The sequence below is a fragment of the Lactuca virosa genome, chromosome 2 (assembly GCF_052849685.1).
Source record: "Lactuca virosa cultivar CGN04683 chromosome 2, Lactuca_virosa_CGN04683_v6, whole genome shotgun sequence".
NCBI lineage: Eukaryota > Viridiplantae > Streptophyta > Magnoliopsida > Asterales > Asteraceae > Lactuca > Lactuca virosa.
This window is the reverse complement of record NC_136427.1, coordinates 102,801,123-102,873,211: the sequence shown is the minus strand read 5'-3', so window position 1 is coordinate 102,873,211 and position 72,089 is coordinate 102,801,123. Positions and strand designations below refer to the sequence as shown.

The following is a 72,089-nucleotide window of genomic DNA, read 5'->3' as shown; positions in this document are numbered from 1 at the left end:
AAGTTTTGGGTGAAAATCCCACGTTAAAATAATGAAAAACGGAGTTAAAACGAAGTCGTAGTCGAAAACCGGGTGAAATGGGGCTGTCTGCGAGACCTCTCGCATGGAGCCGAACCTGAGAGGCTTCGCATGCGAGGCTTCGGTCCTGAAAGGCTTCTCATGAGAGGCTTCGGTCCTGAGAGGCTTCTCATGAGGGGCTTCGGTCATGAGAGGCTTCTAAGAGGCTTCGCTTCTAATAGGAGGGTTTTGGTTCCTTAAGGTTATTTTACCCGTTTTTACCCCGTTTCAAGTGGTTTTTGACCCGGTTAAGGGTCGGGATGGCCCGAATGATTTCAAAAAGTTATGGGAACTTTTGAGAGAGATTTGGGAGAGATTTCAAATCGAAAGAGATAGAGTGAAAACGATTTAGAGAGGTTTCGTTTGTGATTAATTTGAGTGTTCGGCTTCACAACGCAAGCTTCGTAAACCCCATTTAACCGTGTTTTAGTGTCGTACACACTCCCGATGAGTGTGCAATAATGTTTTATCGTTTTGGTTCAGTATCACTTTCATCTACTGAAACCACATAGGGTGAGTTCATACCCCTAGATTTACATGTTTTTCTTAAGTTTTAAAGGGGGAATACAAGTAAAATCATCAAGAACACAATTAAACTTTTTCTATCAGATTACATCAGAAAAGATGAACTTCGATCACGGACTGTTTTGGTCAACTTAAATATTTTAGTTTTCAAAATTGTTCTAGGTGCAAGTAGTTCAAACTCTTAGCTTTAAAATGGCTACTTGCACATCTCCCCTACAATTTATGGTGATTTTTACAAAACTGCCTATCATTTCAGAGGCAAACCCGGACCAGCCTGTGATTATGGACATTTTGACCTCTGTTAGAGATCACTAAAAATCATGATAAAATTTATGAACAAACTAGACTCATATTCCAAACTCTCATAATTTGTGGATTTGGATTTGGAGCTTTGATGATTTTTCTATAAATTTTCTAAGAACAGTAACAGAAACTGTATTCAACGACAAGTTGCAGTTAATTTCATTTCACCTTGTAACATGTTGAGGAAGGTGTATATCTTTATGTGATTATATGTTATTGCAATATATGACATTTTATCTTAATATTTAGACACACATCATTTTACAAATGGATTTGGACATATAAAATATAAAGAATAACAAGTGATTATAATCAAAGTACAACCGATACATTCAAACATTTAATAAACTATTTTGAATATAGTTTGCATACATTACTACGTACTACCCTTGGTTGATAAACTATAATAGGTATAGTTTATGATACATTACATAACACATACATTTAAAAAGGGTACATTTATACAAAGGATATTTTCATTAAGCAAGGTACGGCCATACGGTACCAAGTTTTCATAACAGGTAATTCCGTTAATAACTTTGTGAGACATTTACTTCAAATTACCATTAAGTCCTGTATTGTAACCAGAGTCTCCTTGAGGGAGAGCGTGATAGTTGTGTATAGATCTATATTGGGTTTGACAAACCCACACCTAAACTGCATGTGACAGTTAGACCGATAGGTCTGGGGTGACAAATGTCATAACATTTCCGACGCCCGAAGAACGTCGTTTTAGGCAACCTTGGTCATAGCATGGTTATAATAAACTCACACAAAGTATTAATAAATATTGGAATTTACGGGAACTTCATTAAAATTAAACGAGTTTATGTCGATTTAAACTTACATTATTTATTATAAGTAAGAAAAGTTACTTATACATTTCGGTCTTTGAATTTAAGACTACATATATATTTTAAGGAAAATATTGGATTTTCTAAAACAAATACTACTTTTACAAACGAAAGGCTTTTAATAGTACCAAACAAAAGCTTATGAACTCAACAACCTTTGTGTTGACACTTTTTCAAACAACTTGTATTCTCAGGAAATCATTAAACAGGTAACCAAGTGCTTTTGAGGATGGGACGCTAAGGCGTCTACTATTTCATATTTTGTCAACATATTGCAATTGATTCGTAAACATGTAATTCATACAATGATGTAACTTTTTCAATTATATATATGTTGGTTGTGTTTGCTTCAATTACTATTACAATTGTTGTTATGATACTATACATGAAGTCCTCCACCCCTGGACGTTTCCTCCATCCTTGGTTTGGGGGTGTGACACATTCGTATGTGTTAAGTTGTTTTGTGATTTTAGGACTTGGGGACTGCGAGACAATACTTGGGACGAGTATGAGTAGGTGTGAATGGTAGCAGAGATATATACTACCGGAAGCATAGGACTTGCACTTGGATCAGGGAAAGTCACAAGGTTACCCAGAAACTAATAATTGATTCCGTTTTGTTTAGGTATGTCATTACCATTGTTTCGGTAATAACTAAGCAGATGATTGTTATTCCTACCCTAGTGGTCATAACGAATTGAGTCCGACTATGATGAGTTTGTTACGTGGTTTGGAGAACCAAGTTCGATGTAACATCTGACTTAAGTCAGAAGATTGAAATTAATGCGACCAATAGCATCGCGCTCGTTGTTAAAGAAGTTACTAACTAGGAATGCTACATGCTAAAGTCTGATTATATCACATTAGAATATAAAGGAAGGTAAACTCCATTCTAGAATTTGAGTCTAAGAGACCAGAGTCTAAGCGTTGCATCATACGATGAGAGGTCATTAGAACATGACCCATCGGTCTGTTACAATAGATAAGGGAAAGTACTTATCCTAAGAAGAAGAAGGAGTCCTCAATAAGAATTTCTTTTGTAACTCGAAGGTTACGATTGAAAGTCCAACATAGTACGAAGAGCAGATGCAAGATTTAGCATCAAGGTTATTACTTAGGATGGAGAGATAACGTATGGAATATATGCAAGCCCTATTCGTTGATGATTCCGGGACGTAATCATCCTAAGGGGGAGATAATTGTAACGCCCGTAGATCAGGGCTAGTCAATTTAGAGACGATGAGCATCAAAAATGAATTTTTGATAGAAGATTATTTAGAATGAATAATCTTAAATAAGTTGTAGTGGTCGTGACAAGGATTCCGGATATATAACGAATGCCGAAATCCGAGTTATAACGAAGAAGTTATGACCTGTCGAAGTTTCGCGACAGAACCGGTACGACACAGCGGGACGTAAATAGTGAATTTACGATGGAGTGATATTTAGCCTTAGTGATCTCAATGAAAGTCGTAGAATACGTTAAACCGAGAGCGTGCATAAAAAGAACGTCCAAATTTGACTTCGTATGAGGAAGTTATGATTTTTCGAAACTTCGACATAATAGTAGACAGCCCGAAACTCGAATTTGAGATCGAGCGAGTTTTAGCCAAAACAATATAAAAGAGAATCTAAGATCTCATCGATAGTAGCGCAGCGGAAGAAAGACAGACGAAAATGAAGGAGTTATGAATTTCTAACGGAGTTTTCCTGTCCTGGCCTACTAAAAATAATATAATAAAATTTAAAGTCAAAATTAGCCGATGGATTCTAAATGAAAGTTGTAGAGCATAATCTCGCCTACGCGTGGATATAAAGAACATCGAAAACGGATATCGTACGTGAAAGTTACGAAAGTTCAAAGATTGGGCATGAACTTCGAGGCTAAGCTGGAGGGGAACACCATGCGTTCGTTCAAGGAATGCACCGCGTTCGGGGCACAGTGTCAGTGGTCAAATCTGAAGTTCGTAAGCAGTGACGTTTGTGGGAACGCCCTGCATTCCCCTATGGAGCGCCCTGTGTTCGGGGCATCTTCCCAGACCTATAAAAGGAAGGCAAAGCCTCCGAATTTTGTTGCTCATTTCCTTTCCTCTCCTCCGTGTTGCCTCGTTTTGCGCGAAAATTATACCCCGAAGCCCCGGTTCAATCGCGAGACCCGAAGCAAGTCCCGAAGCCTCGAAGATCCTGAGAAGTAAAGTTTCCCGAGCCGAAACTCTGCCCGCGAGAAGCCCGATTTTTGTGAAGATCTTCCAGATCTACCGAAGAATACTACTTCTACAAGTCGTAATTTTGTCCGATCATCTTCTGATCAAGTGAGTGTGTAGTTACTTTCACCTTACACATAGATATGATGTATTTGCTACGAAATACGTGCTATGTGTTTATATATTGTTTGTTTACTTGAGACGGATGTTGAATGAATGTTTCATACAAGTTTTTAAATGATTTAAAATTGTATATATATTTTCTATCTACAAATATGTTAGGTAGAACATGGGTAGATGAAATAGCTGGTGACGATGGTATTTCGTGCCTATTAGATAAACCCTAGTGACGATGGAACTTCGTGCCTGTTAGATAAACCCTCGTGACGATAGAACTTCGTGCCTGTTAGATAAACCCTGATGACGATGGAACTTCGTACCTGTTAGATAAACCATGGTGACGATGGAACTTCGTGCCTGTTAGATAACCCTGGTGACGATGGAACTCCGTGCCTGTTAGATAAACCCTGGTGACGATGGAACTTCGTGCCCGTTAGATAAACCCTTGTAGCTATGGATTTAGTACCGTATAGATGAACCTTGCTAGCTATGGATTTAGTACCATATGGATGAACCTTGGTAGCTATGGATTTAGTACCGTATGGATGAACCTTGGTAGCTATGGATTTAGTACTATATAGATGAACCTTGGGCAGCAACGGACTTTGTGCCAATTCCTTAAGATAATCCTTAGGAATGAACAAATAAAGGATGATTGATTCTTAGGGTAGATCCTTAAGAAATAAAGAAGATAATGGGGATGGGTAATTGGTTTGATTGTTTGATGATTAAATGTAATAACTATATTATTGTGGGTTGAAAACTCTCTATGCTCACCAGGCTCCCAAGCTTGGCCCACTCAATTTTCTTTGTATTACAGGTAATGAAACAAGAGTATAAGTCAGATGACTTGACGAGAGATTTTGGATTATAGACCAATAGTTATAAATAACTGTTGTAAGGTCTGTGTTATGCTGTTTATGCTTTTGGTCTGTATCGTAAGATGACATCCCGAGGTTTTATAATTTAATGAAAATACATTCTCTTTGAGAAATGTTTTGCTAAATGGTTATCATATTTTGTTTTTGGGACAAATTTCGCAATTGTTTTCTTTAAAAGATTACTTTCATTTTAAAACAAAGCATAAACAAATCGGTCTTTTCTGGCCGTGAAATTGGGGATGTCACATAAAACTACTATGTGGCCATGATCCTTAAAGTAATCACTCCAATCTATATAGCTTGCTAAGCTTAACCCCATAAATAGTTTTGAAGTAGCAGAAATAAAGATTGTGTAAGTAGCAATTGACTTTTTTATTATTTTATTTTCAAAAGTTTATGTTTATATTCTACCATATACACAAAGTACAATGCTATTTATGGTTACGTCTGTTTTAGATACGAAAGAGGAATGGGTCGTGAAGGTTGTGCAATCATGGTTGTAGTTTTCTTGGTCTTGATAGATTTGTACTCTATATATTAAAGATAATAATATTTTGCAAATTTTAATTTTATTTCACATTAAATTATTAGTTTTATCGAAAATGGTAGTTATTACTTGTATAATCTTGATGTATAAAGTATATGTGTTGTTTTATTTAGATCACACCCTATTTTGAACACATATGTGTTCTTTTATTTATATGTGTTATTGTGAGGAGGTTTAAAAATTATATTAGTTGATTATTTGAGACTTGAGAGTTCTTAGCTGTTGAGGATATTGATAGTTAAAGAATTAGTAACTTCAATTTTGTAATCTTTCATGCATTTGGTTCATAGGAAAATTGAATGTAATTTAATTTGATCAATGTTTCTAACTATATAAAATTACGTATTTTATTTTGTTTGGGTCGATGGACTTCCATTTATCCTTTCATTTTATTTATTTAGAGGAAATGTTGGCTTAGAAATTAAATATTAAATATCTTTGATATTTTTTTTGAAACATCAATGAAATCTTTGTTGATGTTTGGATTGATTATGATAAATAAATAATAAGATTAGACTTTATTAATAGATAAAAGATATAGCATCTTAATTACTTCTCATTTTGAATTATTTTTTTGTCAAAGAAAAAAAAAATAATAAGTTAAATATTTTGTGGAACACCTTTGTTAATTTCATTAAAATAGTCAATTTAAGCTTTATAAAAATAAATGATATCTATCGATGGGTAGAGATCTTTACACGGTAACTTTTCCTTATAGACAAACTATTTATGTTTTATTAAGTTGTGCAATACAAATATTTAAAACGTAAATAGTTATATACAAATCACTCTTTATCTATCCTTTATATATCTTTTTAGCTGGTTAGTGATAAGTTTTTCTTTTGTAATGTGTTATCGACTTTTCATTCAACTGATTTCAACATACAACTTAATACAAATGCACAATAATAACTATTAGTTATCAGCGCTTTTATCTAAATGACTAATGTCTAAGAATAAAAAACTTAAAGCGTTATATAAATTGAAATTGAAGTATAAATATAATGTACATATAAAAATCGATATTCACAATAATGGCTACTATTAATTTATATGATTTTTGAAAAACTGACTATCATTTTTATTAACTTAGAAAATAATTTCAAAAGCATAAACCATAAAAAATATTTTTTTAAAAAAATAAGTAGATTATTTTTAATCATTTATACTTTCCTATTTTTTATAATTTCAAAATACGAGTAATTTTTTTATTCTCTTATTATAGGTCAGAAGACTATAATAGGTTTTCTGTCAACATTATTTTTATTGTCAAATTGAGCACCCCTAAATATAAAACAATAGTATATAATTTGTGTAGTAATGAAGGGGGCTAAATTGGCATTATAAAAAACTTAATTGGTGAAGGTATCTAAGGTTAGGAAAGATAGGATAAAGTTCAATGTCTAGGGACTAATCCTTAAAAATTCGCCCATAACCCACCAACAAGAAAAAGTTCAAAGCCTAGGACCAAATTGGCATTACAAGAAACTTAATTTGTGAAGATACCTCCAAAAGTTTTTTTGCGACTGTTCTAGCCTTTACGCACGGATTAATGGAGTAACCTCAAAACCGATCCTTTGCATCGCTCGACAGCAGCATAGGAAAAAAAAGGCGAGGTAGGGTGGAGAAGGGAAGAACGAACTGAGAAGAGAGGGGGGAAAGAGGGGTCTATAAGTGTCGATTATTGATGGTGTGTTGAGGATGCGAAATCGATTCATACCATCCGGTAGTTCCTTTCTTTAACTCGTCTTTTGATTTCATGTGTCAATTGCTAGTGATTGGATTCAAGGAATCTCATTCTTCTTACTTCCAATCCTTGATATGTTATGTGATTAATCCCCGGCCACGTTTTGTGTGTTTTTGATGGGTGATGGCTGTCAAAATATAGTTAAGAACACTCTCATATATGTGGTAATTGGTGAGTAAGGATTGGTTAGAATTATAGAATAATTGTCTTTCTATTTTCTCTTCGGTATCTTCGTTCATGATTTCTTTTGCTCCAATTCTCATAGATTCTTGTGTGATGTTTTTCTACAAAAAGACCATGTTTTGAACCCTCCAAAAGGTCTTCAAAACAGTCCTTTAAGGTTTCATATGTGGCTTAATGGTGAAGGAAACTCAATCCCTTTATGGTGTGTCTTCTTTTAGCAACGTTTGAATCTCCAAGAAGTATTATGAGTTGGCTTGGTGATTGTGCAAAGGTATAAATTTTATATTTTTATAAGATAAGATTAATACGTTTATTGATTTTATAAATTTTAACAGGTTATAGCAGTGAAAAACAATCCACTACAATGGACAACTCCTTTTGGACTTCCCGTTGTTCAACCATACCGCAAATTAGGAAGACATCTTGTGATTTCTTTTAGTATATCAAATTGTCAAGTAAGGTCCCTGTATTTTGGCTTTTTTGCTAATATGAACCAAAACTTTTTTGTTGTTTTTTTGAAATGTGTAGATTAAGACATCTCTTCAAGTTTTGACACTACAACGAGAAACCGATAAGGTTATATCTGCAACCTTTTCTTTATTATGCTAAATGCAAGAAAAATAACTTTTTTTTTTGTTATAAAACGTGATGGTGAAAAGACAAAGAACAACTTTTCCTCCTAACTTTGTCCACTCTCTTGTTGGGTCCCACATGATGATGACAGCCATTGCTTGTAAAGAGGTTGTCTTAAGTTTTGTAGGTTCAAGATAATTATTATTTCATATATTTTATTTCTCCGTTTTTTTCCATTAAAAATATATAAATTAAAATCCCATTTCAACTCTGCTTGATTCAGCCATGAAAAACCCTAATTCTACTCTCCTTAGAAGTAAATGGAGTCCTATTCCAATACCCCATAGAACTATCTTTGAACCCAAAGGTCAAGATCTTGATTACATCAACATAGCTCACAATCATCTTCTTCACTCTGATTGGGCTAAGCTAGATAAATTATTAACAAAATCTAATTCATTAGGAGTGAAGCGCATTCGGTTAAAGCTTCAAAATGACTACGTCATTTCCTTAAAATTATTCAAATGGATTGAACTTCACAACCCTAGTTTACTCACCCTCGAAACAAATTCCATCGTCCTCCACATCCTCACCAAGAATCGTTAATTTGTGTTAGTTGAATCCATTTTAAAGAAGATCATCGGTTATTGTTCTTGTGATGTAAAGCTCCATTCTAAGCTCTTCGATGCTGTTCTTCACTCTTATCGAATGTGTGATTCCACTCCTCGTGTTTTCGATGCCCTTTTCAAAATTTATGCTCAGATGAAGCAGTTCAGGAATGCAACAGATACATTTTGTCGTATGAAGGAATACAGATTTCTTCCCACCATTGAATCATGTAACATGTATATGAGTTCACTGCTTAGTATCAATCGAGTAGACATCACGTTACCATTTTACAACCAAATGTGAAGATCCATGATCACAATGAATGTGTTCACTCTCAACATGGTGATGAATGCTTATGTTCAATTAGGGAAACTAGAGAATGCAATCCAAGTGTTCGATGAAATTCAAGGAATGGGAATCAACCCTGTTGTCTCCTCCTACAATACATTGATCACTGCATACATCAACCAAGGCCTTTTAACAACCGCAATCAATTTGAAAATTACAATGGAGAAGAATGGAATCAGCCCAAATGCCATAACTTACAACACAATAATCCATGGATTCTGTAAAGAAGGGAAACTACATGATGCTTTTAAAGATTTCCATGAAATGAAAAGGGAAAATGTGAATCCTAATATTGTAACTTACAACACATTAATCACTGCATGTTCCCAAGCAGGTTAAATCGAAAAGGGTAATCAGATTTTTGAAGAAATGATAAGAACCGGGGTCAAACCTGATATTTTGACTTATAACGCATTGTTGTTGGGACTTTGTAACGAAGGAAAAACCAAGAAAGCTGCTTATTTGGTTAAAGAACTTGATAAAAAGAAATTAGTACCAAATTCTTCAACATTTTTTGCCCTAATTAAAGCCCAATGTGCTCGAAAGAACCCAGATCGTGGTTTTCAACTTTATAAAAGCATGGTGAAAAGTAATTGTCGTCCAAATGTTAATACTGTGAAGATGTTGATTTTATCATTCTTGCAAACGGATGATTATGATGGTGCTTTTGGTGTTTTTAAAAAGATGTTAGAGAGGCCTATTGGGCCTGATTTAGTTGTTTTGAGTGGGTTGTGTACAGGGTTTTCAAAAGCTTGGAAAGATAGGTTGGTTATGGATCTATTAAGCGAGGTTGATAATGGGTGTTTCAGTTATGAACGTTATGAGAAAGTTAAAAGCATTATTTGTGACTCTAACAATGAAGGTAAAGAACTTGAAGAAAAAGTGTAACTTGATTTATTTAATCATGACAAAAACGAATCCGAATACATAATGTGTGTGGGAGCAAATAATGCGTTATACTTCATAATGTATATTCAATAAAGCTTTAAAAGTTTTTGATGTATTTCGAATTAAGCTTTAATATTTGTGCTATCAATATCTATACTTATATACATCTATATCTATATCTATATCTATACATCTATACAATTATATAAAGCATATTGCTTCTTTCTTGAATTTTTAAGAGGCAAAAGTTTCACTTCTTAATGTACACATCAACTTTGTATATAAACTACTATGTGGCCATGATGCTTAAAGTAATTACTCCAATCTATATAGCTTGCTAAGCTTAACTCTATAAATAGTTTTGAAGTAGCAGAAATAAAGATTGTGTAAGTAGCAATTGACTTTTTTATTATTTTATTTTCAAAAGTTTATGTTTATATTCTACCATATACACAAAGTACAATGCTATTTATGGTTACGTATGTTTTAGATACGAAAGAGGAATGGGTCGTGAAGGTTGTGCAATCATGGTTGTAGTTTTCTTGGTCTTGATAGATTTGTACTCTATATAATAAAGATAATAATATTTTGCAAATTTTAGTTTTATTTCACATTAAATTATTAATTTTATCGAAAATGGTAGTTATTACTTGTATAATCTTGATGTATAAAGTATATGTGTTGTTTTATTTAGATCACACCCTATTTTGAACACATATATGTTCTTTTATTTATATGTGTTATGGTGAGGAGGTTTAAAAATTATATTAGTTGATTATTTGAGACTTGAGAGCTCTTAGCTGTTGAGGATATTGATAGTTAAAGAATTAGTAACTTCAATTTTGTAATCTTTCATGCAATTGGTTCATAGGAAATTAAATAATTGAATGTAAGTTAATTTGATCAATGTTTCTAACTATATAAAATTACGTATTTTATTTTGTTTGGGTAGATGGACTTCCATTTAACCTTTTATTTTATTGATTTAGAGGAAATGTTGGCTTAGAAATTAAATATTAAATATCTTTGATATTTTTTTTGAAACATCAATGAAATCTTTGTTGATGTTTGGATTGATTGTGATAAATAAATAATAAGATTAGAATTTATTAGTAGATAAAAGATATAACATCTTAATTACTTCTCATTTTGAATTATTTTTTTGTCAAAGAAAAAAAATAATAAGTTAAATATTTTGTGGAACACCTTTGTTAATTTTATTAAAATAGTCAATTTAAGCTTTATAAAAATAAATGATATCTATCGATGGGTAGAGATCTTTACACGGTAACTTTTCCTTATAGACAAACTATTTATGTTTTATTAAGTTGTGCAATACAAATATTGAAAACGTAAATACCAATATTTAAAACATAAATTGTTATATACAAAACACTCTTTATCTATCCTTTATATATCTTCTTAGCTGGTTAGTGGTAATTTTTTCTTTTGTAATGTGTTATCGACTTTTCATTCAACTGATTTCAACATACAACTTAATACAAATGCACAATAATAACTATTGGTTATTAGCGTTTTTATCTAAATGACTAATATTAAAGAATAAAAAAACTTAAAGCGTTATATAAATTGAAATTGAAGTATAAATATAATGTACATATAGAAATTGATATTCACAATAATGACTACTATTAATTTATATGATTTTTGAAAAACTGACTATCATTTTTATTAACATAGAAAATAATTTCATGTTTCAATTGCTAGTGATTGGATTCAAGCAATCTCATTCTTCTTACTTCCAATCCTTGATTTGTTATGTGATTAATCCCCAGCCACGTTTTGTTTGTTTTTGATGGGTGATGGCTGTCAAAATATAGTTAAGAACACTCTCATATATGTGGTAATTGGTGAGTAAGGATTAGTTAGAATTGTAGAATAATTGTCTTTCTATTTTCTCTTTGGTATCTTCGTTCATGATTTCTTTTGCTCCAATTCTCATAGATTCTTGTGTGATGTTTTTCTATAAAAAGACCATGTTTTGAACCCTCCAAAAGGTCTTCAAAACAGTCCTTTAAGGTTTCATATATGGCTTAATGGTGGAGGAAAGTCAAGCCTTTAATGGTGTTTTTTCTTTTAGCAATGTTTGAATCTACAAGAAGTATTATGAGTTGGCTTGGTGATTGTGGAAAGGTATAAATTTTATATTTTTATAACATAAGATTAAGACGTTTATTGATTTTATAAATTTTGACAGGTTATACCAGTGAAAAACAATCCAGTACAATGGACAACTCCTCTTAGACTTCATGTTGTTCAACCATACCGCAAATTAGGAGGACATCTTGTGAGTTCTTTTAGTATGTCAAATTGTCAAGTAAAGTCCCTGTATTTTGGCTTTTTTGCTAATATGAACCAAAACTTTTTTGTTGTTTTTTTTGAAATGTGTAGATTACGACATCTCTTCAAGTTTTGACACTACAACGAGAAACCGATAAGGTTATATCTGCAACCTTTTCTTTGTTAAGCTAAATGCAAGAAAAATAACTGTTTTTTTTTTTTGTTATAAAGGTGATGGTGAAAAGACAAAGAACATCATTTCCTCCTAACTTTGTCCACTCTCTTGATGGGTCCCACATGATGATGACAGCCATTGCTTGTAAAGAGGTTGGCTTAAGTTTTGCAGGTTCAAAATCATTATTATTTCATATATTTTATTTCTCCGTTTTTTTTCATTAAAAATACATAAATTAAAATCCCATTTCAACTCTGCTTGATTCAGCCATGAAAAATCCTAATTCTACTCTCCTTAGAAGTAAATGGAGTCCTATTCCAATACCCTATAGAACTATCCTTGAGCCCAAAGGTCAAGATATTGATTACATCAACATAGCTCACAGTCATCTTCTTCACTCTGATTGGGCTAAGCTAGATAAAATATTAACTAAATCTAATTCATTACGAGTGAAGCACATTCTGTTAAAGCTTCAAAATGACTACGTCATTTCCCTAAAACTCTTCAAAAGGATTGAGCTTCACAACCCTAGTTTACTCACCCTCGAAACAATTCCATCATCCTCCACATCCTCACCAAGAATCGTAAATTTGTGTCAACTGAATCCATTTTAAAGAAGATCATCGGTTCTTGTTCTTGTGATGTAAACCTCCATTCTAAGCTCTTCGATGTTGTTCTTCACTCTTATCGAATGTGTGATTCCACTCCTCGTGTTTTCGATGCCCTTTTCAAAATGCATGCACAGATGAAGCAGTTCAGGAATGCAACATATACATTTTGTCGTATGAAGGAATACGGATTTCTTCCCACCATTGAATCATGTAACATGGATATGAGTTCACTCCTCGTGTTTTCAATGGCCTTTTCAAAATGTATTTTGTCGACTTCCGCCTTTTTCTCTTCGTTAGACTTTTCAATAGCCACCCCCTTTCCTTTACCATCATCTGTATGCTTCAGTTTTGAAGAACTCGAACTTCCTCCTTTAGTTGATGAACCAATAACAATCCCTTTTACAATAGGTCTTGCTATCGGTTTTGTGGTTACTGTGGTTGTTTTGATTGGATCGGTCTTGAGTGGTAATGAAATTGGAATTTGCGAAGATAAAACCTTTCCCACAACTTTTGCATCTTCACTGGATTTTCTTATCCCTTCTCCCCTTTTTACATCTTTCGAACTTTTGCTCACTTGGAAAAAATTTCTTATCCCTTCTCCCCTTTTTCTACTCTTTTGAAATAGTAATAATCAAATGTGAGTTTGAAGTTTCTTCAAATTTTTGTGTTCTCTTGTTTAACACCCTATATGTGATAGATTTATGAGAATATCTCAATCTAATTCCCTCATCAGCTTTCGTCTAAAATTTAGAAAGATTATCATTGAGATTCATTATGAAACATCTGCAACCAAAAACATGGAAAATTTTCACATTAGGTTTTTGTTTGTTAATACTTTCACAAGTTGTGATGTTGGAACGACGATGTATGAAAGACCGATTTTGCGTAAAGCAAGTTGTCGAAACTACTTCTACCCATAAATATTGAGGCAGATTCGCATATGTGAGCATCATCCTCGCCACTTCGCACAATGAATGATTCCTCCTCTCGACAATACCGTCTTGCTGTGGTGTGTAAGGAGACAAAAAGTTATGAGATTTCTCAAATTTGTCAAAAACAAATCTAGGATTCGATTCTTGAACTCATATCCATTATCGCTCTTTATCTTACGAACTTTCTTCTTCAAACTCACTTCAAAATTTTTGATAAATCGATCATTACTTGAGTTGTTTCCAACTTCTGTCTAAGAAATAAAACCCAAGTAAATTGCTCAAAATCATCGACAATAACAAGTATGTACTTTTTCTTATTGAGAGGCTCAATACTCAAAGGACCACACAAGTCAATGTGAAGAAGTTCCAACGTTTCAACGATCTTTGAATCAATGGTGATTGGATGACCTTGACGATATTGTTTACCATGTTCACAAGCTGCAAATAACGAATCATTGTCAAACTTTAAAACAGACAATCCACAAATAATAGCATTTAAAATAAGTTTATTCAAATTGTAAAAGTTGAGATGAGAAAGTATTCGATGCCAAAAGCCAGCTAAGTTCAGATGAAGCCTTCCATAGTAAGCAAAGTGAAGAAATGCCCACTATAGGTTTTGTATTGAAAGTGAACATATCACCTTCCTCTTTGACTTCAACAGAACTTCCTTTGTTTCTTTTTATGAAATTACACCTCTTTCCTTATCGAAAAGCATTTGGTTTCTAGTTGCAACCACAAGTTAAGATACACTTACTAGGTTATTCTTTAACCCTTCGACATAAGCGACTCTTTGCACTGTGAAATTTCCATTTGTAACTTTCCCATATCCCTTAATCTTGCACTTTTGATTATTCCCAAACATTACTACTCCAACATTCTCTAACTTGCAAAAATCTCTTAAATTCTCCTTCCTTCCAGTCATGTGACGCGAGCACCCACAATCGATATACCAGTTTTCTTCATATTTCTCGTCACATAAAACCTACAATCATTCAGATAGATTTAGGTCCCTAAGACCTTTTGGTTCCATGGACATTAGCATGGAATGAAATTATTAATGTATAACTAAAGATCCAATTATGAACTTTCGATTCTATGTTGTCAGTTAAGTCAACTTCGTCAGTTTTAGGCACAGAAATGTCTTCATTCAATGGTGAAGTGTTAACTTTGATTTTCACTTTTTGAACCCTTTTCTCAGAAAAATCAATGTTCTTTGCTTTCACTTCTTTCCATTTTAAAGGTTTCGATAATGACTCTTGTGATGAAGTACTTCCACTTACTGAATCAATCAAGTAATTCTCATAAGCCTTTTGGACTTTTTCTTGAGAATACTTTTTCGACTGAAATTATGTTCGTTTCCCTTCAATCTACTGATTAAAAAATATCATTTCATTTTGGCCTTTGATGAAAGAAACATTCGACTTTTGCTTCAAATCAGGATTTGGAAATTTTTGACCATCAGGTTAGAATGATATTCATGTAAAATTCATTTGTTATTCATGTAAAATTCATTTGCTTCAAATCAGGATTTGCAACATTTGTTATTCATGTAAAATTCATTTGAGATGATGGCTTTTGTGGTCGTTGTTGAAAATGATTTTGGTATCGATATTGTTAACCAAAATGAGAATCTTTTTGAAAAACCTTTTGATTTTGTGAAAAACTTGTTTGTCCATTGTGCTAGAAACAATTTTTTGGTTTCATTTAATCATTTTAAAAACCATTCGCCGGTTAAACATTTTTCTCAACATAACTTTGAAGAAAACATTATTGAACATTTTGTTGAACAAAATTGGGACTTTTAGGATTCTTTTTCTCATTCGCTTTTTGAACAACTTTTTGCTTTTCGCAAAAAAACCACTTTTGTTGACAATACTCTTGTTGACATTTCTCAACCCATCTTGAAAAGACTCTTTTGAAGTATTAATTTTTGATGTTTGAGAAGCTTATTTCATTATTTTGAGATTTTTTGTATTTCAAAAACTTTGCCTTTTGAATTTCTTTTTGGTTCTTCCAATAAGCCTTCCTTCGTGCTTTATTTTTGGAAATAGTTTCTTGAGGAATGGATTTTTCTTCATCCTTTTCGACAGATCGAGGTTTCACCTTTTGATTCCTAAAATCATTAGGTAAAGACTTCTCACTATTTTCCTCAGTTTCACCTTCACCATTAGTCATAGAAACTTTCACAACCCAAACTTTATTTCTTTTCTTTTCATTTTCTTTTAAAAAAGATTTTTGACTCTTTTGACATTGAAAAACATGTGATCTTTTGTTTAACTTGTTCTCTTCCATATTCTGATTTGAGTAAAAAACTTCATTTGTCACACTTTCATTCACTTCTTTCAACAATTCATTTATTTTTGGATCCAAATTATCTGTATTTCCTTTTGTTGCAAAAAATTGGTTCGGAAAACCTTTAATGCATGTTGGATAAAGAACTGTATTCATTTCTAAATAATGTTTTCCATTTTCACTTTGAATTTTTTTGAATTCCTCGGTATCCTCATACACCTGAGCTTCAACAACTCGTGCAAGTGCCTTCTCACAAGAATCATCATAATTGTCACCGTCGTTATTTGTTATGTCCTCAAAAATAACCTTCTCTTATTGAGAAACACAAGTTTTGGTTGTTAAAGAAGACTCATCGTTTAACTTTGTTGAATAGACATTCACTTTACCTTTAGCTAACGAAGTGACATTAATGAAGACAATTATGAGCAATCAACACATTTATCTTCCTAGATTTCACTAATATTGTCTTATTCATATTCAATATCCGCAAAATTTTGTTGAGTATTTTGTGTCGAATTCTCAGTCTTGTTCAAAATTTTGATTTTTTCATTTTTGGTCAAAGTCTCATTTATGATGTTAACAAGTTCATCAACATTCAAACAATCATTTATGTTAACAACACCATAAGCATACGAATTATTAGGAATGGTGGCATAGTCAGCTACTTTACTTTCGCAGTCGAAGGTAGTTTCGTTAACTAGTTCTCTTTTGAAAGTAATAAAAGATAGTAGCTTCCTATGTTCAACACATATATCATAAGAATGATAGAGAACTATCAATTTACCACACAATCTTTTAGAAGTATTGCAATAGATGTTTTGTTGTTTAACCAACATACAATTATCCATTATAATACCATCTCTATAACACATGATATTAGTAAGCTTAAATTCTAAACTCTCTATCTTAGTGTTGTTCTCTTCCAACCTATTTCTTGCTTCATAAAGAGATGCCATAGTTTTTTCAGCTTCACTACTCATCGAAATCAGCCTGTCATTCAAATAAGAGAGTTTCATCAAAATCACAAAAAACAACATGATAAGAATTTAATGGAATATTAATAGAAACAAGAAGATCACGCACCTTAGCTGTCAATAGAGATTTTGGTGTTGTCGAAACAAAGCACTTCACAGTTTTTGCCATACCTTCTTCATCACTCTCCTCTCCTTTTGCATACTACATCCTCTCATCACCACTATCTTCCACATATTTCTCAATCCAGCTCTTCTACCTATATCCACCATCTTCATGTTTATCGAATAACACTCCATATGTAGGATGATGTATTTCTTTGTTATCTGCTCCAGAAGATTGTATCTAATAAGTACCATCGCTATCAACACCTCTTTTAGCAAACAATATTAGATGCTTTGCTTGAGAACGAACATATTCAAGCTTTTTTGCATAATAAGCTTCATCCTTCACCATCTCTTTCTTCTCTTCTTTCTTTCTCAACATACAATCTTTAGCGAAGTGATTGTGACCACTGCAATAATTGAAGTAATACCCTAAATCACCTTTCAGTTTCACCTCATACTTCTTCTCTTCTTCTTTATTCTCAACTTTTAAAACGCCCTTCTGACTTCCACCAACATTCGACGTCTGCTTCTTCTCCAAGTTGTTCTTGAAATTTCCATTCATCATATTTTTGTAAAACTTCTTCACTCTACTATTCAAATAGTAGGAAACAACTACATCATCATAATTTAGGAGAAAACCTTCTTCATCTTCTTTTACATCATCTTTAGACTCATCTTCCTTCACATTAGTTTTAGACACCAACATTATCGGACCAAAAAAATTCATCTTGTTTTCTTCAGCAATCTCCATAACGTCTAATTCATGTGCTTTCAAAATATTTTAAAGATTTAACAAAGAATAAGTGTCGAAATTCTCTTGTTTCTTTATCATCAAACTAATGTTTTTCCATTCCTTTCTATGTCCGGAAATAAAAGTGAGGTTGAACTCTAAGGTTGTACGATTCACACCATATCGATTGCATTTAAAAATTAAATCATTTAGTACGTCGTAGTACGCCTCGATATTTTTTTCTCCTTTTTCTTGAAATCTGCTATTTCAGAAAAACACTTTGTCACTTAAATTTTCTTCGTTCTTTCATTTCACTGATACTTTTCTTTCAAAGTATCCGATATTTCCTTAGTATTCTTGTATCCACGAATATAGTTGTACATAGTAGGAGGAAGGGCATCACGCAGCTCTCAAAGACACTTTTTATCGTTAGCTTTATTCTTATTCCCTTTTGCTATCATATCCTCGGTTGCTCCAGGATTACCAACAACGTAAACCAAATTTTCACGATAGGGTCCAGTCTCGATCGATCTCTACAAATACTCATCAATACCATTAAGTTAATCCTCCATACAATCAGCCCACTGGTTATAGTATTCTGGTATTAGCATTGGGATCTTGGTTGCAGATCCAAGTAGATTCGCAAAGTTCATCATTATGTTTAGGTTAACATTAGACATCAGATTCAATGAAAAGAAGAATTTCTTGAAGAGAAATTAATTGATTACAAGATCGATTGAAAAAAAAGAAAAGCATAACCGATTAATCACACTCGATTAAACAAAGAATTATGCTTTAAATATAGCGAAAAAATGAGTCGGAAAAAACAACTCAAAAAGACAAAAAGTGTGAACAAATTCTTCAATTGAAGTAATGATTCCTACTCTAATACCAATTGAAGATTTGTAGAAATGTTTTTTAGACAATCGATTAAAGAAAGTAAGTAATAACACATAGGTCTAAATAAGATCTGTTTTTCAGCTTAATATATGTCTCGAAAGGTGTTATACAAAATGTTCTTACTGTTGGGTTTTGGTATAATACAACATCCTATGGTGCACATACAACCCTAAATACCTTGGATCTATGTTTTCACTAATTATACATGCAAATGGTTTCCAAGGCATTAAACCTATAACTAGTGTGCATTTGACATAAAACCATATAATATACTAGTTAAGGTAACATACCTTTTATGTGGCTTGAAGTCTTGTTTTATTTGGCCTTAAGAGCTTAGCCCCAATAGTGTGGAAGCCTCAAATGAAGTCACAACACATCATGGACAAAGGTAGAACTTGAGAGAGAATTTCATGCACCCAAAAACACCCATGAACTCCAAGAATGACTCAAGTGACATTTTTTAGGCTAAGAGCATGTATTTATATGTGTGGATTCCAAGGGTCATGGGTATAACCCAAATCCATACCCATGGTTTTTATGATCCGTGGTTCATGTGGACCAACTCTTTATGTATCCATACATAAAATTGGTTCAACATGGATCATAAGCCCAACACATATAAATATAACTAATTATCATAATTAGTCCCCATAGATTTAATTAGTCTCTTTTGATCACTAAATTAATTCCAAATTAATTCTTGATCAATACTAATTAAAACATATGATTTTATATTAATATATTATAACTTATAATATATTAATAAAACATAAATAACCTTCTCTCAGAAGTCCATCCTAACAAATTGTCCTGATGATATGCGATCGAAATGGACCATGCTACTCTCAGGGTCGGGTACATACCGATAATAGTTATGGGCTTAGACATCTAATCCAAAAGTCTCCCATTTGGATAAGTCTAAAACTATTATTGCAAATGTGACTCCAAGATCCCGACTAGCAATCATAGCTCTTAAAAGCCGCTATTTAAACTCTGACCTAGTCAATGACATGTCCATTAGATAAGGGATCATATATTCCTCCATTCTAGATATCATATGGACTGATACATGGATTATAATCATTCTCTCTGTCCATGTGTTGTTTCCCAATTTCCTATTTATGACGACTGACTAATTGAACAAATCAAATCAGTCCAGGCCCGGCCGAGCACTTACGTTTTGTCATCACTAAATCATCGAGGGGCCACGGATATCGCTTTTATCCCCTTAAGAGTAAAAGGAATAGATAAACTTCGACTCATATGCTTGTACTAACTACTTGTTGAATCATACACAAAGGCACGTTTTATAACATCAAGTTACTGATGCGTTTTCGTACAATCAATGTATAACCAACTCATAGTCAACAACTCATATCTCTAGGTTTGAAGAATATAAGATATTATCGTGTCATGATCACTCATGATAAAATCCATGAAGTGATTCAAATGAGCGTGGGTTTAATCCAATACTGGAAACTAATTCCAGGAGCACTCATGAACACTATAGCTATGTCTAAATGTCTAAAACACCCAGACAAACCACATACCCATTCATGACAGTCTTGCCTGAATACCTACTTCCAAAGTATGATCGACTGTGGATGGTTTGAATAACCTAGTTATTCGGGAAGTCAAAACATGCAAAGTGAAACACAAGAATAATACTAATCCTATATGGCCCCAAAAGTCTTTGAGAGTAAATAAAACACCTTTTATCTAAGCACCATATTGATTACTCATTATTCATTGTATAATGTTTTGAATTTATCAACTTTATACTTGAATTAAAACACTAGTTGTCCCATGCTCCAAGCATGTACACTAAGTTTAACGAAACAATAGCTATGCCATACTTCAAGTATGCACACTATGTTTGTCTATGATCCTTACTTTGTGGAATAGATAAATTGAATATAATTCCAATGATTCTCATTTCACAATCCCAAATCCTTATCGTAAATGTAAGAATACCAAGTTCTTGCCATTCACTATAATCAGTTAGATTCAAACTTATATGCAATGATCCTCTTGTAAAGACTATACACAAAGGTAACAAAGACTTGGCAATAGACTTTACAAAGTATTCCAATAGAGAGCAGTTCCATGGAAACGAAGTCTCACATTCAAAGTACATTCCTTTGAACATCCTTCTTGCATTAAGTTTTCTAATCTTACACGGATTCAAAGAATAACTTCCACTTATGGAAACATTTCCATATTCCCATTTTGACTATCACTTCTGAACGAGAGTTGCCTCTTTTCAGAATATGTCAATATTGTCCTAACTTTATACTTCCAATTGTCCATGATCAACCAATCTTTCGTAAACCTCAGATTGTCCTCAACAATTGCTTAATCATTTTAGTCTTATCCAGTTCTATTCCTTTTTCCCTCTTAATGCGCTAGGCATTTCGAAAAATTTTGAACAGATAAATATTATAGTACATGTAATCGATCCTATACCCGAAGCATATGGGACACGATTCATGATGTCTAACATAAAGACATGATACGTCACCAGTCTTTTTCTATAAAAAGTTTTATTGCCATGTTCTCCTAATTCGAACTATGAAAAGGGATGCCGTAATCATAATCGAATTTTGAGAACACAATATATATAGAATTTCCTTATGTTGAACCATTGCAACATAACATTCCTATATATCCTTGACTAAAGATTAAAATCTCAATCTAAGCTTGCAGAATTGAAATGAAGTATAAAATCCTCTCCCTTAATTATAGCAAAAAAAAACTTTTCAAAGCAAATTGAAACTTTTGTTTTCTATAATTAACATTGCTAACTTGCAACACTTAACATAATAATCATGCTCCCACTAACATGATAATTATTAGCATAACACTTATGCTCCTACTAGCTTTGACATGTATCCAGAAATCAGTTGGACTTCTAGAAATCAATACTTTATTGACTTTCTTACCAAAGTTCAGATTACTGATACGAAATGCTTTGATAAGAGTTTATCAAAATCATACACCTTTCCTTAGATAGCTCACATGTGTGTCTAAACAATTATGAAGAGGGATGCCGTAACCATTATGTTTAGACCTTTTTCCATTCTCACAAGTCCATGTTAGTGTGCCGGTTAACCACACACGCTCTACTAATGACTTTAAGAATGCAAGTGTCACAATTGCTATCTACTTAAAATCTATTTAGTGAAAGCGTTACCTCACCATCATTTTCATGAATCGAAGAGAAACCTTATGAAACTTAGATTTTTATGGTGTATGTGTTCCTATCCATGTGAATTTGTCAAAACCATAATCATAAGACAAGGTTAATGACAAATCCAAACTCATATGGACTGAACTTGTTCAATCTTAGTTTCTTGCCACCTGGCAGCACAAGGGCCTACCATTGCTTCCAAGTAGTTATGCAAAAAATTGAGAACTCATAGAACTCACAACCATAGTCAACTTTAACTGGAATAGGCATATAAACAAGAATATGTCAACATGATGGGCTATAAACCTCAAGTCGTGTGCTAGTGATAAACAACATGTTTTATTCTTGATTAGTTCTTGAAACTTTTCAAGATCTTTAAGACTCCCACTGACCTCTTGACATATAAGATTCTCTTATCAAGAACCATTCCTTGACAAAGCAAATATTCAAGAGTTAGTGCGGATTCTTATCAAGACAAACACTTCACACAATGGCCTTAGTTGGTCTTTGTTTTATCCAAAACATCACAACTTACCAATTTCAAATGTACAAGAGTAAGAAAAAAATTTACTCTACATTTAACAAGTGTTTTAAACCTTCTCAAGATTATGTCACTCAAGTTACAATCTTGGAGTATTACTCTAAGACTTAATTTTCGAATGAAGTATGATTCATCTTTTGATTTAATCATTTCAACAATTCATGATTCCTCTTCTTAGCCAAACAAAAGCACTAAGATGTCCTTAGAGAATTAATTGTGATATGGTTTCATAATCGCTAAGATAATCATAAAAAAAGATACTCAAGTACTCTCCCATCCTTTCAGATTGGAGAAACTTTTATCTTTTTGCCTATTTTGATTCTTCTTGTTCTGCCTTACATTGAAACTTTTCCAATGTTTTAGAATTATACTTAAACTTGTAAGTATATGTGACAACCGTCAAAATTCGAGTCAGTTCTAGATTTGAATAAACTTAGTTGCACATATAGGCACAACACATACTAGACTTAGTAACTAGAAACTAAGTTATAACCTACTAGAAACTAGGAAACAATTAGAATCAATTGATAGTACACTTAGATTTCACATTGATATGTGAATTCTACAACTACTTAACTGTAGTGAATATCCATATACGGCTCACTCTTTGACTCGAACACCTTTTATGAATCATATACACACATCATGCACTTGACCTAGTGGTATAAATTAGGTCCGAGTCTCGTAGGAACTTAAGTTAAAGTTTAAAACTAGGGCTAGTATACTTGATTCTTCAATTTCACTTGAATCTCGAAATCACTACATAGAATGCCAATAAACGGATAAAATAAATTACAAACATTATTTATAACTATAAAAGAGTGATAATACCATAAGATAAATTAAAGTTGTTGAGTATAGAATGTTGTGTATTTGGGCTCGGTTGTGTAGTCCAGTTTTGTCACGTGTTTGGGCCTGTCCAACCGTGTTTATCTTTCTAGGGTTTAGTATATAAGGTGAATGCATGCATCCTTATCATTAACGCTTTCATTATTATTCTCATTAATTGTATTGTAAAACCCTAGCACACCTCTACAGTGGAAGTTCTTCATCGAGCTCTGCTGAGGTGTGACTATATTGGAATCATTAAGCTCTTGTTTGATTCAATTGTGTTTTCAGTGTTTTGCTTGTTTTTCTGTTAACCTTTTTAAAGATCTAAACGATCTAAAGAGTTTTTCAACTCATCAATTGGTATCAGAGCAGGAGACTGTGTAATCTATACGCATCTCTTCAGTTGAAGAAGGTTTTAGGGTTATTCCACTATTATCGTTCTCTGTTAGGGTCGTCGTCGTGTTGTTAGGGCCGTCATCGTGTTATTGACGTAGTTCTTTGATTTCGATCTTACCCTAACTTTTTTTACTAGTCTGATCTTTAGCAAGTTTTTTAAACGAAATCATCATGTCCATGGAAGATTCTCAATCAAACCCGATCAACATCTCCAACAGTATCGGATCAACCACTAGGATTCCTATCCTATACACTCAAGATTATGAAGTCTGGACGCATCACTTTGAAGACTATGTGATTGGTTCGGAGGATAATGGATACTTGATCTGGGAGGCGATCACTGTTCGTCCATTCGCTCACTCTAACACATCTAGGATCATCAAAACTCAAAAGGAGTACAATAAACTCTTGACTGATGTAAAAGATGTTCCTCATGATGAAAAAGACAAGCTTGTGTGCAATATCAAAGCTCTAAGGATGATCAGGTTTGCATTACAATCAGACACGTTTTGGTTGGTCAGTTCGTGCTCAACGGCAAAAGAGATATGGGATCGATTGAAAGAGCTATATTCCATTGATGAGGATCTTGAGCATTCAATTCAGACTCTATTGCTTTCAGATTTTGGAGACTTTAAGCAGAAACCAGAAGAGAAGCTTATCCAAGCCTTTGATCGTTTCAATCATCTTCTCAGCAAAATGATAAAGCATGGCGTAGAGAGAAAGATCATTGAGCAAAAGGTCACTTTCATGAATGGCCTAAGACCGGAATGGATGGCTGTAGTGTCAACAGTAAAAGCCCATGAATAGTTCAAAGCTTACTCATTGGCAAAGCTAGTGGGGATTCTAAAATCACACGAAAGTGCAGTAACCAAAGAAATGAATGTGGTTTCCAGCATGGGTTCTTTAGCTCTTATTTCCAAAGGAAAGAATATAGTTAAAGAAGAGGAGGACTTAGATCTATCAGAATTCGATCTAACCAATGAACGATATGCTTTGATGGTCTCTAATCCAAAGAACTTTATTCGAAGAAAGTTTCCTACGTTTAAGAACCGAAACTGGCAAGGAAGCTACAGTTCAGAGAAAGCGAAGGAGGAACCGAAGAACGCTCCTCAGCATGAAGAACCGAAGAAGGATGTGAAGCGCACTGGTGACTCCGTTTTGATTGTATTTAATGTGGAGGAAAGAACCATCTTGCTAAGGAATGTATGTTAAGAAGGATGTTTGAGAAGAAGGACGAGAATGAAGACGATGAATCCTACTACATGTGAAAGCTCGAAGAAATAAAGAAAAAGAAAGCTGCTGCTAACAATACTATGAATGCTTTAATTGTGCAGGAAAATCCCATGGATGATGAGTTTTGGAGGTGTGGAAGTCTGGTCAACAGACTCTGAGGACGAAGAAGTTCGTAAGCCCCCACATAGCAGGGCTTTCGTAGCGAAAGAAGCTGAAACTGAAGTTGCGGGGAAGTTCTTGATGGCGACTGATGTAGTGTCACAGATGAGAGGTTACACCACTAATATGGGTTATGATGAAGCGAAGGAGCGAGAAGACAGGTGCTTCGCTGCCAAACCAGTTGGCGAGCAGATCAACGAGTGCGACCAGTTGATCAAGAAGGTACAATGAATTCTTGAATCATTAAAAATTCCTATCATAAACTATGAAAAAGAACTAAGTGGATTAAAATCTAAATTTTATAGTTTAAGTGGTAGTTTAACTCAAAATCGCATCACAAACTCTAATCTAACTGATCAACTCAACAGGGTGTCATCGAAGAGTGAGGAGAAGCGAATATGGATAGAGCAGAAGGAGATCGAGTTAATTAGGTCTAAGGATGAAACAATTTATTTGCAAAGGGATAATTTAATGCTTTTGAAATAGCGTAACATTTTTTGTTTGATTGCTAAGCGTTTATATTCTAATATCACCCAATTGCATCTAGATTGTGAAATAGGAAAGAAGATTCACAAAATGATCTTGCCCTTCTTAGAATTAAAGGAGGATGAAATTGATGCTGTTGTGTATAAGTGTGAATATGTTATATCTTCTGATGAGATTTCTCCAACCTACAAAATTGGTCTTGACAAAATATAGTCCTTTATCAAGTCCAAAGCCATAAGGACATGCTTAAGAATTTGTTGTGTAACACCCAGTTTATTTATTAAATAAATAAACGAAATAATGAATGAATGATAGCCCTAAAATAAATAATTATATATAAAAGGATGGTCTCGAAGAGCTAATTGTCACAATTTTAGAAGTCTGGGGTTAAAGGTGTAAGTTCCGGACTCAGCTTATAAATATTTATGAAGACAAGGACTCCGTGATAATTATTGGGATTTAATTTAAAAAGATTCGAAGGCTTAGGGGGCTGAATGGTAATTTCCGGACCTATTATGAAGAGATTTTTGAAGTCAGGGACTGTTTGGTATATATTGGGTTTAAATTGAAAAGATTTTTGTAAGCATGGGGCTGTTTTGTAAAATACGGACTTATTTTGAAAGGGATTAAAGGGGCAGGGTTCAAATGGTAGTTTATAGGTTCATTTTGTAAGGAATTATGAAAGGGAGGGCTTAAAGGGTAAAATATTGGATCTATCTCGAAATAAAAGGAAGCTGGAGGGACCATTTTGCTCATCATGACAAACTATAATAGGAGCCGGTATATAAAGGTTAGGAACCCTAATCCTAATCGACCCTTCTCATAGCCGCAACTCCTCTCATCCTCATCTCTCACGACCTCCGGCGCCACTATTTCTCCCTCCGCCGTAGATGTGGGAAACCCAAGGAGCTGTCGTGTTATTTGGCCGACGTGAAGACGTCCGTTTTACTGTTTTATTGCTACGGAGCCACCATCTAGCACCGTCGGCATACCCTCTGCTGATGACGACGAAGATCTTCAGTGGGCTCCGTCCCTCCGTCGCAACCTTTCTCTCCTCATGTCCCTTCTTCGTTGCTTCAACGCAACGCCCCAAGCCGCCTGTCACCGCTGCTGCTTCCACCTTTAACCGCCCGGTGGCTCGAAAGTGTCGATTCTTGAAGGTGTGTTGAGGCTGCGAAATCGACTCATACAATCCGGTAGTTCCTTGCTTTAACTCGTCTTTTGATTTCATGTTTCAATTGCTAGTGATTGGATTCAAGCAATCTCATTCTTCTTACTTCCAATCCTTGATATGTTATGTGATTAATCCCCAGCCATGTTTTGTGTGTTTTTGATGGGTGATGGCTGTCAAAATATAGGTAAGAACACTCTCATATATGTGGTAATTGGTGAGTAAGGATTGGTTAGAATTGTACAATAGTTGTCTTTCTATTTTCTCTTTGGTATCTTCGTTCATGATTTCTTTTGCTCCAATTCTCATAGATTCTTGTGTGATGTTTTACTATAAAAAGACCATGTTTTGAACCCTCCAAAAGGTCTTCAAAACAGTCCTTTAAGGTTTCATATGTGGCTTAATGGTAAAGGAAACTCAAGCCCTTAATGGTGTTTTTTCTTTTAGCAATGTTTGAATCTGCAAGAAGTATTATGAGTTGGCTTGGTGATTGTGAAAAGGTATAAATTTTATATTTTTATAAGACAACATTAATACGTTTATTGATTTTATAATTTTTGACAGGTTATAGCAGTGAAAAATAATCCAGTACAATGGACAACTCCTCTTGGACTTCCTGTTGTTCAACCATACAACAAATTCGGAAGACATCTTGTGAGTTATTTTAGTATGTCAAATTGTCAAGTAAAGTCCCTGTATTTTGGGTTTTTTGTTAATATCAACCAAGACTTTTTTATTGTTTTTTTGAAATGTGTAGATTAAGACATCTCTTCAAGTTTTGACACTACAACGAGAAACCGATAAGGTTATACCTGCAACCTTTTCTTTATTACGCTAAATGCAAGAAAAATAACTTTTTTTTGTTATAAAAGGTAATGGTGAAAAGACAAAGAACAGCCTTTCCTCCTCACTTTGTCCACTCTCTTGATGGGTCCCACATGGTGATGACAGCCGTTGCTTATAAAGAGGCTGGCTTAAGTTTTGCAGGTTCAAAATCATTATTATTTCATATATTTTATTTCTCCATTTTTTCCATTAAAAATATATAAATTAAAATCCCATTTCTACTCTGCGTGATTCAGCCATGAAAAACCCTAATTCTACTCTCCTTAGAAGTAAATGGAGTCCTATTCCAATACCCCATAGAACTATCCTTGAACCCAAAGGTCAAGATCTTGATTACATCAACATAGCTCACAGTCATCTTCTTCACTCTGATTGGGCTAAGCTAGATAAATTATTAACCAAATCTAATTCGTTACGAGTGAAGCTCATTCTGTTAAAGCTTCAAAACAACTACGTCATTTCCCTAAAATTCTTCAAATGGATTGAGCTTCGCAACCCTAGTTTACTCACCCTCGAAACAAATTCCATCATACTCCACATCCTCACAAGAATCATAAATTTGTGTCAGTTGAATCCATTTTAAAAAAGATCATCGGTTCTTGTTCTTGTGATGTAAACCTCCATTCTAAGCTCTTCGATGCTGTTCTTCACTCTTATCGAATGTGTGATTCCACTCCTCGTGTTTTCGATGCCCTTTTCAAAATGTATGCATAGATGAAGCAGTTCAGGAATGCAACAGATATATATTGTCGTCTGAAGGAATACGGATTTCTTCCCACCATTGAATCATGTAACATGTATATGAGTTCACTGCTTAGTTTCAATCGAGCAAACATCGCGTTACCATTTTACAACCAAATGAGAAGATCCAAGATCACAATTAATGTGTTCACTCTCAACATGGTAATGAATGCTTATGTTCAATTAGGGAAACTAGAGAATGCAGTCCAAGTGTTCGATGAAATGCAAGGTATGGGAATGAACCCTTTTGTCTCCTCCTATAATACATTGATCACTGGATACATCAACCAAGGCCTTTTAACAACCGCAATCAAGTTGAAACGTACAATGGAGAAGAACAGAATTAGCCCAAATGCCATAACATACAACACAAAAATCCATGGATTATGTATGTAAAGAAGGGAAACTACATGATGCTTTAAAGTTTTCCATGAAATGAAAAGGGTAAATGTGGATCCTAATACTGTAACTTACAACACTCTAATCACTGCATGTTCCCAATCAGGTAAAATCGAAAAGGGTAATCAGATTTTTGAAGAAATGATAAGAACCGGGGTCAAACCTGATATTTTGACTTATAACACATTGTTGTTGGGACTTTGTAACGAAGGAAAAACCAAGAAAGTTACTTATTTGGTTAAAGAACTTGATAAAAAAAGAAATTATTACCAAATTCTTCAACATTTTCTGCCCTAATTAAAGCCCAATGTGCTCGAAAGAACCCAGATCGTGGTTTTCAACTTTATAAAAGCATGGTGAAAAGTAATTGTCGTCCAAATGAAGATACTATGAAGATGTTAATTTTATCATTCTTGCAAACAGATGATTATGATGGTGCTTTTGGTGTTTTTAAAGAGATGTTGAAGAGGCCTATTGGGCCTGATTTGGTTATTTTGAGTGGGTTGTGTAAAGGGTTTTCAAAAGCTTGGAAAGATAGATTGCTTATAGATCTATTAAGCGAGGTTGATAATAGGTGTTTTAGTTATGAACGTTATGAGAAAGTTAAAAGCATTATTTGTGACTCTAACATTGAAGGTAAAGAACTTGAAGAAAATGTGCAAGTTGATTTATTTAATCATGACAAAAACGTATCCGAATACAGAATGTGTGTGGGAGCAAATAATGCGTTATACTTCGTAATGTATATTCAATAAAGCTTTAAAAGTTTTTCATGTATATCGAATTAAACTTTGATATTTGTGCTATCTATATCTATATCTATATATATACATCTATACAATTATATAAAGCATATTGTTTCTTTCTTGAATTTTTAAGAGGCATAAGTTTCACTTCTTAATGTACACATCAACTTTGTATATAAACTACTATGTGGCCATGATCCTTAAAGTAATCACCCCAATCTATATAGCTTGCTAAGCTGAACTCTATAAATAGTTTTGAAGTGGCAGAAATAAAGATTTTGTAAGTAGCAATTGACTTTATTATTATTTTATTTTCAAAAGTTTATGTTTATATTCTACCATATACACAAATTACAATGCTATTTATGGTTACGTCTGTTTTAGATACGAAAGAGGAATGGATCGTGAAGGTTGTGCAATCATGGTTGTAGTTTTCTTTGTCTTGATAGATTTGTACTCTATATATTAAAGATAATAATATTTTGCAAATTTTAGTTTTATTTCACAATAAATTATTAGTTTTATCGAAATTGGTAGTTATTACTTGTATAATCTTGATGTATAAAGTATATGTGTTGTTTTATTTAGATCACACCCCATTTTGAACACATATGTGTTCTTTTATTTATATGTGTTATTGTGAGGAGGTTTAAAAATTATATTAGTTCATTATTTGAGACTTGAGAGCTCTTAGCTGTTGAGGATATTGATAGTTAAAGAATTAATAACTTCAATTTGGTAATCTTTCATGCATTTGGTTCATAGGAAATTGAATAATTGAATGTAATTTAATTTGTTCAATGTTTCTAATTATATAAAATTACGTATTTTATATTGTTTCGGTAGATGGACTTCCATTTACCCTTTCATTTTATTGATTTAGAAGAAATTTTGGGTTAGAAGTTAAATATTAAATATCTTTGATTTTTTTTTGAAACAACAATGAAATCTTTGTTGATGTTTGGATTGATTGTGATAAAAAAATAATAAGATTAGAATTTATTAATAGATAAAAGATATAGCATCTTAATTACTTTTCATTTTTAATTATTTTTTTGTCAAAGAAAAAAAATAATAAGTTAAATATTTTGTGGAACACCTTTGTTAATTTTTGTTAAAATATTCAATTTAAGCTTTATAAAAATAAATGATATCTATCGATGGGTAGAGATCCTTACTCGGTAACTTTTCCTTATAGACAAACTATTTATGTTTTATTAAGTTGTGCAATACAAATATTTAAAACGTAAATACCAATATTTAAAACATAAATAGTTATATACAAATCACTCTTTATCTATCCTTTATATATCTTTTTAGCTGGTTAGTTGTATTTTTTTTTATAATGTGTTATCGACTTTTCATTCAACTGATTTCAACATACAACTTAATACAAATGCACAATAATAACTATTAGTTATCAGCGTTTTTATCTAAATGACTAATGTCTAAGAATAAAAAAACTTAAAGCGTTATATAAATTGAAATTGAAGTATAAATATAATGTACATATAAAAATAGATATTCGAAATAATGACTACTATTAATTTATATGATTTTTGAAAAACTGACTATCATTTTTATTAACTTAGAAAATAATTTCAAAAGCATAAACCACAAAAAATATTTTTTTTTTAAAATAAGTAGATTATTTTTAATCGTTTATACTTTCCTATTTTTTATAATTTCAAAATACGAGTCATTTTTTTATTCTCTTATCATGGGTCAGAAGACTATAATAGGTTTTCTGTCAACATTATTTTTATTGTCAAATTGAGCACCCCTAAATATAAAACAATAGTATATAATTTGTGAAGTAATGAAGGGGGCTAAATTGGCATTAAAAGAAACTTAATTTGTGAAGGTATCTAAGGTTATGAAAGATAGGATAAAGTTAAATGTCTAGGGACTAATCCTTAAAAATTCATCCATAACCCCCCAACAAGAAAAAGTTCAAAGCTTAGGACCAAATTAGCATTACAAGAAGCTTAATTTGTGAAGATACGTCCAAAAGTTTTTTTGCGACTGTTCTAGCCTTGACGCACAGATTAATGGAGTAATCTCAAAATCGATCCGTTGCATCGCTCGACAGTAGCATAGGAAAAAAAAAGGCGAGGTAGGGTGGAGAAGGGAAGAACGAACTGAGAAGAGTAGGGGGGAAGAAGGGTCTGCAAGTGTCGATTCTTTAAGGTGTGTTGAGGCTGCGAAATCGACTCATACAATCCAGTAGTGATTGGATTCAAGCAATCTCATTCTTCTTACTTCCAATCCTTGATATGTTATGTGATTAAGCCCCAGCCACGTTTTGTGTGTTTTTGATGGGTGATGGCTGTCAAAATATAGTTAAGAACACTCTCATATATGTGGTAATTGGTGAGTAAGGATTGGTTAGAATTGTAGAATAATTGTCTTTCTATTTTCTCTTTGGTATCTTCGTTCATTATTTCTTTTGCTTCAATTCTGATAGATTCTTGTGTGATGTTTTTCTATGAAAAGACCATGTTTTGAACCCTCGAAAAGGTCTTCAAATCAGTCCTTTAAGGTTTCATATGTGGCTTAATGGTGAAGGAAACTCAATCCCTTTATGGTGTTTTTTCTTTTAGCAATGTTTGAATCTGCAAGAAGTATTATTAGTTGGCTTGGTGATTGTGCAAAGGTATAAGTTTTATATTTTTATAAGATAAGATTAATACGTTTATTGATTTTATAAATCTTGACAGGTTATAGTAGTGAAAAACAATCCAGTACAATAGACAACTCCTCTTGGACTTCCTGTTGTTCAACCATACCGCAAATTAGGAAGACATATTGTGAGTTCTTTTAGTATGTCAAATTGTCAAGTAAAGTCCCTGTATTTTGGCTTTTTTGCTAATATGAACCAAGACTTTTTTGTTGTTTTTTTGAAATGTGTAGTTTAAGACATCTCTTCAAGTTTTGACACTACAACGAGAAACGGGTAAGGTTATATCTGCAACCTTTTCTTTATAATGCTAAATGAAAGAAAAATACCTTTTTTTAGGTTATAAAAGGTGATGGTGAAAAGACAAAGAACAACCTTTCCTCCTAACTTTCTCCACTCTCTTGATGGGTCCCACATGATGATGACAGCCATAGCTTGTAAAGAGGCTGGCTTAAGTTTTGCAGGTTCAAAATCATTATTATTTCATATATTTTATTTCTCCGTTTTTTTCCATTAAAAATATATAAATTAAAATCCCATTTCAACTCCGCTTGATTCAGCCATGAAAAACCCTAATTCTACTCTCCTTAGAAGTAAATGGACTCCTATTCCAATACCCCATAGAACTATCCTTGAACCCCAAGGTCAAGATCTTGAATACATCAACATAGCTCACAGTCATCTTCTTCACTCTGATTGGGCTAAGCTAGATAAATTATTAACCAAATCTAATTCCTTACGAGTGAAGCACTTTCTGTTAAAGCTTCAAAACGACTACGTCATTTGCCTAAAATTCTTCAAATGGATTGAGCTTCACAACCCTACTTTACTCACCCTCGAAACAAATTCCATCATCCTCCACATCCTCACCAAGAATCGTAAATTTGTGTCAGCTGAATCCATTTTAAAGAAGATCATCGGTTCTTGTTCTATTGATGTAAACCTCCATTCCAAGCTCTTCGATGCTGTTCTTCACTCTTATCGAATGTGTGATTCTACTCCTCGTGTTTTCGATGCCTTTTTCAAAACGTATGGACAGATGAAGCAGTTCAGGAATGCAACAGATACATTTTGTCGTATGAAGGAATACAGATTTCTTCCCACCATTGAATCATGTAACATGTATATGAGTTCACTGCTTAGTTTCAATCGAGCAGACATCGCGTTACCATTTTACAACCAAATGAGAAGATCCAAGATCACAATCAATGTGTTCACTCTCAACATGGTGATGAATGCTTATGTTCAATTAGGGAAACTAGAGAATGCAGTCCAAGTGTTCGATGAAATGCAAGGTATGAGAATGAACCCTTTTGTCTCCTCCAACAATACATTGATCAATGCATACATCAACGAAGGCCTTTTAACAACCACAATCAAGTTGAAACTTACAATGGAGAAGAATGGCAGCCCAAATGCCATAACTTACAACACAATAATCCATGGATTCTGTTAAGAAGGGAAACTACATGATGCTTTTAGAGTTTTCCATGAAATGAAAAGGGTAAATGTGGATCCTAATACTATATCTTAAAACACATTAATCACTGCATGTTCCCAATCAGGTAAAATCGAAAAGGGTAATCAGATTTTTGAAGAAATGATATGACCCGGGGTCAAACCTGATATTTTGACTTATAACGCATTGTTTTTGGGACTTTGTAACGAAGAAAAAACCAAGAAACCTGCTTATTTGGTTAAAGAACTTGATAAAAAGAAATTAGTACCAAATTCTTCAACATTTCTGCCCTAATTAAAGCCCAATGTGCTCGAAAGAACCCATATCGTGGTTTTCAACTTTATAAAAGCATGGTGAAAAGTAAATGTCGTCCAAATGAAGATACCGTGAAGATGTTGATTTTATCATTCTTGCAAACGGATGATTATGATGGTGCTTTTGGTGTTTTTAAAGAGATGTTAGAGAGGCCTATTTAGCCTAATTTGGTTGTTTTGAGTGGGTTGTGTACAGGGTTTTCAAAAGCTTGGAAAGATAGATTGGTTATGGATCTATTAAGCGAGGTTGATAATGGGTTTTTAGTTATGAACTTTATAAGAAAGTTAAAAGCATTATTTGTGACTCTAACAATGAAGGTTAAGAACTTGAAGAAAATGTGTAAGTTGATTTATTTAATCATGACAAAAATGAATCCGAATACAGAATGTGTGTGGGAGCAAATAATGCGTTATACTTCGTAATGTATATTCAATAAAGCTTTAAAAGTTTTTGATGTATATCGAATTAAACTTTGATATTTGTGCTATTTATATCTATACTTCTATATATCTATATCTATATCTATATCTATACATCTATACAATTATATAAAGCATATTGCTTCTTTCTTGTATTTTTAAGAGGAATAAGTTTCACTTCTTAATGTACACATCAACTTTGTATCTAAACTACTATGTGGTCATGATCCTTAAAGTAATCACTCCAATCTATATAGCTTGCTAAGCTTAACTCTATAAATAGTTTATAAGTAGCTGAAATAAAGATTGTGTAAGTAGCAATTGACTTTTTTATTATTTTATTTTCAAAAGTTTATGTTTATATTCTACTATATATACAAAGTACAATGCTATTTATGGTTACGTCTGTTTAAGATACGACAGAGGAATGGGTCGTGAAGGTTGTGCAATCGTGGTTGTAGTTTTCTTGGTCTTGATAGATTTGTACTCTATATATTAAAGATAATAATATTTTGTAAATTTTAGTTTTATTTCACAATAAATTATTAGTTTTATCGAAATTGGTTGTTATTACTTGTATAATCTTGATGTATAAAGTATATGTGTTGTTTTATTTATATCACACCCCATTTTGAACACATATGTGTTCTTTTATTTATATGGGTTATTGTGAGGAGGTTTATAAATTATATTAGTTCATTATTTGAGACTTGAGAGCTCTTAGCTGTTGAGGATATTGATAGTTAAAGAATTAATAACTTCAATTTGGTAATCTTTCATGCATTTGGTTCATAGGAAATTGAATAATTGAATGTAATTTAATTTGTTCAATGTTTCTAATTATATAAAATTACATATTTTATATTGTTTGGGTAGATGGACTTCCATTTACCCTTTCATTTTATTGATTTAGAAGAAATGTTGGCTTAGAAATTAAATAGTAAATATCTTTGATCTTTTTTTTGAAACAACAATGAAATCTTTGTTGATGTTTGGATTGATTGTGATAAATAAATAATAAGATTAGAATTTATTAATAGATAAAAGATATAGCATCTTAATTACTTTTCATTTTTAATTATTTTTTTGTCGAAGAAAAAAAAATAATAAGTTAAATATTTTGTGGTATCACCTTTGTTAATTTTATTAAAATAGTCAATTTAAGCTTTATAAAAATAAATGATATCTATTGATGGGTAGAGATCCTTACATGGTAACTTTTCCTTATAGACAAACTATTTATGTTTTATTAAGTTGTGCAATACAAATATTTAAAACGTAAATACCAATATTTATAACATAAATAGTTATACACAAATCACTCTTTATCTATCGTTTATATATCTTTTTAGCTGGTTAGTGGTAATTTTTTCTTTTGTAATGTGTTATCGACTTTTCATTCAACTGATTTCAACATACAACTTAATACAAATGCACAATAATAACTATTAGTTATCAGCGTTTTTATCTAAATGACGAATGTCTAAGAATAAAAAAACTTAAAGCGTTATATAAATTGAAATTGAAGTATAAATATAATGTACATATAAAAATCGATATTCACAATAATAACTACTTTTAATTTATATGATTTTTGAAAAACTGACTATCATTTTTATTAACTTAGAAAATAATTTCAAAAGCATAAACCACAAAAAATATTTTTTTAAAAAATAAGTATATTATTTTTAATCGTTTATACTTTCCTATTTTTTATAATTTCAAAATTCGAGTCATTTTTTTATTCTCTTATCATGGGTCAGAAGACTATAATAGGTTTTCTGTCAACATTATTTGTATTGTCAAATTGAGCACCCCTAAATATAAAACAATAGTATGTAATTTGTGAAGTAATGAAGGGGGCTAAATTGGCATTAAAAGAAACTTAATTTGTGAAGGTATCTAAGGTTAGGAAAGATAGGATAAAGTTCAATGTCTAGGGACTAATCCTTAAAAATTCGTCCAAAACCCCCCAACAAGAAAAAGATCAAAGCCTAGGACCAAATTGGCATTACAAGAAAGTTAATTTGTGAAGATACCTCCAAAAAAAATTTTGCAACTGTTATAGCCTTTACGCACGGATTAATGGAGTAATCTAAAAATCAATCCTTTGCATCGCTCGACAGCAGCATAGGAAAAAAAAGGCGAGGTAGGGTGGAGAAGGGAAGAACGAACTGAGAAGAGAGGGGGGAAAGAAGGGTCTGCAAGTGTCGATTCTTGAAGGTGTGTTGAGGCTGCAAAATCAACTCATACAATCCGGTGGTTCCTTGCTTTAACTCGTCTTTTGATTTCATGTATCAATTGCTAGTGATTGGTTTCAAGCAATCTCATTCTTCTTAGTTCCAATCCTTGATATTGTTGGATTAGTGTCTAAGTCCATAACTATTTTGGTATGTACTTGACCCGATTGTGAGCATGGTCCTTTTGGGTTGCCTTCACACGGGTGACTAGACAGGATGACAGTTGAGGAGAGAGGTTGATTAGGGCATAAATATGATTTATTTATTATATTATATGATTAATATAATAATTTGGAATCATATTATTAATTAGTATTTAATCAGAAATTAATTAGGAATTAATTTCGGGACTAAAGGAATTAATTAAAAGTACAGGGGCTGTTTTGTAATTATTTGATAGTTGAGACTTTGGGCTATTGGATCACCTTTATTAAGGCTTGAACGAAAATCCTAGAAGGATCTAGGAGTTTTCGTCCAAGGGCTTAAGGAATGGAGTCCATGGACTTGCTTAGGCCCTAAGCTAAGGGATTATGGTTTCCACCTTGAAACCCTAGCCAGCCTCAAGTATATATAGCACCCTAAGGTACTAGAATTCGACACCCCTTGGGAAAACCCTACTAGGGCCGAATTTTGGAGCTTAGTACCTTTCCTCCTCTCTCTCATATTCATCCTCTCACTCAAAGTGTGTTTGTGAGCCATTAGAGGTACTACACTTGTGGTACTTGCTTTCAAGAGCTAAGGAAATTCAAGGAACTAGTTGTTATTACTACATAACAACAAAAGGTATGTATTATATTCTCCTATGTCAATTTCGAAAATAGTAGATGCATGTTAGGGTTCTTTTGTGATCATAAAGTTGTATAACTAATAGTGAAAACATAGATCCAACTCTAGGGTTGCATGCACACATAGGATTGTTTGTATAAAACCCAACAGTGGTATCAGAGCCAGGTTTTTGTTTTCAATTAGCTTTATTAAAATGTATGAACTTGACATACTAGGGTTTATAGCCAATAAACCCTAGGAGGCTAGAGATTTCGAGATTAGGGTTTCTATACCCTAATTTGCGAAATTTTGAAAGGGTTTTCAAATCCTTTCCTTAAGCCTCAAGATTTCGAAATCTAGGGTTTGTAAAACCCCATGATTTTCGAAATTAGCCTCTTCCCCAAGATAAGATCCTAAATTTTAGGGATTTGGATTACCCCATATCTTGTAATTATCCTTTAATGGTTATATATGGTAATTAAAGATTTTGAATTATCCTATCCCATGATTTTCGAAATTTAGAGGGATTAAAAGGATTAGGATAAATTAATTGTTTAATTGGTAATTATCCTTTATGATCTAGATAATCCCTTATGATTTAATAATTTAAATTAATAGTTTAATTCAAGATAATTATTAAATCAAGAGTTTTAATATTTAAAATTTTAATTTAAATAGTCTTAAATTTCGAAAAATTTTAAAGTGAGATTAAAACCTAATTGTTTTGAAAAGTTTCAAAACTTGCCCTCAAGTTTTGGAATTTAAAAGTTGATTAAAAGTTTAATTTTGAAATGTTAAATTCTGAAACCCTCGTATTTTGAATAAGTTCAAATTACACCCTTATGGTTTTGGAAAGTTAATAAAACCACCTAGTATTTTAAAAGTGTAAAATACACCCTATACTATATATATGTAACATTAAAAGTCTAATATTATATATATGAGTAAAAGTCAGTCTTACCGTTAGAAGGCCTCATTCACGAAGCTGGTCTATAAGGGGTGTTTAAGGAAATTGCCTATAAAATGGCGATTGAATGGGTATCCACTCTTACCCACCGCACTCTTGACTAGTGGAGGGTCGTTAGCCGAACGGGTAGGATAGGACGAAACCTTCCATTATAAGTATAATGAAGTACAAAGTAACTACATGCTTTTACAAATTCCCAAATTCTAGTTACTTTAGGGCAAAATGTGAATTTGTATGCTAATCCATGGAATTACACTTCGTACCCTTGTCAAACGTTAGTGAAGCGTGTGTGGCTAACCGGCACACTAATTTGGGATTGACATTGGTGGCGAAGGGTGGCTCGATGTTTATCATAGATCAATGGAGCGTGTGTGGCTAACCGACACATTGATTAGGTGATAGTAGCAATTGGGTGCACCACGTGATTCGTATGGTTATTCACACCTTGTTTGTGATCCTCGGCATCCCAGTCACAAATAGAAGGGCAAAATCAAGATTAAACATGCCATTGAAAAGTTCAATGAATCTCAAAAGATCTAGGAGTTTCAAAACATTTAAAACGTAAATTTCTTTTTCGTTTTTCATGGTGGGAATTGGTAAATCGTCATTTACCTACCTTCAAATATTCTGCAACTAGATTACGTCATCCCTCTTCTAGGTTGTAGAATGTTGTGTTGGATCCTAGCCTTGATGTTTCATTTGGGTGTTACATCAAGGATTCTTATCAACTAACTTGAATTTTCTCCCGTTTTGTAGATGTCTAAATCTTACAATGGTCTTCCCAAGTCCCTTGGAACAAGCTTTCCAAATGAAGATGACGTTCCATGATACGATCAAGGAAATGAGAGTCATGCTTCACTTCCTCCACCTCCTCCAATTATTCTCCCTAACCCACAAGTTCAAAGGCTTGAAAAGTTCAAGCTCACTCAAGCCCTATTGGCAAGTAAACACGAAGATGGGAAACCTGTGTGTGCACACATCTTAGAGATGAAGTCACACATTGATAGGTTAAGGATGATGGGTGTCGATATCTCAGAAATGTTGGCTGTTGACTAGGTTCTTCAGTCACTTCCTGAATCATATAGTGAGTTTGTTAGAGAGTACTATATGATGGACCATGACGTGACCCTCATTGATTTGACCTATTTGCTTATAGCTGCTGAATCAGAAATGATTTGGCGTGCTAATCGAGCAAATTTTTCTGGCAAATCAAACTCCCAAACTTCAATGGACATTGAAAATAGTGACATTGGAAATCCAGAAAAGGTAAATTATGAGATAGTTCCTTGTGCCATTCCAAAAGAGTCCATCTGCTTCTACTGCCAAGAGAAGGGGCATTGGAGACGAAGTTGCCCTGTTTACCTGAGAGATCTAAGAGATGGGAGAGTCAAGACGTATGGCTCTACTTCAGGTAAAATCCAATAACTAACTCTATAAGTTCCTATTCGTTGATTTTCAATACATAATGTGATAAGATTACATTTTGATGTTTTGTAGGATCGAAGAAAAGAGAGGAAGCTTAAGGGAAGAAGTAAGCTGAATCTGATCGTGAAGAAATGGGTTTTGATCGCATTGCTTGAAGATCGGATTTTTGAGCTACTACTTTAGAGTTAGAATAGATTGCTTAAAAATTGAAATAGCATAGTTTTCATTTGAATTGCATTGTAAGGACAAGTTTTTCCGCAATAAAATGAATTTTGATTTCGTCCTATTTATTTATCCTTGCAATGGCATATGTGAAAATGGATGTTTATGTATTTCTAATTTTAGCAATGTTGAATTGGATGTGATTCTTGATCATGTTATTTGTGAAATATTGAGGATTTGCCAAATAAAGGAAGATTCTCATCGCCCAAGTTTCAATTGGACAGAAACTTGGAATCATACAACTTGGTTGCGTGATGAATGAGAAACTTCATATTTTGGAAATTAGACTAATTCTTTGGCAAAAGAAGGACTAGGAGATCGAGTACACTAGGTTGTGCGTTGATCAAGTCCACCACAAGAGTGATAAAGATATTCGTCATGATTTACTAAAGGTTAGTAAATATGATTATACTTATAAGATTAAGTATAATTCTGAGTTGATTGAAAGAGTTTCAATCAATAGCAGAACGAATAAGAAGAATCAAGTAGGCAGAAAGATAAAAGTTTCTCTATTCTAAGAAGAAGGGAGAGTACCTTTTATTGTGTTTTATGATAAGTCTTAATGATTAAGAACCATATCTCAATTGATCCTCTAAGTGAGTCTTAGTGCAATTGCATGTCTAAGAAGAAGAATCAAGAATTGTAGAAATGGTTAAATCAAGAAGTCAATCATACTTCGTTCCAATATCAAGTCTTAGAGTCAAGATTCTGACATGAGTGACAAGTCTTAAGTAGGTTTATAACACTCGACAAATGTGGAATTTAGAAAAGTTTTCTTATTCTTGCACATTTGAAATTGGTAAGTTGTGATGTCTTGGATAAGACAAAGACCAACCAGGACCAATTGTGTGAAGTGTTAAACTTGACAAAAGGCTACACTAACTCTTGAATATTTGTTTGTCAAGAAATGGTTCTTGACAAGAGAATCTTATATGTCAAGGAGTCAGTGGGAGTCTTAATGGTCTTGAAAAGTTTCAAGAACAAATCAAGAGTAAACCTAGTTGATCATCACTAGCACACGACTTGAGGTTTAAAGCCTATCGTGGATGACATACTCTTTTTCTATGCCATTCCAATTGAGTTAATTATGCGTGTGAGTTCTATGAGTTCTCATTTGAATGCATAAAGACAAAGCACCTTGATCAATGGAAAGTACATTGATATGAAAGGGTGAGTTGCTTGGAAGACATGGTGGGCATTCATGTTACCATGAGGCAAGAAATCAAGATTGAACAAGTTCAGTCCATATGGTTTTGGATTTGTCGCAAACTTTCGTTTTGACAAATTCACATGGATAGGAACACATACATCATAAAATCTAAGTGTCATAAGGTTTTCCTCCTTCATGAAAATGATTGTGAGGAAATGCTTTCACTAAGAGAGATTTTAAGAAGATAGCAATTGTGAAAATTGTATTCTCAAATTCGATTATGATTACGGCATCCTTTTTCATAGTTCGAATTGTGAGATTTGGCATTTGATCTGAACATTTGGGAATTAGTAACATAAATTCTGAATTGTTTAGACACACATGTGAGCTATCTAAGGCAAAGGTGTATGAGCTTAAAAAGCTTAGATAAAGGCTTATCAAAGCATTAGGTATTAGAAATATGAACTTAAGGAATTCAATAAGCATTGTTTTCTAGAAGTTCAATTGTTTTCTGAATACATGTCAAAGCTAGTGGGAGCATAAGTGTTATGCTGGTAAGAAAATAATCGTCATGTTAGTGGGAGCATGATTATTATGGTAAGTATTGCAAGTTAGCAATATTAATTATAGAAAACAAAGATTCATTTTGCAAAGTTGCAAGGGTTGAAAAATTGTTTTGCTATAATTAAGGGAGAGAATATTATACTTCGTTTCAAAATTCTAAAGCTTAGATCGAGAAATGTTAATAAATTTAGTCAAGGATACATAGTGCATTCTCAAAATTCGATTATGATTACGGCATCCCTCTTTATAGTTCGAATTGTGGGAACAGGGCACATAAAATATTATGGTAGAAGGATGATGAAGTATGATGTCTTTATGTGAGACATTATGCATCGTGTCCAATACGCTTCGGGTATAGGATCGATTGCATATGCTATAATATTTGACCATTCTAAAATTTTCCAAATGCCTAGGGCATTAAGAGGGAAAAGGGACTAGAACTGGTTTTGACTAAAATAATTAAACAACTATCAAAGGACGATCTGAGGTTCACTGACGATTTGTCGCTTATGAGTAGTTGGAAGTATAGTACTGGATGGACTATATTGACATTATTATGAATAGATAAGATTCTATTAAGAATGAGTTGTCATATGGCAAATATGGAAATGTTTCCATTAATGGGAGTTGGATATTAAGAAATATGTCTAGATTAGAAACTTTTATGCGAGAAGCATGTTCAAAGGAATGTACTTTGAATGTGAGACTTCACGTCTATGGAATTGTCTTGTAAGAATTTCCGATAGAATACCTTGTAATTTCATTAGTCGGGTCTTGGTGACTTTTGTGCTATGACATTATGAAAGAATCATTGCATAAAATGTTAGAATCTGACATATTCTAAAAGTGGCAAGAATTTGGTATTCTTATACTAATAATAAGGATTGGGGATTGTGAATTGAGTTTCATTGGAAAAGTTTTCAATTGATCTATTTCACAAAGTATGGACCATAGGAAACCAAAGTGTGTTTGCTTGGAGCATGGGACAATTGTGGTTATAATTCGAGTAATAAGTTGATTTTCTGAAACAGTAAGCAATGAATAATGAGTAATCAATATGGTGTTTATATAAAAGTGTTTTTATTTACGCTCAAAACGTTTTGGGACCATATAGGATTAATATTATTATTGCGTTTCATTTTTCATGTTTTGACTTCCAGAATAACTAGGTTATTCGAACCTCCACAGTCGGTCATACGTTGGAAGTAGGTATGAAGGAAGACTGTCATGAATCTGTCTGTAGATTGTCTAAAGTGTATAGACATAGCACAAGTTTGCTGCAGAGTTCATGAGTGCTTTGATAAGATTAAAGTATTGGATTAAACCCACGCTCACTTGAATCACTTCATGGTTTTATCACGAGTGATTGGTGAGACGATAACATTGTATATTCTTGAAACCGAGACGTGTGAGTTGTTATTTGCTAGTCGGTTGCACATTGATGATAAGTAAACACACCAGTAACTTGGTGTTATAAAACTTATTGTTGTGTGTGATTCGATTAGTAGGTGCAAGCAAGCATTTGAGTCACAGTTTATCCATTCCTTTTACCCAAGGTGGGATAAAAGCGATATCTGTGGGCCCCTCGATGATTTAGTGATGACAAAAGAAAGTGCTCGGCCGGGCCAGGACTGATTTGATTTGTTCAATTAGTCAGTCGTCATAAATCGGAAATCGGGAAACGACACATAGACTGAGAGAATGATTTCAATCCATGTCTCATGTCTATACGATATCTTGTAGAAATGAGGAATATATGATCCCTTATCTAAAGGACACGCGTATCTAATAAGATCAGAGTTGACAGCGGCTTTTGGAAGCTACGATTGCTGATCAGGTTCTGAAGTCATATGCAGAATAGTTATTAGACTTATCCAAGTGGAAGACTGTTGGATTAGTGTCTAAGTCCATAACTATTTTGGTATGTACTTGACCCGATTGTGAGCATGGTCCTTTTGGGTTGCCTTCACACGGGTGACTAGACAGGATGACAGTTGAGGAGAGAGGTTGATTAGGGCATAAATATGATTTATTTATTATATTATATGATTAATATAATAATTTGGAATCATATTATTAATTAGTATTTAATCAGAAATTAATTAGGAATTAATTTCGGGACTAAAGGAATTAATTAAAAGTACAGGGGCTGTTTTGTAATTATTTGATAGTTGAGACTTTGGGCTATTGGATCACCTTTATTAAGGCTTGAACGAAAATCCTAGAAGGATCTAGGAGTTTTCGTCCAAGGGCTTAAGGAAAGGAGTCCATGGACTTGCTTAGGCCCTAAGCTAAGGGATTAGGGTTTCCACCTTGAAACCCTAGCTAGCCTCAAGTATATATAGCACCCTAAGGTACTAGAATTCGACACCCCTTGGGAAAACCCTACTAGGGCCGAATTTTGGAGCTTAGTACCTTTCCTCCTCTCTCTCATATTCATCCTCTCACTCAAAGTGTGTTTGTGAGCCATTAGAGGTACTACACTTGTGGTACTTGCTTTCAAGAGCTAAGGAAATTCAAGGAACTAGTTGTTATTACTACATAACAACAAAAGGTATGTATTATATTCTCCTATGTCAATTTCGAAAATAGTAGATGCATGCTAGGGTTCTTTTGTGATCATAAAGTTGTATAACTAATAGTGAAAACATAGATCCAACTCTAGGGTTGCATACACACATAGGATTGTTTGTACAAAACCCAACAGATATGTTATGTGATTAATCCCCAGCCACGTTTTGTGTGTTTTTGATGGGTGATGGCTGTCAAAATATAGTTAAGAACACTCTCATATATGTGGTAATTGGTGAGTAAGGAATGGTTAGAATTGTAGAATAATTGTCTTTCTATTTTCTCTTTGGTTTCTTCGTTCATTATTTCTTTTGCTCCAATTCCAATAGATTCTTGTGTGATGTTTTTCTATAAAAAGACCATGTTTTGAACCCTCCAAAAGGTCTTCAAATCAGTCCTTTAAGTTTTCATATGTGGCTAAATGGTGGAGGAAACTCAAGCCCTTAATGGTGTATTTCTTTTAGCAATGTTTGAATCTGCAAGAAGTATTATTATTTGGCTTGGTGATTGTGCAAAGGTATAAGTTTTATATTTTTATAAGATAAGATTAATACATTTATTGATTTTATAAATTTTGACAGGTTATAGACAACTCCTCTTGGACTTGCTGGTGTTCAACCATACCGCAAATTAGGAAGACATCTTGTGAGTTCTTTTGGTATGTCAAATTGTCAAGTAAAGTCCCTGTATTTTGGCTTTTTTGCTAATATGAACCAATACTTTTTTGTTGTTTTTTTGAAATGTGTAGATTAAGACATCTCTACAAGTTTTGAGACAACAACGAGAAACGGATAAGGTTATATCTGCAACGTTTTCTTTATAATGCTAAATGAAAGAAAAATACCTTTTTTTTGTTATAAAAGGTGATGGTGAAAAGACAAAGAACAACCTTTCCTCCTAACTTTGTCCACTCTCTTGATGGGTCCCACATGATGATGATGATAGCCAATGCTTGTAAAGAGGCTGGCTTAAGTTTTGCAGGTTCAAAATCATTATTATTTCATATATTTTATTTCTCCGTTTTTTTCCATTAAAAATATATAAATTAAAATCCCATTTCAATTCCGCTTGATTCAGCCATGAAAAACCCTAATTCTACTCTCCTTAGAAGTGAATGGAGTCCTATTGCAATACCCCATAGAACTATCCTTGAACCCCAAGGTCAAGATCTTGATTACATCAACATAGCTCACAATCATCTTCTTCACTCTGATTGGGCTAAGCTAGATAAATTATTAACCAAATCTAATTCATTACGAGTGAAGCACATTCTGTTAAAGCTTCAAAACGACTACGTCATTTACCTAAAATTCTTCAAATGGATTGAGCTTCACAACCCTAGTTTACTCACCGTCGAAACAAATTCCATCATCCTTGACATCCTCACCAAGAATCGTAAATTTGTGTCAGCTGAATCCATTTTAAAGAAGATCATCGGTTCTTGTTCTTGTGATGTAAACCACCATTCTAAGCTCTTCGATGTTGTTATTCACTCTTATCGAATGTGCGATTCCACACCTCGTGTGTTCGATGCCCTTTTCAAAAGTATGCACAGATGAAGTAGTTCAGGAATGCAAGAAAAACATTTTGTCGTATGAAGGAATACAGATTTCTTCCCACCATTGAATCATGTAACATGTATATGAGTTCACTACTTAGTTTCAATCGAGCAGACATCGCGTTACAATTTTACAACCAAATGAGAAGATCCAAGATCACAATCATTTTACAACATGGTGATGAATGCTTATGTTCAATTAGGGAAACTAGAGAATCCAGTCAAAGTGTTCGATGAAATGCAGGGTATGGGAATGAACCCTTTTGTCTCCTGTTACAATACATTGATCACTGCATACATCAACCAAGGCCTTTTAACAACCGCAATCAAGTTGAAACTTACAATGGAGAAGAATGGAATCAACCCAAATGCCGTAAGTTACAACACAATAATCCATGGATTCTGTTAGAATGGAAACTACATGATGCTTTTAAAGTTTTCCATGAAATGAAAAGAGTAAATGTGGATCCTAATATTGTAACTTACAACACATTAATCACTACATGTTCCCAATCAGGTAAATTCGAAAAGGGTAATCAGATTTTTTGAAAAAATGATAAGAACCAGGGTCAAACCTGATATTTTGACTTATAACGCATTGTTTTTGGGACTTTGTAACAAAGGAAAAACAAAGAAAGCTGCTTATTTGGTTAAAGAACTTGATAAAAAGAATTTAGTACCAAATTCTTCAACATTTTCTGCCCTAATTAAAGCCCAATGTGCTCGAAAGAACCCAGATCGTGGTTTTCAACTTGATAAAAGCATGGTGAAAAGTAATTTGTTTCCAAATGAAGATACTGTGAAGATGTTGATTTTATCATTCTTGCAAACGGATGATTATGATGGTGCTTTTGGTGTTTTTAAAAGAGATGTTAGAGAGGCCTATTGGGCCTGATTTGGTTGTTTTGAGTGGGTTTTGTAAAGGGTTTTCAAAAGCTTTGAAAGATAGATTGGTTATGGATCAATTAAGCGAGGTTGGTAATGGGTGTTTTAGTTATGAACGTTATGAGAAAGTGAAAAGCATTATTTGTGACTCTAACAATGAAGGTGAAGAACTTGAAGAAAATGTGTAAGTTGACTTATTTAATCATGACAAAAATGAATCCGAATACAGAATGTGTGTGGGAGCAAATAATGCGTTATACTTTGTAATGTATATTCAATAAAGCTTTAAAAGTTTTTGATGTATATCGAATTAAACTTTTATATTTGTGTTATCTATATCTATACTTCTATACATCTATATCTATATCTATATCTAGACATCTATGCAATTATATAAAGCATATTGCTTCTTTCTTGAATTTTTAAGAGGCATAAGTTTCACTTCTTAATGTACACATCAACTTTGTATATAAACTACTATGTGGCCATGATCCTTAAAGTAATCACTCCAATTTATATAGCTTCCTAAGCTTAACTCTATATATAGTTTTGAAGTAGCTGAAATAAAGATTGTGTAAGTAGCAATTGACTTTTTCATTATTTTATTTTCAAAATTTATGTTTATATTCTACCATATACACAAAGTACAATGCTATTTATGGTCACATCTGTTTTAGATACGAAAGAGGAATGGGTCGTGAAGGTTGTGCTATCATGGTTGTAGTTTTCTTGGTCTTGATAGATTTGTACTCTATATATTAAATATAATAATATTTTGCAAATTTTAGTTTTATTTCACATTAAATTATTAGTTTTATCGAAATTGGTAGTTATTACTTGTATAATCTTGACGTATAAAGTATATATTTTGTTTTATTTAGATCACACCCCATTTTGAACACATATGTGTTCTTTTATTTATATGTGTTATTGTGAGGAGGTTTAAAAATTATATTAGTTGATTATTTGAGACTTGAGAGCTCTTAGCTTTTGAGGATATTGATAGTTAAACAATTAGTAACTTCAGTTTTGTAATCATTCATGCATTTGGTTCATAGGAAATTGAATAATTGAATGTAATTTAATTTGTTCAATGTTTCTAACTATATAAAATTACGTATTTTATTTTGTTTGGGTAGATGCACTTCCATTTAACCTTTCATTTTATTTGTTTAGAAGAAATGTTGGCTTAGAAATTAAATATTAAATATCTTTGATCTTTTTTTTTGAAACAACAATGAAATCTTTGTTGATGTTTGGATTGATTGTGATAAATAAATAATAAGATTAGAATTTATTAATAGATAAAAGATATAGCATCTTAATTACTTTTCATTTTTAATTATTTTTTTGCCAAAGAAAAAAAAATAATAAGTTAAATATTTTGTGGAACACCTTTTTTAATTTTATTAAAATAGTCAATTTAAACTTTATAAAATTAAATGATATCTATCGATGGGTAGAGATCCTTACACGGTAACTTTTCCTTATAGACAAACTATTTATGTTTTATTAAGTTGTGCAATACAAATATTTATAACGTAAATACCAATATTTAAAACATAAATAGTTATATACAAATCACTCTTTATCTATCATTTATATATCTTTTTAGCTGGTTAGTGGTAATTTTTTGTTTTGTAATGTGTTATCGACTTTTCATTCAACTGATTTCAACATACAACATAATACAAATGCACAATAATAACTATTAGTTATCATCGTTTTTATCAAAATGCCTAATGTCTAAGAATAAAAAAACTTAAAGCGTTATATAAATTGAAATTAAAGTATAAATATAATGTATATATAAAAATCGATATTCACAATAATGACTACTATTAATTTATATGATTTTTGAAAAAATGACTATCATTTTTATTAACTTAGAAAATAATTTCAAAAGCATAAACCACAAAATTTTTTTTTTTTTTAAAATAAGTAGATTATTTTTAATCGTTTATACTTTCCTATTTTTTATAATTTCAAAATACGAGTCATTTTTTATTCTCTTATCATAGGTCAGAAGACTATAAATATAAAACAATAGTATCTAATTTGTTGTCACACCCGCAAACCTGAATGGTAGAAACGTTCAGGGGCGGAGGACGTCATATTCAGTATCATAGCAATTGCATAGTAAGAAAAGTACACACCACTATATTATATAATTTATAAAGTTTACATGATTGTATTGGTTACATATTCAAAAGTAAATACATAAACATGTTCCCAAAAGATGTTATTAACGCCAGAGCGTAAATCTCCAAAAGTTGTTGCGTACCTGGCTTAGCGGTTTCCTGAGAATACAATTTATTTCCAGAAAAAGTGTCAACAATTAAGTTGGTGAGTTCATAAGTAGTGTTTTGAGAAAATGTATGCCATTCGAAATTTCGTGTATGTTTTCCAGAAAATTCCTTATTTTCTTATAAACGTATGAAATGAGTATGAAAAATCTTTGTATGAATTGTATGTATTTGAACCAGGAAAATCCATTATTTTTCCAAATGTGAATAGCAGTCTCAAATGACCAAGACCGAAAAGGTAAGCAACTGTGACATGCTTAAAAGAATGATGTATAGTTTTATAACATAAAACTATAAGAAGATTGTTATTGAAATGAAAAATAACATTAATAGTTACTTTTCCCAAGAAATCACAATACCATAATAATTGTCTATCTAGTGAGTTTTTATAACCATACTATCATATTTGCCTGTAGCAACGTTCTTCAAGCGTCGTAAAGTTATGACACTTGTCACCCAAAGGACTGTAGCTAACAGTCAGGATGCGGGATCATGACTCCCGTATAGATCTATACACACTTATCACGTTCTCCAGACGGGAGATTCTGGTTATAAAACAGGACTTTTGAAGGTACCTTTCAAAAAGGTAGATTGAAGACGAATGTCTCACGGATTCTCAATTAAGTCACGTATTGAAAATGATGATTTTGTATGAAATGATTATCCTTTTTCTCAATGATAACAAAGGCATAATTTATGTGTTCTTGAATGCATAAAAATGGTTTAGCAAAAATGGTTACCCTTGATATGATGCATTTTTGTATAAATGAGGCTCCCAATATTATAGTTTCGTTTCATTCCATAAGGTTAAGACCAAGTAAAAGGTTTTGCATGTTAACGATTCCATTTTTATAGATAAGATAATCACATGCAAAGTATAGAAAAAGTTTCCATAGTTTCACTCGGGATTAACCGGGTGTTTACTTGTATTCTCCCCCGTAGTATGTTCAAAAGCATTTATAAAACATTTAAAAGTGCAGCTGCTACTGCAGCCGTGATGGCAGCCTGCACCATGGCTGGATCATAAGCTGGAGGTGGTGGTGGCGGTGTTGATGTTGCACAGTGTCTTCCTGATCTCCGAGGAGGCATCGCGCTGCTAAAGAAATAACAATAAAAGACCATAAGTCCTCGATGATCGGAAGCCGAGTGTTAATGAGTTGACTATTTTCAACAATCCATGAATTTGGCTCGACTTAAACAGGGTTTTGAGTTCGGTTCATAATTTAGAGTTTAAATATTAATAGATAAACTTACGAACTTGAGTGGAATGCAAAGAATTAACACACAAAAGAAATATGTCATATATATATTAAACATATGCTTGGGTTACATCCGAAGTTAGGAAAAATTGACCTTTCTAAAGGTCTTCGATTATAGGAAGTTAAAGAAAGTAAGACTTTTAGCCGATGGTCCTATTCTATATCAAAATTTGGCAGTCTGGCAAGTACTACTTGCGACGCGGGTTACGCTTGGAGCTTGACTCTGCGTCTGATTGCTTCTCTCCCATAAGACACCTGTCAAAGGCGGCTTGCTGCTGCCTCATCTCACTCTGCGTCTGATTGCTGCAGTCAACTGCTCTTGGAGGGTGTCGGTGTGGAGTTGAGCATTTTCCTGCAACATGTCCAGTCGACGGATATCAGCAGCGTTACCTTCCACCCCTATGTTGACTTCGCAAATCCGGTTCACTTGGACTCCGAATTTGTAAGACTGGTTGGCTAGTTTTCCCACAACGACAGGGAGTGCTCGGTCAGCTGAACTTCCACCACTGACGTTGTAGAAGTCCCAACACATGCCGTAGGGAGGGCGCAATCCTTGTTGCTGGCTCCAATGGTGGATGTGGCTTCCCCAGACGGGAGTTGGTCCCTAGAATCCCATCCTAACAGCAGGAGGTTTGACGGCTGGTGGATTGATTATCTCTAGTTCAGAGTCTGACTCTTCCTCTTCCTCCTCAGGGTCGTCTTCCACCCATCCACCGTTACCTTGATTGGGGTAGTAGGGGTCTCCGGGGTGATGGAATCCAGCCATTTGAATCTATACAAGAATAGGGTTAAGAATTGACTATAAACTAAAGCGCGTAAATTGAGTTCGCCTGTTTTTGTTACCAAATACTACTATAATATTTTAAATGTTATGTTTGACTTAAAGAGATTATGGTTTTGGTAAGTTTTCAACTTGTTGTCCACTGCAGACACTCCTTGGCACATGTTAGTTGGCTCTCGGACAAATATAGTAGATCAGACTATATTCATCCCAGTTCCGATTACATGTTCCAAGGCATACCTACATTGCACAACTCATTTATAATACTTCTATATTGTTATTATTAAGATACTGACCTTGATATGAAATGAATGCATGCATACTTTTAAAAGATTTCATTTGTAAAAGCATGACTCTCACTCAGAGTGTTTTTGCCCAGTTGTGTTTATAGTTGTATACCAAAAATAGATTTGATATACTTAATTTACTACAAACAATGCTCTGATACCAATCTGTCACACCCCCAAACCTGAACGGCGGAAACGTTCGTGGGCGGAGGACGTCATATTCAATATCATAACAATTTCATAGTAAGGAAAGTACACACCACTATATTATATAATTTGTAAAGTTTACATGATTGTATTGGTTACATATTCAAAAGTAAATACATAAACATGTTCCCAAAAGATGTTATTATCGCCAGAGCGTAAATCTCCAAAAGTTGTTGCGTACCTGGCTTAGCGGTTTCCTGAGAATACAAGTTATTTCCAGAAAAAGTGTCAACAATTAAGTTGGTGAGTTCATAAGTAGTGTTTTGAGAAAATGTATGCCATTCGAAAGTTCGTGTATGTTTTCCAGAAAATCCCTTATTTTCTTATAAATGTATGAAATTAGTATGAAAAATCTTTGTATGAATTGTATGTATTTGAACCAGGAAAATCCCTTATTTTCCCAAATGTGAATAGCAGTCTCAAATGACCAAGACCGAAAAGGTAAGCAACTGTGACATGCTTAAAAGAATGATGTATGCTTTTATAACATAAAACTATAAGAAGATTGTTATTGAAATGAAAAATAACATTAATAGTTACTTTTCCCAAGAAATCACAATACCATAATAGTTGTCTATCCAGCGACTTTTATAACCATACTATCATATTTTCCTGTAGCAACGTTCTTTAGGCGTCGTAAAGTTATGACACTTGTCACCCAAAGGACTATAGCTAACAGTCAGGATGCGGGATCATGACTCCCGTATAGATCTATACACACTTATCACGTTCTCCAGACGGGAGATTCTGGTTATAAAACAGGACTTTTGAAGGTACCTTTCAAAAAGGTAGATTGAAGACAAATGTCTCACGGATTCTCAATTAAGTCACGTATTGAAAATGATGATTTTGTATGAAATGATTATCCTTTTTTCTGAATGAAAACAAAGGCATAATTTGTGTGTTCTTGAATGCATAAAAATGGTTTAGCAAGAATGGTTACCCTTGATATGATGCATTTTGTATAAATGAGGCTCCCAATATTATAGTTTCGTTTCATTCCATAAGGTTAAGACCAAGTAAAAGGTTTTGCATGTTAACGATTGCATTTTTATAGATAAGATAATCACATGCAAAGTATAGCAAAAGTTTCCATAGTTTCACTCGGGATTAACCGGGTGTTTACTTGTATTCTCCCCCGTAATATGTTCAAAAGCATTTATAAAACATTTAAAAGTGTAGAAATGGGGGTATGAACTCACTTGGTTAAAGTGTCGGTTTGATGAAGACGAGACTTGATTCAGACAGAGTTTCGACTGGAGGAAGCGGATTTCTCAGAAATCTCGGGAGCGTAAAACCTCTTTCGGGACTTGAATATGAAAACCGGGATGTCGGGATGGCTTCGAGGGGGTTAAACGCAGAGCAAAAGCGCGAGAAAGAGAGGAATTGAGCAAAGAAACCCGGAGCCCTTGCACCGTTTTTATAGGGGCTGGAACCCCCTCGTACGCTGGGCGTACATTTGGATTACGCTGGGCGTAACGAACATCATCGCTTACGTACTTTGGATGGGAGGTCCGATGGGAGGTCTGCTGGCCGAAGGGACTACGCCCTTATCGCCTGGTACGCTGGGCGTAATCCTTTACGCGGGGCGTAAATGGATTTTCCAAACTTCTAAATTCCGTCACTCTCGCATACGAGCTCCGTTTTTGGCGTTCTTTATATCCACGCGTAGGTGAGACTGTACTCTACAACTTTCATTTAGACTCCCTCACCTAGTTTTGAATTTATCTTTAATAATACATTTTTAACAGGCCGGGACTGGAAAAGTCCATTAAAAATCCGTAACTTCTTCACCCGACGTCCGTTTTCGTCTGTCTTTTTACCGTTGTATTACTATTGTCGAGGTCTTTAACTTTCGTTTAGGTTGTGTTGGCTAAAAATTGCTCGATCTCTATTTCGAGTTTTTAGCTGTCTACTGCGATTTCGAAACTTTGAAAAATCATAACTTCCTCATACGAAGTCAGATTTGGGGGTTCTTTTTATGTACGTTTACCGTTTAACAATATCTACGACTTTCGTTTAGATACCTAAGGCTACAAAGTATTTTATTGAAATTTTTTCGTTTTATTCTTAGCAACGTTTTACCGGTATTGTTAAGGATCTTCGATTGGCCATAATTTCTTCGTTATAACTCGGATTTTAGTGTTCTTTATATTTTTGGAAACCTTATTACGATATCTACCACTTAGTATCCTCAAACTGAGCTTTTTGAACATTTCATTTTTGACGCTATTTTTATTACTTCATAAAGATATTACAATAGTCGACTTTCAGTCATTACATTGACCTGGAATAACGGGTTGTTACATTTGTGAAGTAATGAAGGGGGTAAAATTAGCATTAAAAGAAACTTAATTTGTGAAGGTATCTAAGGTTAGGAAAGAAAGGAGAAAGTTCAATGTCTAGGGACTAATCCTTAAAAATTCGTCCAAAACACCCCCCCCCCCAACAAGAAAAAGTTCAAAGCCCAGGACCAAATTGGCATTACAAGAAACTTTATTTGTGAAGATACCTCCAAAAGTTTTTTTGCGACTGTTCTGGCCTTTACGCACGGATTAATGGATTAATCTCAAAATCGATCCTTTGCATCGCTCGACAGCAGCATAGGAAAAAAAAGGCGAGGTAGGGTGGAGAAGGGAAGAACGAACTGAGAAGAGAGGGGGAAAGAAGGGTCTACAAGTGTCGATTCTTGAAGGTATGTTGAGGCTGCGAAATCGACTTATACAATCCGGTAGTTCCTTTCTTTAACTCGTCTTTTGATTTCAGGTTTCAATTGCTAGTGATTGGATTCAAGCAATCTCATTCTTCTTACTTCCAATCCTTGATATGTTATGTGATTAATCCCCAGCCACGTTTTGCGTGTTTTTGATGGGTGATGGCTGTCAAAATATAGTTAAGAACACTCTCATATATGTGGTAATTGGTGAGTAAGGATTGGTTAGAATTGTAGAATAATTTTCTTTCTATTTTCTCTTTCGTATCTTCGTTCATGATTTCTTTTGCTCCAATTCTCATAGATTCTTGTGTGATGTTTTTCTATAAAAAGACCATGTTTTGAAACCTCCAAAAGGTCTTCAAAACAGTCCTTTAAGGTTTCATATGTGGCTTAATGGTGAAGGAAACTCAAGCCCTTTATGGTGTTTTTTCTTTTAGCAATGTTTGAATCTCCAAGAAGTATTATGAGTTGGCTTGGTGATTGTGCAAAGGTATAAATTTTATATATTTATAAGATAAGATTAATACGTTTATTGATTTTATAAATTTTGATTGGTTATAGCAATGAAAAACAATCCAGTACAATGGACAACTCCTATTGGACTTCCTGTTATTCAACCATACCGCAAATTAGGAAGACATCTTGTGAGTTCTTTTAGTATGTCAAATTGTCAAGTAAAGTCCCTGTATTTTGGCTTTTTGGCTAATATGAGCCAAGTCTTTTTTGTTGTTTTTTTGAAATGTGTAGATTAAGACATCTCTTCAAGTTTTGACACTACAACGAGAAACCGATAAGGTTATATCAGCAACCTTTTCTTATTTTTGCAAAATGCAAGAAAAATAACTTTTTTTTGTTATAAAAGGTGATGGTGAAAAGACAAAGAACAGCCTTTCCTCCTAACTTGGTCCACTCTCTTGATGGGTCCCACATGATGATGACAACCATTGCTTGTAAAGAGGCTGGCTTAAGTTTTATAGGTTCAAAATCATTATTATTTCATATATTTTATTTCTTCGTTTTTTTTCCATTAAAAGTATATAAATTAAAATCCCATTTCAACTCTGCTTGATTCAACCATGAAAAACCCTAATTCTACTCTCCTTAAAAGTAAATGGAGTCCTATTCCAATACCCCATAGAACTATCCTTGAACCCAAAGGTCAAGATCTTGATTACATCAACATAGCTCACAGTCATCTTCTTCACTCTGATTGGGCTAAGCTAGATAAATTATTAACCAAATATAATTCATTACGAGTGAAGCACATTCTGTTAAAGATTCAAAACGACTACGTCATTTCCCTAAAATTCTTCAAACGGATTGAGCTTCACAACCCTAGTTTACTCACCCTCGAAACAAATTCTATCATCATCCACATCCTCACCAAGAATCGTAAATTTGTGTCAGCTGAATCCATTTTAAAGAAGATCATCGGTTCTTGTTCTATTGATGTAAACCTCTATTCCAAGCTCTTCGATGCTGTTCTTCACTCTTATCGAATGTGCGATTCCACTCCTCATGTTTTCGATGCCCTATTCAAAATGTATGCACAGATGAAGCAGTTCAGGAATGAAAGAAATACATTTTGTCGTATGAAGGAATACAGATTTCTTCCCACTATTGAATCATGTAACATGTATATGAGTTCACTGCTTAGTTTCAATCGAGCAGACATCACGTTACAATTTTACAACCAAATGAGAAGATCCAAGATCACAATCAATGTGTTCAGTCTCAACATGGTGATGAATGCTTATGTTCAATTAGGGAAACTAGAGAACGCAGTCCAAGTGTTCAATGAAATGCAAGGTATGGGAATGAACCCTTTTGTCTCCTCCTACAATACATTGATCACTGCATACATCAACCAAGGCCTTTTAACAACCGCAATCAAGTTGAAACTTACAATGGAGAAGAATGGAATAAGGCTAAATGCCATAAGTTACAACAGAATAATCCATGGATTTTGTAAAGAATGGAAACTACATGATGCTTTTAAAGTTTTCCATGAAATGAAAAGGGTAAATGTGGATCCTAATACTGTAACTTACAACACATTAATCACTACATGTTCCCAATCAGGTAAAATCGAAAAGGGTAACTCATTGTTGTTGGGACTTTGTAACGAACGAAAAACCAAGAAATCTGCTTATTTGGTTAAAGAACTTTTTAAAAAGAAATTAGTACCAAATTCTTCAACATTTTCTGCCCTAATTAAAGCCCAATGTGCTCGAAAGAACCCAGATCGTGGTTTTCAACTTTATAAAAGCATGGTGAAAAGTAATTGTCGTCCAAATGAAGATACTGTGAAGATGTTGATTTTATCATTCTTGCAAACGTATGATTATGATGGTGCTTTTGGTGTTTTTAAAGAGATGTTAGAGAGGTCTATTGGGCCTGATTTGGTTGTTTTGAGTGGGTTGTGTAAAGGGTTTTCAAAAGCTTGGAAATATAGGTTGGTTATGGATCTATTAAGCGAGGTTGATAATGGGTGTTTTAGTTATGAACGTTATGAGAAAGTTAAAAGCATTATTTGTGACTCTAACAATGCAGGCAAAGAACTTGAAGAAAATGTGTAACTTGATTTATTTAATCATGACAAAAATGAATCTGAATACAGAATGTGTGTGGGAGCAAATAATGCGTTATACTTCGTAATGTATATTCAATAAAGCTTTAAAAGTTTTTGACGTATATCGAATTAAACATTGATATTTGTGCTATCTATATCTATGCTTCTATACGTCTATATATATATATATATATATATATATATATATATATATATATATATATATATATATCTATACATCTATGCAATTATATAAAGCATATTGCTTCTTTCTTGAAAATTTAAGAGGCATAAGTTTCACATCTTAATGTACACATCAACTTTGTATATAAACTACTATGTGGCCATGATGCTTAAAGTAATAACTCCAATCTATATAGCTTGCTAAGCTTAACTCTATAAATAGTTTTGAAGTAGAAGAAATAATTGTGTATGTAGCAATTGACTTTTTTATTATTTTATTTTCAAATGTTTATGTTTATATTCTACCATATACACAAAGTACAATGCTATGTATGGTTACGTCTGTTTTAGATACAAAAAAGGAATGGGTTGTGAAGGTTGTGCAATCATGGTTGTAGTTTTCTTGGTCTTGATAGATTTGTACTCTATATATTAAAGATAATAATATTTTGCAAATTTTAGTTTTATTTCACATTAAATTATTAGTTTTATTGAAATTGGTAGTTATTACTTGTATAATCTTGGTGTATAAAGTATATGCGTTGTTTTATTTAGATCACACCCCATTTTGAACACATATGTGTTCTTTTATTTATATGTGTTATTGTGAGGAGGTTTAAAAATTATATTAGTTGATTATTTGAGACTTGAGAGCTCTTAGTTGTTGAGGCTATTGATAGTTAAAGAATTAGTAACCTCAATTTTGTAATCTTTCATGCATTTGGTTCATAGGAAATTGAATAATTGAATGTAATTTAATTAGTTCAATGTTTCTAACTATATAAAATTATGTATTTTATTTTGTTTGGGTAGATGGACTTCCATTTATCCTTTTGTTTTATTGATTTAGAAGAAATGTTGGTTTAGAAATTAAATATTAAATATCTTTGATCTTTTTTTTGAAACAACAATGAAGTCTTTGTTGATGTTTGGAATGATTGTGATAGATAAATAATAAGAGTAGAATTTATTAATAGATAAAAGATATAGCATCTTAATTACTTTTCATTTTTAATTATTTTTTTGTCAAAGAAAAAAAAATAATAAGTTAAATATTTTGTGGAACACCTTTGTTAATTTTATTAAAATAGTCAATTTAAGCTTTATAAAAATAAATGATATCTATCGATGGGTAGAGATCCTTACACGGTAACTTTTCCTTCTAGACAAACTATTTATGTTTTATAAAGTTGTGCAATACAAATATTTAAAACGTAAATACCAATCTTTAAAACATAAAGAGTTATATACAGATCACTCTTTATCTATCCTTTATATATCTTTTTAGCTGGTTAGTGGTAATTTTTTCTTTTGTAATGTGTAATCGACTTTTCATTCAACTGATTTCAACATACAACTTAATACAAATGCACAATAATAACTATTAGTTATCAGCGTCTTTATCTAAATGACTATTGTCTAAGAATAAAAAAAACTTAAAGCGTTATATAAATTGAAATTGAAGTATAAATATTATGTACATATAAAAATCAATATTCACAATAATGATTACTATTAATTTATATGATTTTTGAAAAACTGACTATCATTTTTATTAACTTAGAAAATAATTTCAAAAGCATAAACCACAAAAAATATTTTTTTTAAAAAATAAGTAGATTATTTTTAATCATTTATGGGTAATTAGATTTTTGAAGAAATGATAAGAACCGGGGTCAAACCTGATATTTTGACTTATAACGCATTGTTGTTGGGACTTTGTAACGAAGGAAAAAACAAGAAAGCTGCTTATTTGGTTAAAGAACTCGATAAAAAGAAATTAGTACCAAATTCTTCAACATTTTCTGCGCTAATTAAAGCCCAATGTGCTCGAAAGAACCCAGATCGTGGTTTTCAACTTTATAAAAGCATGGTGAAAAGTAATTGTCGTTCAAATGAAGATACTGTGAAGATGTTGATTTTATCATTCTTGCAAACGGATGATTATGATGTGCTTTTGGTGTTTTTAAAGAGATGTTAGAGAGGCCTATTGGGACTGATTTGGTTGTTTTAAGTGGGTTGTGTAAAGGGATTTCAAATGTTAGGGTGCAAAGTCATGCTTGGATGTGGAGTTTTGAGTTTTCCCTTTTGTATGTGTAAATGGGTTGAGTCTTTCCTATAAATAGGAAGTGAGTGACTCTCATTATGCAAGGAACCATTTGGAGTGTTAGACTAGAGAGAGAAACTTGTACAAACCCATTTGTATATCCTTTCTAGATCTAATATAAGCTTACAAAGATTTATTTACTCCTTATGTTCTTGAGTTTACATGATGATTCACTAGATCTATTCTAATTTCGCACATGCCATCATAATCAACACCACTACAATTGGTATCAGAGCGGGTGTTCTTGATTTGATCAGGAATTGATCCATGGTGGCAATCTTGATTTGGTGATTCTTCATGTTCTTATTGATCTTCGTGATTAGAGAGTGTTGTGTGTTCTAGAAGTCGAATTTTTCCTTGATTTGATCCATGAGTCGACTTTCTCTCTCTAGAATACTTGTTTATATCACTTTCTCTCTCTAGAAAACCCATTAAAAATCACTTTCTCCCTCTAGAAATTTTCAAGTTTTTGTGATCATGGTGGATTTGCCGTATGATTCTTGGATTGTGATCGTTAAAGATATAAAATACAAAGTCAATGAAGATCAATTTTATGGGTTGGTGTTAAGCAAATTGATTTCATGGGGTAATATGGTTTCTTATGGAGGTTTGAAGGATGATCATGGAAGCTTGATTTTTCAACCACTTTGTAAGATTTCATGGTTGAATAAAATTGCCTTGTCCATATTAGTCCGTAGTAGAAATCAAAAGGAAGGAGAAGAAAGAGATTTGTTCAATAAGAAATACATTTCTCTAATTGAGAACCCAAATGATCTTCGTGCTCTTAAGTTTGTTGAAGTTCTTGACAATGGAGTTCAATGTGATGTTCTTGATGTTCAAGAAAAAGGAGTTCAAGTTGATTTTCAAGATGAAAAGGTTTTTTGCTCGATTGGAGTTCAAACCGATGATATTTTGTGTTCTTGTGATTCGTTTGAAGGAATGGTTCCTTATCGGAAGCCGGTGATCCAAGAAATTCACAAGTATCAAACTCCAAAAGATTTGATTCAAACTCAAGAAGTTGTGAAAAGTGGGTTTGTTCATGGAGTCAAGTCTTCAAGATGCAAAAAGATGAGAAAGAAAAAGAAGAGGAAGATTAATCGCAAAAACAAGCGGGTTTACTCACAAAAATCGTCAAATGTTGTGAAGCCAAAATCCGTGAAGCAAATTTGGATTCCAAAGCAACAATCTCCAAAGGTTGCATTGAATTTGAAGTCAAAACCCAAAAGTGTTGGTGGTTCTTTTGAAGATGTTCTTGGTTTGATGAAGAACATGAAGAACACGAAGAACGAGTTGTACATCTCGCATAATGGGTGGTACAATGTTCAAATTGGATATTTTCTCATTCCAACAAAAGAACCAAGATCTTCTAAATTTGATTCGTTCGTTGAAAACGGAACTCGATTCGTCAAAAAGGTATCTCAAATTTTCAAATGGATTCCAAAACATCCATGATTTCGATTCGTACTTTGCGTTTTTCAATTTTTGATCGATTTGTCTCATTGGATCAAATCCGTTTCTATTGCTGATCCAATTATTTTTTTAGATCAAATCATTCAATCAAAATCTGTTTCAATTTTTGAGCCCAAATATTTAGCCTAAATTCATTTTGGATTCATTTCATTTGATTCAGCCCAATTCAAATTACATTAGCCCAAGTCAATTTAAATTTGACATATTATGTTCATGAAACCCAAATTAAAGATCAGGTACAGTTCATATCGGATCATTGAGCCCAAATTTAAACTGCTCGTACACAATAAGTTAGATCCGATGAACTGCTCATTCGTAATAGTTCGATTCTTGAGTCGCATGTTCTGTATCGTTGTTGGTATCGATTCCATTTGTTTCATAGATTTATGAAAATCGACATTATTTCTTCGATTTCATCTCGTATTAATGAATTTGGAACCGATCGGAAGATTGACTTGAACTGGTTCTTGGACAGTATTCCAGAAAAAGGTATTTGATCTGAAAATCGATTTGAAGGAAATCGATTTGTTGTTTGTCGATTATTGATTGACAAACCGATGATTGTGAATGAGAAGGTAGAATCGAATTGCACTTTTGGCAACGAAAGTCTCTTTGATTCAAAACGAATTTGATTTGAGTTGACTATTGAAGTCAAACTGTGTTCTATTGAAGTCGAAATCACAGTTGACAGTTGAAGTTTGGAAGGATGTCAGTGGTTGTAATATGGTTTCGAATGTTTGATATCAAAATGTTTTACAATCGAATGGTGTTACAGTCGCATGGTTGGTAATCGATAGTGAATTTGGTGTTTGGAGTCGATTGAAGTTATGTAAAGTAGGTTATTTTGATTTCGATTTGGATTTTGATAAGTCTGTAAAAGCGAAGTCAACTGATAACGAATGTGAATGGTTTGATTATCGATTTTGGGTTTGAAATCGTTGGATGTATACTGATTTCATGATAGATGGTCGAATGTATTGATTGATATTGGAAGTCGATTGAGAAAGAAGACTGCGAAATCGGTTTGGGATATTTGATAGTCGATAGTCGCCATGGTTTTGGATTTGTATCGATAATGTATATTCGATTCGACTGAAATTGTGTTGGAGTTTATTTGATGAAATTGATTTCGAAGGCTTCTTGATTTTTGTGAGGTGTCGATGATCGATACTTGTATATCGATATTGTTAGTCGACTGAATCAGGAGGAACTGGAAATCTAATCTATGTGATTTCAATTTTGAACACTAGAAGCGAAGACCTGTGATTTACAATCGATTAACAAAGTGACGAATCGGGAATCGTTATGGTACTTTGATGTTTGTGTCGATGACTAAATTGGAATCGGCTGTGGGATTTTGATGTAAGTCGTGATTTTGAGTTCATTGACGAGAGGTTAAAATTGTTCTATGTATGGATGTATCGAGTTTTTCTTTGGGTGAAAACGCATGTATTGATGGAATCGAAATCAGTTTTGCTGGTTGATTATCATTTGGAAGTCGAATCATTGTGTTGGGTTCATTATTCGACTGATTTTGAATGATAATGAAGGATGAATTGATCACTGGTTCATTGTTTGTAGAAGAGTTTCGTTCGTTGAGTAAAATTTCGTTAAAATGGTGTTTTGTACGAAGGGTGTAGAAAGGTTTCGTACGAAGGGACGAAACTGATTTCGTACGAGTTATAACATTTCGTGTCTTGGAAACGAAATTGAAGGAAAAAGTTTCGTACGTTGCTGTTGTTGTTGCTGTGAATTCGTTCTTGTGTAATGAAGTGAAGAAGAAAAGGCACAGTTTCGAAACTCACCCTTGAAGTTTCAAAGAAATGGCAATTTTCGTCCACATTCGAATTTACAGTAAAAAAAAATTGTAAAGAATGAAGAAGGTTGGAACTTGGCCCCTGTAGTTTCAAAAGTTTGGCATAATTTACCCACTTTCGAAAATAGCTTCATAAAGGTGAGAAAATGAAGAATTTACAGTTCTGGTCCCTGCAGTTTGTGCGAATTTACACTTTATGCCAAGTTTCGCATATGGGCTAGAGTTTCGCATATTTGGCTGTTTTTGGCGCAACGGGTCCCTGCAGAATTCAGAAAGTTACACTTTTTACCCGGATTTTGAAAAATCTTGCAACGTCAAAAATTTTCACAATTTGGAAATTTTTTTGAGGCTTTTTCGTGATTGTTTTTCCGTGCAAGATTTTTGGTGATTCATTTTTGGTACACATCAAGGAGGAGTATTGTGAAGACTATTCCTCTGGCGCTTCTCACCCTTAATGTGTTTTATAATCATTTTTTGATTATAAAAAGGGGGAGAATGATGGGTATTCGAAGCTTCTCGGGTTTGTCGAATATTCATTTGCGGATTTGAAGACCGGTGTTACTTCGAGGGGGAGTTTGGTCTTGATCGTGCTAGCTCGTTGGAGACTGAAGCTGGGACATCCAATCCTAACTTTGAGGGGGAGAATGTTAGGGTGCAAAGTCATGCTTGGATGTGGAGTTTTGGGCTTTCCCTTTTGTATGTGTAAATGGGTTGAGTCTTTCCTATAAATAGGAAGCGAGTGACTCCCATTATGCAAGGAACCATTTGGAGTGTTAGACTAGAGAGAGAAACTTGTACAAACCCATTTGTATATCCTTTCTAGATCTAATATGAGCTTACAAAAATTTATTTACTCCTTGTGTTCTTGAGTTTACATGATGATTCACTAGATCTTTTCTAATTCCGCACATGCCATCATAATCAACACCACTACATCAAAAGCTTGGAAAGATAGATTGGTTATGGATCTATTAAGCGAGGTTGATAATGGGTGTTTTTGTTATGAACATTATGAGAAAGTTACAAGCATTATTTGTGACTCTAACAATGAAGGCAAAGAACTTGAAGAAAATGTGTAAGTTGATTTATTTAATCATGAAAAAAATGAATCCGAATACAGAATGTGTGTGGGAGCAAATAATGTGTTATACTTCGTAATGTATATTGAATAAAGCTTTAAAAGTTTTTGACGTATATCGAATTAAACTTTAATATTTGTGCTATCTATATCTATACTTCTATACATCTATATCAATATCTATATCTATATCTATATCTATAAATCTATACAATTATATAAAGCATATTGCTTCTTTCTTGAATTTTTAGGAGGCATAAGTTTCACTTCTTAATGTACACATCAACTTTGTATAAAATGTAACGCCCGTAGCTCAGGGCTAGTCAATTTAGAGACGATTAGCATCAAAAATGACTTTTTGATAGAAGATTATATACAATGAATAATCTTAACTAAGTTGTAGTGGTCGTGACAAGGATTCCGGATGTATAAAGAATGCCGAAATCCAAGTTATAACGAAGAAGTTATGACCTGTCGAAGTTTCGCGACAGAACCGGTACGACACATCGGGACGTAAATAGTGATTTTACGATGGAGCGATATTTAGCCTTAGTGATCTAAATGAAAGTCGTAGAATACGTTAAACCGAGAGCGTGCATAAAAAGAACGTCCAAATCTGACTTCGTATGAGGAAGTTATGATTTATCAAAGTTTCGACTTAACAGTAGACAGCCCGAAACTCGAATTTGAGATCGAGCGAGTTTTAGCCAAAAAAATCTAAAAGAGAATCTAAGATCTCGTCGATAGTAGCGTAACGGAAGAAAGACAGACGATAACGGACGTCAGACGAAGGAGTTATGAATTTCTAACGGAGTTTTCCTGTCTCGGCCTACTAAAAATAATATAATAAAATTTAAATTCAAAATTAGCCAATGGAGTCTGAAAGAAAGTTGGAGAGCATAATCTCGCCTACACGTGGATATAAAGAACGTCGTAAACAGAGATCGTACACGAAAGTTACAGAAGTTCAAAGATTGGGCACAAACTTCGAGGCTGAGCTGGAGGGGAACACCATGCGTTCCTTCAGGGAACGCACTGCATTCGGGAACGCCATGCGTTCGTTTAGGGAACGCACCGCGTTCGGGGCACAGTGTCAGTGGTTAAATCTGAAGTTCGTAAGCAGTGACGTTTGTGGGAACGCCCTGCGTTCGGGGCATCTTCCCAGCCCTATAAAAGGAAGGCAAAGCTTCCGAATTTTGTTGCTCAATTCCTTTCCTCTCCTCCGTGTTGCCTCGTTTTGCATGCAAATTATACCCCGAAGCCCCGGTATCAATCCCGAGACCCGAAGCAAGTCCCGAAGCCTCGAAGATCCCGAGAAGTAAAGTTTCCCGAGCCGAAACTTTGCCCGCGAGAAGCCCGGTTTTTGTGAAGATCTTCCAGATCTACCAAAGAATACTACTTCTATAAGCCGTAGTGCTGTCCGATCATCTTCTGATCAAGTGAGTGTGTAGTTACTTTCACCTTACACATATATATGAAGTATTTGCTACGAAATATGTGATATGCATTTATATATTGTTTGCTTACTTGAGATGGATGCTGAATGAATGTTTCCTACAAGTTTTTAAATGATTTAAAATTGTATATATATTTTATATCTACAAATATGTTAGGTAGAACATGGGTAGATGAAATAGTTGGTGACGATGGTACTTCGTGCCTGTTAGATAAACCCTGGTGACGATGGAACTTCGTATCAGTTAGATAAACCCTGGTGACGATGGGACTTCGTGCCTGTTAGATAAACCCTGGTGACGATGGAACTTCATGCCTGTTAGATAAACCCTGGTGACGATGGAACTTCGTTCCTGTTAGATAAACCCTGGTAGCTATGGATTTAGTACCGTATAGATGAACCTTGGTAGCTATGGACTTAGTACCGTATGGATGAACCTTGGTAGCTATGGATTTAGTACCGTATGGATGAACCTTGGTAGCTATGGATTTAGTACTGTATAGATGAACCTTGGGCATCAATGGACTTTGTGCCAATTCCTTAAGATAATCCTTAGGAATGAACAAACAAAGGATGATTGATTCTTAGGGTAGATCCTTAAGAAATAAAGAAGATAATGGGGTTGGGTAATTGGTTTGATTGTTTGATGATTAAATGTAATAACTATATTATTATGGGTTGAAAACCCTATATGCTCACCAGGCTCCCAAGCCTGACCCACTCAGTTTTCTTTGTATTACAGGTAATGTAACAAGAGTATATGTCGGATGACTTGACGAGAGATTTTGGATTATAGACCAGTAGTTATAAATAACTGTTGTAAGGTCTGTGTTGTACTGTTTATGCTTTTGGTCTGTATCGGAACATGACATCCCGAGGTTTTATTATTTAATGAAAATACATTATCTTTGAGAAATGTTTTGCTAAATGGTTATCATATTTTGTTTTTGGGACAAATTTCGCAACTGTTTTCTTTAAAAGATTACTCTGATTTTAAAACAAAGCATCAACAAATCGGTATTTTCTGGCCGTGAAATTGGGGATGTCACAGTTGCAATCAGAGCATTAGTTTAAGCGAACTAGGAATTTGTAGGAAATTTCTAGACTTAAACTTAGAATGTTAAGCAATGATTGTGAGGAGTGTGTCAAATAAATTTAGGTAGTACACCTAAATAGACACGAGCACTAGCTTATTTAGGAAAATGCCTAACATGCTTTTATGTGCTAAATGGTTTGTGATATGCATTATGTGATTGGATCTATGGTCTGTTGCCGACCGGATCTGGAAATTTTATGTGTTCAGATTTCTAAATGTTTAAATACAATATTAGAACTGGCATGTAACTTTTCAGAGTAATAAGGAGGATTACACGTCTAAATCTTCTCTATATATATTTTCGTCTCGATGCAATGAATGCATGCTTCTGTGAAAATCACGTCATGGTGAAGACTCATAGAGAGTTGAGTAAATGGAGGAAACGAGGAGGCTTGAAATAGTGAAAGACGCTTATTGGAAGATATCGTAAGAGGGGTATCTTGCCTTTAGAATGTGTCTAATAAATAATACGTCTACTACGGGACGAGTACACTTTCGATTAGCAGAAGGAAAGAACTTTTGGTATAATCCATGAAGTTGTCCTATCATTTGGTGTTTCCACCACCAACCGAGTTGAAGCAGGATTGATGACTGGAGATACGCATGGAAGAAGTCCTGGTAGAGTCTAGGGAAAATTTTGTGATTATTTGGACACATTCATATGTGTTAAGTTGTTTTGTGATTTTAGGACTTGGGGACTGCGAGACAATACTTGGGACGAGTATGAGTAGGTGTGAATGGTAGCAGAGATATATACTACCGGAAGCATAGGACTCGCACTTGGATCAGGGAAAGTCACAAGGTTACCCAGAAACTAATAATTGATTCCGTTTTGTTTAGGTATGTCATTACCATTGTTTCGGTAATAACTAAGCAGATGATTGTTATTCCGACCCTAGTGGTCATAACGAATTGAGTCCGACTACGATGAGTTTGTTACGTGGTTTGGAGAACCAAGTTCGATGTAACATCTGACTTAAGTCAGAAGATTGAAATTAATGCGACCAATAGCATCGCGCTCGTTGTTAAAGAAGTTACTAGCTAGGAATGCTACATGCTAAAGTGTGATTATATCAAATTAGAATATAAAGGAAGGTAAACTCCATTATGGAATTTGAGTCTAATAGACCAGAGTCTAAGCGTTGCATCATACGATGAGAGGTCATTAGAACATGACCCATCAGTCTGTTACAATAGATAAGGGAAAGTACTTATCGTAAGAAGAAGAAGGAGTCCTCAATAAGAATTTATTTTGTAGCTTGAAGGTTACGATTGAAAGTCCAACATAGTACGAAGAGCAGATGCAAGATTTAGCATCAAGGTTATTACTTAGGATGGAGAGATAACATATGGAATCTATGCAAGCCCTATTCGTTGATGATTCCGGGACGTAATCATCCTAAGGGGGGGATAATTGTAACGCCCGTAGATCAGGGCTAGTCAATTTAGAGACGATGAGCATCAAAAATGAATTTTTGATAGAAGATTATTTAGAATGAATAATCTTAAATAAGTTGTAGTGGTCGTGACAAGGATTCCGGATACATAACGAATGCCGAAATCCGAGTTATAACGAAGAAGTTATGATTTTACGAAATTTCGTATGCCGAAATCCGAGTTATAACGAAGAAGTTAGTGATCTCAATGAAAGTCGTAGAATACGTTAAACCAAGAGCGTGCATAAAAAGAACGTCCAAATTTGACTTCGTATGAGGAAGTTATGATTTTACGAAATTTCGACATAACAGTAGACAGCCCGAAACTCGAATTTGAGATCGAGCGAGTTTTAGACAAAACAATATAAAAGAGAATCTAAGATCTCGTCGATAGTAGCGCAGCGGAAGAAAGACAGACGAAAACGGACGTCAGACGAATGAGTTATGAATTTCTAACGGAGTTTTCCTGTCCTGGCCTACTAAAAATAATATAATAAAATTTCAAGTCAAAGTTAGCCGATGGATTCTAAATGAAATTTGTAGAGCATAATCTCACCTACGCGTGGATATAAAGAACATCGAAAACGGAGATCGTACGCGAAATTTACGGAAGTTCAAAGATTGGGCATGAACTTCGAGGCTAAGCTGGAGGGGAACACCATGCGTTCGTTCAAGGAACGCACCGCGTTCGGGGCACAGCGTCAGTGGTCAAATCCGAAGTTCGTAAGCAGTGACGTTTGTGGGAACGCCCTGCGTTCCCCTAGGGAGCGCCCTGCGTTCGGGGCATCTTCCCAGACCTATAAAAGGAAGTCAAAGCCTCCGAATTTTGTTGCTCAATTCCTTTCCTCTCCTCCGTGTCGCCTCGTTTTGCGCGAAAATTATACCCCGAAGCCCCGGTTCAATCCCGAGACCCGAAGCAAGTCCCGAAGCCTCGAAGATCCTGAGAAGTAAAGTTTCCCGAGCCGAAACTCTGCCCGCGAGAAGCCCGATTTTTGTGAAGATCTTCCAGATCTACCGAAGAATACTACTTCTACAAGTCGTAATTTTGTCCGATCATCTTCTGATCAAGTGAGTGTGTAGTTACTTTCACCTTACACATAGATATGATGTATTTGCTACGAAATACGTGCTATGTGTTTATATATTGTTTGTTTACTTGAGACGGATGCTGAATGAATGTTTCATACAAGTTTTTAAATGATTTAAAATTGTATATATATTTTCTATCTACAAATATGTTAGGTAGAACATGGGTAGATGAAATAGCTGGTGACGATGGTACTTCGTGCCTATTGGATAAACCCTAGTGACGATGGAACTTCGTGCCTGTTAGATAAACCCTTGTGACGATGGAACTTCGTGCCTGTTAGATAAACGCTGATGATGATGGAACTTCGTGCCTGTTAGATAAACCATGGTGACGATGGAATTTCGTGCCTGTTAGATAACCCTGGTGACGATGGAACTCCGTGCCTGTTAGATAAACCCTGGTGACGATGGAACTTCGTACCCGTTAGATAAACCCTGGTAGCTATGGATTTAGTACCGTATAGATGAACCTTGCTAGCTATGGATTTAGTACCATATGGATGAACCTTGGTAGCTATGGATTTAGTATTGTATGGATGAACCTTGGTAGCTATGGATTTAGTACTGTATAGATGAACCTTGGGCAGCAATGGACTTTGTGCCAATTCCTTAAGATAATCCTTAGGAATGAACGAATAAAGGATGATTGATTCTTAGGGTAGATCCTTAAGAAATAAAGAAGATAATGGATATGGGTAATTGGCTTGATTGTTTGATGATTAAATGTAATAACTATATTATTATGGGTTGAAAACCCAATATGCTCACCAGGCTCCCAAGCCTGACCCACTCAGTTTTCTTTGTATTACAGGTAATGAAACAAGAGTATAAGTCGGATGACTTGACGAGAGATTTTGGATTATAAACAAATACTTATAAATAACTGTTGTAAGGTCTGTGTTATGCTGTTTATGCTTTTGGTCTGTATCGTAACATGACATCCCGAGGTTTTATAATTTAATGAAAATACATTCTCTTTGAGAAATGTTTTGCTAAATGGTTATCATATTTTGTTTTTGGGACAAATTTCGCAACTATTTTCTTTAAAAGATTACTCTGATTTTAAAACAAAGCATAAACAAATCGGTCTTTTTTGGCCGTGAAATTGGGGATGTCACATAAAACTACTATGTGACCATGATCCTTAAAGTAATCACTCAAATCTATATAGCTTGCTAAGCTTAACCCTATAAATAGTTTTGAAGTAGCAGAAATAAAGATTGTGTAAGTAGCAATTGACTTTTTTATTATTTTATTTTCAAAAGTTTATGTTTATATTCTACCATATACACAAAGTACAATTCTATTTATGGTTACGTCTGTTTTAGATACGAAAGAGGAATGGGTTGTGAAGGTTGTGCAATCATGGTTGTAGTTTTCTTGGTCTTATAGATTTGTACTCTATATATTAAAGATAATAATATTTTGCAAATTTTAGTTTTATTTCACATTAAATTATTAGTTTTATCAAAAATGGTAGTTATTACTTGTATAATCTTGATGTATAAAGTATATGTGTTGTTTTATTTAGATCACACCCTATTTTGAACACATATGTGTTCTTTTATTTATAAGTGTTATTGTGAGGAGGTTTAAAAATTATATTAGTTGATTATTTGAGACTTGAGAGCTCTTAGCTGTTGAGGATATTGATAGTTAAAGAATTAGTAACTTTAATTTTGTAATCTTTCATGCATTTGGTTCATAGGAAATTAAATAATTGAATGTAATTTAATTTGATCAATGTTTCTAACTATATAAAATTACGTATTTTATTTTGTTTGGGTCGATGGACTTCCATTTATCCTTTCATTTTATTGATTTAGAGGAAATGTTGGCTTAGAAATTAAATATTAAATATCTTTGATATTTTTTTTGAAACATCAATGAAATCTTTGTTGATGTTTGGATTGATTATGATAAATAAATAATAAGATTAGACTTTATTACTAGATAAAAGATATAGCATCTTAATTACTTCTCATTTTGAATTATTTTTTTGTCAAAGAAAAAAAAATAATAAGTTAAATATTTTGTGGAACGCCTATGTTAATTTTATTAAAATAGTCAATTTAAGCTTTATAAAAATAAATGATATCTATCGATTACACGGTAACTTTTCCTTATAGACAAACTATTTATGTTTTATTAAGTTGTGCAATACAAATATTTAAAACGTAAATACCAATATTTAAAACATAAATAGTTATATACAAATCACTCTTTATCTATCCTTTATCTATCTTTTTAGCTGGTTAGTGGTAAGTTTTTCTTTTGTAATGTGTTATCGACTTTTCATTCAACTGATTTCAACATACAACTTAATACAAATGCACAATAATAACTATTAGTTATCAGCGTTTTTATCTAAATGACTAATGTCTAAGAATAAAAAACTTAAAGCGTTATATAAATTGAAATTGAAGTATAAATATAATGTACATATAAAAATCGATATCCCCAATAATGGCTACTATTAATTTATATGATTTTTGAAAAACTGACTATCATTTTTATTAACTTAGAAAATAATTTCAAAAGCATAAACCACAAAAAATATTTTTTTTAAAAAATAAGTAGATTATTTTTAATCGTTTATACTTTCCTATTTTTTATAATTTTAAAATACGAGTAATTTTTTTATTCTCTTATTATAGGTCAGAAGACTATAATAGGTTTTCTGTCAACATTATTTTTATTGTCAAATTGAGCACCCCTAAATATAAAACAATAGTATATAATTTGTGTAGTAATGAAGGGGGCTAAATTGGCATTATAAAAAACTTAATTTGTGAAGGTATCTAAGGTTAGGAAAGATAGGATAAAGTTCAATGTCTAGGGACTAATCCTTAAAAATTCGCCCATAACCCACCAACAAGAAAAAGTTCAAAGCCTAGGACCAAATTGGCATTACAAGAAACTTAATTTGTGAAGATACCTCCAAAAGTTTTTTTGCGACTGTTCTAGCCTTTACGCACGGATTAATGGAGTAACCTCAAAACCGATCCTTTGCATCGCTCGACAGCAGCATAGGAAAAAAAAGGCGAGGTAGGGTGGAGAAGGGAAGAACGAACTGAGAAGAGAGGGGGGAAAGAGGGGTCTACAAGTGTCGATTATTGATGGTGTGTTGAGGATGCGAAATCGATTCATACCATCCGGTAGTTCCTTTCTTTAACTCGTCTTTTGATTTCATGTTTCAATTGCTAGTGATTGGATTCAAGGAATCTCATTCTTCTTACTTCCAATCCTTGATATGTTATGTGATTAATCCCCAGCCACGTTTTGTGTGTTTTTGATGGGTGATGGCTGTCAAAATATAGTTAAGAACACTCTCATATATGTGGTAATTGGTGAGTAAGGATTGGTTAGAATTGTAGAATAATTGTCTTTCTATTTTCTCTTCGGTATCTTC

At 33.6% G+C, this 72,089-nt stretch overlaps 5 pseudogenes; all 5 read left to right on the top strand.

The window, feature by feature from the left end:
* The first annotated feature begins 8,252 nt into the window (after positions 1 to 8,252).
* LOC145157639 (uncharacterized) lies at positions 8,253 to 9,839 on the top strand (annotated as a pseudogene).
* Positions 9,840 to 27,294: 17,455 nt separating this feature from the next.
* Positions 27,295 to 29,607, top strand: LOC145157638 (uncharacterized; annotated as a pseudogene).
* Positions 29,608 to 32,840: 3,233 nt separating this feature from the next.
* Positions 32,841 to 34,395, top strand: LOC145156460 (uncharacterized; annotated as a pseudogene).
* An 11,059-nt stretch (positions 34,396 to 45,454) lies between these two features.
* Positions 45,455 to 47,006, top strand: LOC145156458 (uncharacterized; annotated as a pseudogene).
* Positions 47,007 to 54,813: 7,807 nt separating this feature from the next.
* LOC145157637 (uncharacterized) lies at positions 54,814 to 63,601 on the top strand (annotated as a pseudogene).
* The last annotated feature ends 8,488 nt before the right edge of the window (positions 63,602 to 72,089 follow it).